This window comes from Notamacropus eugenii, chromosome 2, assembly GCF_028372415.1.
Source record: "Notamacropus eugenii isolate mMacEug1 chromosome 2, mMacEug1.pri_v2, whole genome shotgun sequence".
Lineage (NCBI taxonomy): Eukaryota > Metazoa > Chordata > Mammalia > Diprotodontia > Macropodidae > Notamacropus > Notamacropus eugenii.
Window position 1 is genome coordinate 306,357,867 of NC_092873.1, and position 72,089 is coordinate 306,429,955.

Here is a 72,089-nt window from a genome sequence, read left to right on the forward strand (position 1 = left end):
GTCTCTGTCCCTATTAGCTAGCTAGGAAGCTGTACTGGTTCTGAATGATAGAACTGCAGGTTTCTCTTTGGCCTGTAATTTCTGCCCTGTGACAGATAGTAGGGGGCGGAGCCAAGATGGTGGAGTGAAAGCAACGACTCACCTAAGCTCCTGGACAAACTCCTCTGGATACCTCTGAAAGGAGAATCTGACCAAACTTTGGAGGTGCGGAATCCAGTGGGTGACAGATTTTGACGGATTTGGAGCCCAGGTTAGACTGGAAGGTCCACGGGAAGGATCTGTTCCACGGGGGTGAGCCCCCAGTGCACAGCGCAGCTCGGTCAGCAAAGCAGGGTGGAAGGGACCTGAGAAGCCTGAGAGTGGCGGGCGGAACCAGTGGAGCAGGAGACCAGCCAAACGGAGCTGGTGAGAGCCACTGAGTGCCAGATATCAGCGCAGCAGCCCTTGAAACCTTCAGCCTGAAGACTAAACTTCAGTAAGTCACCTACTTGAACTTCTGGGAGCCAGGATGGCGGAGTGATCAGTAAATGCTCTCTCCTCCCCCCTGATGACCGTGAAAGAACCATAAAATATTTCCCCAGAAAAATCCTGAATCAGTGGGAACAGCAGAAGGGGGCAAATAGTCTCATAACACCAGAGGCTAGGAAAATAGCAAAGGGGGATTCTTCCTACTGTGGCGGAGGCGATCCAGAAGGACAGAGGACCCAGGGCAGAGAAAATTCGCACTGAGACCCAGGCAAGCCTCAGCGCTGGGAGAGGAGCCCCAGGAGGGGTGGGAGCACGCATTAGCATCTAGACCTGCCTCAGCCCTCCAGGGGAAAAGGGAAGACAATAGGGAAGCTGGGATTACCATCCCCTGAGCTTGCCTTTGCCTCAGTTCAGCTGAGGAGATCTCCTGTGACCAGACCACTCCTCCCACACACTTAACAAGCTTAACCCCAGGGTTGATCTGGGAAACAAAAAACAAAAACCTGCTTTTAGCTTTTTCACACATCAGCTCAACACAAAGTTCTGTACCTTCTGACTGAAAGAACCAGAAGCTACAACACTCAGCCAACATCATGAATAAGAAAAAGCAGACGAAAAGTGAAAAAACCATAGAATCTTTCTATGGGGATAAAGACCAAAACACAAACACCAAAGAGGTCAGAGCTGAGACTGTACTTCCATCTGAAACTTCAGAAGGGACTATGAACCTCTCACAAGCACAACTAGCTTTCCTGGAACAGCTGAAGAAGGAAATAGAAGAAAAACTGGCCAATGATTTTAAAATTTTAATAAAAGAATTCACTGATGAGAACATCACTTTGAAAAGGAAAAGTGAACAAATGGAAAAGGAAGTTCAAAAATTAACTGGAGAAAATAATTCCCTAAAAGGAAGAGTTAATCAAACGGAAAAGGAAACCCAAAACCTAATTGGGAAAATTGATCACATGGAAAAGGAAACACAAAACCTAACTGGGAAAATTGGTCGAATGGAAAAGGAAGTACAAAAATTAAATGGAGAAAATAGCTCCTTAAAGGGAAAAATTGGTCAGATGGAAAAGGAGATGCAAAAGCTAACTGAAGAAAACAATACGATGAAGATTAGAATTGGGCAAGTAGAAACTAATGACTCAATGAGGCAGCAAGAATCAGTCAAACAAAATCTAAAGAATGAAAAGATAGAAGAAAATGTAAAATATTTAATTGGAAAAACAACTGACCTGGAAAATAGATCCAGGAGAGAAAATTTAAGAATTATTGGCCTGCCAGAAACCCATGATGAAGAAAAGAGTCTGGACAATATCTTCCAGGAAATCATCAAGGAAAACTGCCCAGAGGTACTAGACTCAGAGGGCAAAATAGTCATCGAAAGAATCCACCATTCCCCTCCCAAAAGGGATCCCAAACTCAAAACCCCAAGAAATATCGTTGCCAAATTCCAGAGCTATCAAGTGAAGGAGAAAATACTACAAGCAGCCAGAAAGAAACAATTCAAATATCAAGGACATACAGTCAGGATCACACAGGACCTTGCAGCTTCTACATTAAAAGATCGAAAGAATTGGAACCCAATATTCTGTAAGGAAAAGGAGTTGGGACTTCAACCAAGAATCAACTACCCAGCAAAGTTCAGCATAACATTTCAGGCAAGGAGAAAGTCATTCAACAAAATAAGGGATTTCCAGAGCTTCCTGACCAAAACGCCAGAACTCAATAGACAATTTGATCTTCAAATGCAGGTCTCAAGAGAATCATAAAAAGGTAAACAGGAGGGAAAAAACAAAAAAGACAGATAGTAGGCTGTGACTCTGCTCTGCTCCTGGGATCTGAGCCTCACAGTTACTACTTGCTGCCAGTTGGTACCTCCTTTTATTGAAATGACTGGGAACAATTCTTGATCCAGTGTGTAGACTCTCCCTAGGTTCTGGAGTGCTAAAAGAGGTACTCTGCCCAGACCCCTTCCCCAGTGTCCACAGACCTCTCTGTCTCCCTTAGTGGACCCAGATGAGAAGAATGATGCACTGTGACTTTTTCTAGTATTTCCTTATCAGGATTCAGCATCATGCATTTCCTCTATTTGGAGAAGCTGTGGGGGCTGGGGAGTGGGGGGAAGATATCATTGCATTTCTTCCTGCTATTCTGCCATCTTGACTCCTAATAGTGTTAACTTCATTGTCACTGGTAGAGTATACCCACCTACTTATGGCCATCAAAGTAAAGTAGGAATGGAAAATAAATGTCATTGATATCCAAGCTTGCTACAAGACCTAAATTCTATGAAATATAAGTTGTTGTTACTGGGGAAGGGCCTTATCTTCATTCTTACTATAAAATGGACTTACAGAGTCTGGGACATGGGTGGGGAACCTGTGATCTTGAGGTATGTGGCCCTCTAGGTCCTCAAGTGCAGTCTTTTGACTAAATCCAAACTTCACACAATAAATCCCCTTAATAAAAGGATTTGTTCTATAAAACTTGGACTCAGTCAAAAGACCACATAGGACCCAGAAGGTTACATAGGTTCCCCACCACTCATCTAGTAATCTGGCACTGAGTCTATTCTCCCGTGTTTTATTATCCCTTCTCTCTTTCAAGTTTTTAAATGTGTAGAAAGATCAGTCCTACTTTATGGCAGTAATACATTTTCTTTCTGGCTTGCCCTCTACTTAGCCATCTTGACACAATTCTGCCCAGTCCCACCCAACTTGTTTTTTGTTTTTGCTATTGTCTTTTTTTAGAAATGATTTATTGATGACTAAGTATTGTTTGTACATCACAGTCTTTTGGGAAGCATTCTACCTCCAAATTAAACCATCACGTGATGGGAATTTCCAAGGCAGTTTGAAGTATGATAATTCTCTGTCTCTTCTTTACAATTTTTTTGCCCCCAAATTTCCCTTGAGTTCCTAGACCATTTTTTTCTCTTGAAATGAAATTTCTTCAGTGTTTGATTCAGTTTTACAAGGTGTCCCCTTGGAAACTTATTGGTATAGAACACTAAATCTGCAAATTCATCTAGATAGTATTATCATTTTAATTTTTTTTTGATGTAGTGCAATCTTGAATGCTGATTATCTCTCTCCCTCTTTATATTTTCTTTTACATGTGAAAAGAATCTTAGAAATTTTGTTTAAATAAATCTTGTATATGTACTAGTAGATTAACTCATAAATATAGTATGCATTTTATAGTTATTTTGAATGTAATTTCTCTTATCATTGATTCTTCCTGAATGTTGTTAGTAATGTACAGGAATGCTGATGATTCTCATGAATTTATTTTTCATCCTACTACTTAACTGAAGTTATTAATTACTCCTGTTTCTTTTACTGCTGAATCTTTTGGTTTTCTAAGTATAGCATCATGTCATTTAGAAAGAGGAATAATTTCTCCTCCTTTTAGCTGATTTTTATAACTTTAATTTTTCATCTTTGTTATATCATTCAACAACAATATTTAATCACATTTGTTTATTGTTAATTTTAATTAATTCTATTGATTTGAGGGAATATCAATAATCTCAAAGTTATTACAATCAACCAGTCAATAAGGGTCCTACAGTACTAACACACATCCTCTCTTTTTTACTTCTTTTTTGTTGATATTCTTCCAATTGTTTAGAAAAGCATAATGCAGAGCAGCCCTTGGGTGTATTCTGTCCATTGTTTTCCAGCCTAGAATAATTTCCTAGAGAGTTTCTTTATTTTAAGGTCGTTAGAGCTGATATTTTTGTTCTTTGAATAAAAGTAGGTCAGTCTTCATTCTCCAAAGATAGCTTCTTTGTCCATTGGCCAGGGAGATTGGCATGGCACCAATTTCTCATGTAGGCTTTCAGCTTGACTATCAAAGATGCTATTGGTGTTTGGTGACCACGATGGGCAAATAAAACACTGATCTACAACCCTGTCTACATAGCAACTTTGGCTTCCAGGTCCAAAGTAATGTATTCACGCTTAACTCCTTGAAGAAGAGTGATCACTTTTACATGCTAGTTAAAAGTCATCAAGAAGCTACAAAAATTGAATTCTCAGATTAAGAAAAAATCAATTGTATATATCCCAAGCTCCCAAATTTATTTTTAATATTGTTCCATATTAATTCTGTCCCATAGCTCCACATTCTATTAGTTTCTTCTTTTCATCAGTTTCTAACCCAGGAACAAAAGCACCCACCACTGATAAGTAGAAGTTTCAATTAAAAACAAAACCCAACAGCATATAGAAAGGGTGAAGTAGGATTCTCCGTTAAAAGAACAAAAAGTCCTATTCCTGGAAATGTCACAACTAACAACTTAGTTAAATCTTTTTTTTCTTCACTTGATGTTTTGGTTACTTGATCTTCTACTTGCATTTCAGTGGCAGTAATAATTCCTTTGCTCTTGGACGTAAGCATAGAGGGGAGTACTGTTACAGGGATAGCAGGAGCCTGAGTAAATTCTTTCCTTTAAATTAATTACCTCTTGATCTCCAAGATCAACAACACCTTGTTTGTGTCTTCCACTTTCCCCTGTTATACTAGGGTTGTGCTCTGATCTATTTTTGCTAGTACCCTCTGTGACTCTAGCACCTGATGGATTTCTATGACCCTGCTTTCTTATTCCTGTCTGACCAGAACCATCCACAGATTGATCAGTATCAGATCTGTGAGTATTGTGTGTCCTGTACTCTGCCTTATCATAGTCAGATTCTGAGTGGCCAAATCTGTCATTGTATTGCTTATGACCGATCTGTCCATGCCTAGATTCTGATTGTCTAGAGCTATCATTTGATTGGTCGTGGCTAGATTCATGTCTTCTAGTTGTTCTGGACCCAGAGTGATCCTGAGTGTCACCTGACTGCCTGTGACTTGTCCCTGACTGTTCCTGACTGGATCGTGGTTTTCCTCTACGCCCAGTAGGTCTGTCTCCTGATTGGTGATGACTTGATTCTTGTCTTCCTGGACTTCTGGCCTGGTAATCTTCTGACTGTCCATGACCAGATCCCCTTCTTCCTGGACTCCTTGTTCTGGACCCTGATTGTCTGTGGGTGGATATTGATTGTCCATGACTAGACCTGGACTGTTTAGGAGGAGATACTGATTGTCTGCTACTTGATTGTTCTTCCTTGTCACTGAACTGGCCAGAGCTTGATCTCTGCTTTCTAATAGTGCTGGGTACAACATGATGTACTTTACCACCTGAGTGTTCATGGCTTTCCTCAGAGAGCCCATAACCAGTCTGTCCATAATCATAGTCTGTATTCCCATAGCTACCATGTTTCCAGCTGTAACTTGAGAGATATCTTTGTGCTCCATTACTCAGTGAATGTTCCCGAGAAGCACTAGAGACTCTATGGCTGTCACTGGATTGATGCCTTCCTGTTGTCCTTGACTCAGGTTGTCCCTGACTGGATGAGGACTGTTGATGACCGAATCCTGAATGTCTGTATCTGTCTCCTGATTGCCCTTCACTGTGATTGGATGAATCACGACTGGATCCCTGTCTTCTAGCTGAACTAGATTCTGAGTATGTAGATGAAGACTGTCCATGACCAGAGATTGAGTCTCTGGAGTGGTCTCTTGTTTGTCCTTCATTGTCACTTACCTGGCTAGATGTGGATCCCTGTCTTCCTCTTGTACTAGAGCCATGATGTCCCTGATTGAATGAGGACTGTTGATGACCAGATCCTGACTGTCCAGAGCTGTCTCCTGATTGATTTTTACTATGACTGGATGAACCATGACTGGATCCCTGTCTTCCTGCTCTCCTGGTGTCACTAGACTGTCTGTGAGCAGACCCTGAGTGCCCAGATGTATCTCCTACCTGTCCATGCTTGGATCCTTGGCTTCCTCTTGTCCTTGAACCAGACTGTTCTTCCTGTGATGAAGTATGTTGATGACCAGATCTTGACTGTCTAGAGCTCTGTCCTGACTGTTGCTCACTATCACTGGATTGTACAGAACTGTATCTCTGTCTTCGGCTTGAACTAGACTCTGAGTCTGTGGATGTAGCCTGTCCATGACCAGAGACTGAATCTCTGGAATGGTCTCTTATTTGTCCTTCACTATCACTTGCCTGACTGGAGATGGATCCCTTTCTTCCTCTTGTACTAGAGCCCTGGGTGGATGAATACCATTGATGGCCAGATCTTGACTGTCTAGAGCTGCCTCCTGATTGAGCTTCACTATCACTGAATTGATCATAACTGGAACCCCTTTGGGGGCTAGAATGGGACCCTGAGTGTGTAGATGAAGACCTTCTATGACCACAAGTTGAGTCTCTAGAGTGACCTCTTGATTGTCTGTCACTGTCTCTTGCCTGACTATCACTTGCTTCTTTTCTTCTTGTAGCTGATCCACGTCTCCCATGGGTAGATGAGGATTGTTGATGACTAGATGATGAGTGTCTAAGGCTGTCTCTTGATTGTTCTTCACTGTTACTTGAATGGCTATGGCTGTCACTCAGCTTCCCATCCTTACTGGATCTTGACTGTCCATGACTTCTTCCTTGTCTTTGTTGTTTGCTTCTTGTTGACATTCTGGAAATGTTGTCTTGCCTTTCAGACTCACTCCCTAATGTGTAGTGACCAATTGTTCTCTTACCTTGTTTCCTTGACTTTTTGGTTGTATTGCTGTTTGAATTCCTGTGTGTGGAGCCTTTTTGTTGATTGTCATCCTCCCCCCATTGACCATGTGAACTAGACCCCTTTCTTCCCCTTCTAGATGACTGTTCATCTGCACTGGATCCGTGATGATCAGTACTTGTACTTGACTTGTGTCTCTTTCCCCCATGCTTTCTTGAGCCTGACTCATTTCCCTCTTTCTCACTCTTCCTTGTGTTATGGTGTCTTTTCTTAGAGTCCTCTCTGTGTTCTGAGCTTGATGATCCACTTCTCCTTCTCTTCCAAGGAGAGCTGGACCGCGACTGGTGTCTAAGCTTTCCTTTCTTTTCTGAATACCAAGAACTGTACTGGAGTTCTTGTTCTGCTTCTGTATTTGATTGATCAGAACCAGAACCATTTTCTTCTTCCTCTGTCTCACTCTGCTCTTCTTGGTTATCTTGGAATTTTTGCTTTGACCCTGATGCTTCACAATACTTTTTGCTGATCTTCTTATTGAAAGACAAAGCCAGATTGACTATCATCAGAAGAAACTCAGTAAAGTCCACTTGATTGTCACGGTCTTGGTCCAGGATATGCATGATAGCTTCCACAACTTGAGGATTCTTTGAATTCTGTCTCAGAGAAAAGAATGCAGGAAGAGTGAATCAATCTGTCATACATCAAATGTGGATAATTATTACACCTAGGTGGGATCCAACCTGGAATATCTCCAGCCTGACTTAGACTAATATTATGCAACTGATATCCATAAAGACTGGGAAGAAAAAGAAGGTTCATAAAGAATAGCAAAACACAGAAAGGTTACATAAGGATGAGGACAAGGAGCTGCAGATGATTGTGAATATAAGATAGTTGCTACATTTTCATTAAAATGAATTAAACATTAAATTGACTAAATTGCAATTGAGTATTTTGGATTTGATCAATGGGAGTCTGTCTTGTAATTGAATATAAATTTTGGATGTTCCTTTGCACTTCTCCCTACTCCTAATGATTGCTCTTTCTAGGAGAGCCCTCTTTAGGGAGATGTGGTTCCTTGGTATAAATTAATGTTCAAATTGATTAATGTTAGAAGGAACCTGTAATATAGTGATGACACTGGATATCTATGCCTATGTTGGAGTTAGGGGTTTCAAATTCTGTAATATAGGAAGACAGAGAGAATATTTTGTTGTTGAGTCATTCAGTTGTGTCCAACCCTTCATGACCACCATGGACCTTTCTTGGCAAACATACTGGAGTGGTTTGTCTTCTCCAGTTATCCACTTTTTACAGTGGAGGAACTGAGACAAGCAGGGGTAAAGTGACTTGCCCAGGGTCATATAGCTAGTATGTATCCAAGGCCAGATTTGAACTCAGGTTTTCCTAATGTCAGAACCAGCCCTCTATCTGCTGCACTAGCTAGCTGTCACAGAGAAAATATCAGATGCTACTGAAAATGAATTTTGTCCGCTTCCCATTTTCTTCCACCATTAACCCTCTTTAGTGCAATAAGAAATTCATTGATTCAATTCTACTGAATTTTGTCCAGTTCTATTAATTTAGTTACAACTTCCAGCTAGAATTCCAGGGAATTCTATCTAGAGGACTTACAAATGGGTCATCAGGTATGTGGATTTTTTGTTTGTTACTTTCCAGATCCTGAGGTTGTATATCAAGTTAACAACTTCATCTCTCACTCTGAGGCTTAGGCAACACTCTAAGACCCTAAGTTGCAAAGCAGGTACAAACCTATATTGGAAGGAAGCGTGTCTTCACTAGGAAAGCTCTAAATCAGTGGTAGCAAACTCTCAAATAGAAACAGATTGTGCTGCCTACATATTGACTTAGAAAAAGACAAATGAACATTTTCTACATTGTGTTTTTATTTATTCCATTGAATATTTCCCAATTACATACAATTCTGTTTCTGGAAGCCCTTGGAAGTTTTGACCTCTGCCTGTGCCTTGAGTTTGACATCTTTTCTCTGCACCAATGAAATCACAATCCCTTCCCAAAACACCAAAGAAAACAAAAACCAAACGCCACAAAATGTGACTGTGAAGTTGGCATGCATCCATTACCTTCAGAACTGGGTAAAACTCCTTTTCCAAAAGTTTCTTCAGTTCTTTTTTACTTAGTGTGTCACACTCCTCTTCTTCTTTGGCATACTGGTAGAAAATCTCGATGGTTTGGGCAACACATTGCATGAGACGAGACATCTTTTGTGCAAATTTATGTGAACCTGAATAGAAAAAGATATATGTTTTTGTCATGCTTCTTCTTTCCTTTCAATATCTAATTTTTTATGATAAAATCATTGAATATCAGAGTTGGAAGGGACCTCAATGACCATCTAGTCCAACCCATACCTGAAAGAGATTTTGCTCTACAGCATATCTAACAAGTGATCATCTAGCCTTTCCTTGAAGACCTCTAATAAAAGAAATCCTGTTACCTTTTGAAGAAATCTTTTCCCCTTTGGAGTTTTCTAATTGCTAGGAAATTTATCTTTTCATCAAATGTAAATTTCCCCTTCAATTTCTACCCATTTCTTCAGGTTCTGCTTTCGGGATGAAAGAAAATAAGTCTAATTCTTTTTTTTAAGTATGACAACCCTTCTTCTAATATTTGAAAAGAGCCTATAGTTAATCTCAGCCCTGCTCCCCACTCCCTAGTCTTCTTTCTTTTCCTAAGCTAAACAACCTTAGTCCCTTTAACTGAACCTCATGTGGTATTAACTAGAGGTTCTTAAGCATCAGTACCTTCATCAATAAAAAAGAATGGTGAAAATATTTTATATCTTTCTTTCTTCTCTTGTATACAGTTATGAAAAAGAGGGCAGGCATGATTTAGCCCCTTTAACACATTAAAATTAAATATCTCTTTCAAAGTAAAACAGAAAGCCAGTGAAAGTAAAAGTCAAAGATGAGTTTCTCAATCCATAATCCAGATTGAATCTGGAGTCAATGAAATTCTGGGCTTCTTAACCATTGCCTCAGGTAGCTTTGGGTTCACAAGGTGCTGAAGAATCTCTGTATCTTCTAGAGGTTCTGAACCACTGACTACCAACCAGATCTTCCAGAGTATTTAAGCCAGGAGAAGTAGATAAAGCCAGCAGCTCATAAAGAGGAAATTAGGTAGAGAAGATGACCATGGATCAGGTCTCAGACTCTGCTTCATTTCTACACTTAACCAAAACACTCTTTTCAACCTACCATCAGGGTGAAGTCTTAGAGTTTTCTTGGACATTTAGCAAGAAGACATGAAAGCAGAATGATACCAATCAGAGCAACGTGAGTGACTGTTAATAGGAGATATTTACACTTAAATCAATCAAGGCTGATGACTAAAGCGAGACTCTGCCTTACTTAAATCCAGTTCATGCTCAAGTCAAGACATTGCCCTCATGACATCATTGGTCCTCTTCAAGAAAGAAGGATGGACAGCAACAAAAAATATCAAATGCCTACTATGTGCTAGGCAATCTGCTAAGCACTGGGGACCAAAAAGAAGCAAAAGACAATCTCTGCCTCAAGGAACTTACAGTCCAATTGGGGAGACAATACTTAAAGAATTGACATAGTAGAAAATAGCTACTGCTATCATTTTCCCCTCACCTCCTAAACTTATTTAAACTAAATGGTCTACCAATGCAGAGCACTCAGAAGTCTCAGAAGAGCCAAGATTTCATCTTCATTTTCCCTCAAAATAGGGACAAACTTTCATCAGTATCAAGTGTCCTTAAAGGTACATGAACAGCAAAGCTTCCAAAGCTCCTTATACTCAAGCTCATTATAATATCATAGCACTGTAGTATGTCAGAACAATGATCCTTAGAGATGATTTAGTTCAATAATTTCCTTTTTACAAGTGAGGAAACTGAGTCTCCCACGGTTTAGGTGATTTGCCAAATGTCACCCAGCTATGAAATGATAGAGCTGAGATCAAAGCCTAAGTTTTCTATCTGAATTCTCTCTTCACTGAACCATGATGATCCTTGGATTTACTCCTGCAGTACCCACTAAGGTGTATAACTTTAGCTAGATTGACTAGATCAACTTACCCAGTTCACTGAAGAAACAAGGAGGATGTGAAATGAAGCAGTTTTCAGGGTGCCAACTGTCTGGGATGCTGGGCTTTTTATACTGGACTAATTGTCCATCTCAGAAAGGTAACACCTCTTATCTGGTATGCCCTGATTCATTTGCAGCCAAACCCAGCTCCACCTCTATCTCCAGGGATATTGTTTACCCTACTCATTTGGGATCACCTTGACAGCTTCCAGATTTGGGCTGGTTTCAACCGCACCTATCAATTGCCTATAGAAGGACCTCTTTGGTCAAGTTCCTTGAGGGCAGGGACCATAGGATAATGCCGAACCTTACAAGTCCTTCAGTTCAAACCCCTAATTTTACAGATTAGCAAATTCAGGCAATGTCTCCTATTACTCTATTTTATATTCATATTTATTCATGATATTTACCTATAATTCTTTTTTATCCTTTCATAGTTTGGGGGTCAGAACCACTGTGTATATATGTGTGTGTATACATATGTATGTACGTATGCACATATATACAAAACCAGATCAAGTGATCTATGTAAAACAGGGACTATTTTTTTCTCTCTGACTTTTTGGTTCTAGCTATTTTTTTATGTGACAGTTCATTAATGACCTATTTAATTTCTCTTTTGAAATTGGTTCATTTTGATTCTGCATTCTCCCTCTCTTTCTCTCTCTCTTCCTTCCTTCCTTCCTTCCTTCCTTCCTTCCTTCCTTCCTTCCTTCCTTCCTTCCTTCCTTCCTTCCTTCCTTCCTTCTTTCCTTCCTTCCTTCCTTCCTTCCTTCCTTCCTTCCTTCCTTCCTTCCTTCCTTCCTTCCTTCCTTCCTTCCTTCCTTCCTTCCTTCTTTCCTTCCATTCTTCTTTCCTCTCTTTCATACTCAGACATTTCTTTTATGGTCTGAGTTTTGGGGGGCATATGGTTATACACAATTTGTATGATCGCTATCATTATTTCTTCTATATTACTTGTGATTTCTGATTCTCAATTTTAATTTGATTTTTCCTGCTCTTTTTTCATTAAATGTGTTACTGGTTTGTCAATGTTATTGATGAGTCATTTTAAAACTAGCTTTTAATTTTATTTATTAACTGAAGTATTTTGTTTTTTTTTCTTTTAATTTGTAATTTCTTGGTTCTTTTTTGTCTTTCTCAATTTATTTTAACTTATTTAACTAGAAACTGAACTCATTAATAAATCAATTAACAAGGAGGAATTAAATGCCTACGTGTGAAGCATTGTGCTGACTGCTAGGGACAGAAATACAAAAGCTAAGTTTTCTATGACTATTCCTTCCATCTTCCAGCTCTCACCGTCTACCCTTTGGAATACTTAAATTTCTCCTTGTCCCCTCCCAGCCCTACCCCCACCTCTGAACTAATTGGTTATGGTAAGGAGTCAAAACACCTCTTGATCATTTTGTCATATTCTCTCTCCACAATCATTGCTCAGTAATTCCTACTTCTAAAATGAACCTAAGATCTTTCAATCCAAATTTATCACCTGATTAAGAAGCTAGTAACTGCTGCTATCTACTGACCTCCCCAGCACACTCTCCTTCCTTCCCACAATGAATTCAGTGCCTGGCTTATAGTTTTTCTCTCCATTCCAACTTCTGCCTTCATCCTAAGAGAATTCATCATACATATTGATGCAACTGCAAGCACCCTAACTTCCCTGGTCCTCAACTGACTCATTTCTCATGACCTACTCCTTCACCCAACCTCCCCTACACAAAGAGACAGTCCTCCCAGGATTGCTGGGAAGATAAAATGAGATCATATTTGTAAAGAACTTTGTAAACCTTAAAGTTTAATAAAAATCTAACTTTTCCATCACTTTTAAAGCCACTCATGGCACCTCTTCACCTGAAGACCTTGCCCCATACTTTACCAAAGCAAATTGAGGCCATTTGCCAAGAGCTCCCACTTTTTCCCTCCTCCTCATCCCAAATCACCCAAATGTCTTCCCCCACTACCTCCTCTTTTAAACATTTCTCACATTATGGAATGGCTCTTTTCCTTGCTAAGGCAAATCCTTTAGTAAGACATGGGCACTAATTTGGTGTCACCAAAAAAATCTTAATACAGAAAGAAAATTTTAGGTAAATAGAGGAAAACAAATCTAACATAACTTCAAATGAGAATGAATTGAACTATCCAATAAAATGAGTGATAGTTTTATAAGAAAATGAAATCCCATAATGTGTTAAATATGTGTATGTATATACACACATGTATATTTACATATACATGTGCACATACGTGTGTATATATGTATGTATATGTACATGTGTGTATATGTGTACACATATGCATACACACACACAAAACTAAGGCAAATCCTTAATGTGCGTAGGACCCCATTCTATCCCATCTTCACTAGTAGATTGCCCCTCCTATTATCCTTGCATTAATATTCAATCTTTCCCTGTCTACTGGCTATTTCTTTGCTTCCTACAAACAGGCCTATGCTTCCACCATCCTTAAACAAGCCTTCCCTTGATCTGACTATCTCTGGTAATTCTTATCCTATATTTCTCCTCCCTTTCATGGCTCAAATTCTTGAGAAAGCCATTCAAGATCTATGCTTCACTTCCTTTTTTCTCATTCTTTTCAAACCTTGCTCTCTTTTGCTGTTCCTCTTCTTATCCTTCTCCTTTGCTAGATTTTCCACCAGGTCATGTCTACTAACTGTGGGTATGCCCCATGGCTCTATTCTTGACCCTCTTCCATTCTCTTTCTATGCTGCTTTATTTGATGATATCATTAGTTCCCATGGATTCAATTATCATCTCTAGGAAGATTATTCCAAGATCTGTACATACAAACCACAACCTCTCGTGACCTCCAACCTAGCATTACCCACTGACTGTTGGATATCTTGAGCTAGATGTGCCATAGACATCTTAAATTCAACATGTCTAAAGCAGAGCTTAATAATCTTCCCCCTACTTCTTCAAAAATCCCCTGTTACTGTTGGGGGCACCACCATTCTCCCAGTCCATCAGGTACCTTTTACTCCTCACTGTCTTTCATCTCAAGTCATGGCATATCCATTTTCACAACATCTTTCCCTCTAACACTGCCAACAAATCTGACCTCAGATACTTACTAGCTGTGTAACTCTGCTCAAGTCACTTCACTTTTATCTGCTTCAGTTTCCTCATCTGTAAAATGAGCTGGAGAAAGAAATGGGAAAGTAGACATGTTGAATTTGAGATTCTTGTGGAACAACTAGCTTGAAATGTCAGATAGGCAGTTACTTATGTGCAGCTAGAGCTTCAGAGAAAGAACAGAAAGGGATACATAGATGTGTAATCATCTGAATACAGATTTTTTTTGAACCCATGGGAGCTAAGGTCACCACATGAAAGAGTATAAAGAGAAAAGAGAATAGGGTTCAGGACAAAGCCTGGAAGTACACCTGTGATTAAGAGAAGTGATATGGATGAAGAACTACCAAAGGAGCAATCAGAAGGTAGAAAGAGAACCACAAGAATGCCACTTCAGGAAAACTGAGAAAGGAGATAGTATCCAGTATAGGGTAGTAAAAAATTGTACATATATACATACATACATGCACACATACTATAGAGTGGTCCAGAAGCACTGAAACGGAGAAGATGCCATTTAATTTGGCAATTAAGAGACCACTGGTTACTTTAAAGAGAGCAGTTTTAGGTTAGTGATGAGGGCAGAAAACACATTATATGGGGTTTAGAAGAGAGTGAGAGGAGAAGAAGTGAAAGCAGCGAGTATAGACAGTTTTTTTTTTCCTGTGAGCTTGGCTTAGAAAAGAAGACATATCAACAATAGCTAACAGGGAAAGTAGATTCAGGAAGGACTTTTATATTTCTTTTTTATCACTTGTTAATATTGGCATTTAGGAATATTAATTTGTCTCTACTACTATTTCATCCCATAAATATTGATATAGTATTTTATTATCTTTTCTATATACATATAGCATGTGTATAGTATACAAGATGTGTGTATATATATATGTATATATATATGGGATTCAGTTTGTCTAATATTATAACTCACTAGTCCCCATCCAGTGTCTTTCCAACAAAATTAATCACCAATTAGTGTTTATCTGTATCAATTTGATCAGTGACCCTTCCTTGATAACAATAATAATTAACATCAATTAAAGACCCGTTTTGATGCTGTTGTTATAATCATGTTCCAGCTTTTTCCTTTTGTAGTAAATTTCTATAGTCATAGCAAGTGTTCAGTAGAAGATATGAGCACAGTGCAAGTATATAAGATCTTATTGTTTTCAATCAGAATGTGTAGTCTTTCTATATCCCAAACAACTTAGTAAATTATTAGTTGGGCTTGCCATCTGCCTGCTAATACTCATAGAGTTATGTCTAAGATTAAATAGCTCATTCTTTTTAGGATGCTATGGGAATAATTGGACAAAGGTAAAATAGCTTGTGAAACAAAATATGAATCTAATTTATGAGATTAATGTCAGAAACTACTGTCTTATTTTGAGGAAAAGAATTTCAGTACCATCAGTCATCTTAGTGAAGAGTAGTGTTTGTGTAATATCTATTTCATTTGAAAGTCATTAACAGCAGAACATGTTCTACTACAGGCAACCAATTTGATATATATTGTTCTCTCTCTATAATTGGAAATTAATTACATAAATGTATCTACACATCCCATCCCAAGTAAATTGGAGTAAAGTCAGCCTCTCATAAGAAGATTAATTTGTGTAATCATCGAACTTCGGGGTGGAGAGCCTCCTCCTGCAAGAGTGTTGTTACTTCTGTTTTCATATATAGGATTAGATCCTTATAGCATCTGATTCTCCTAAAGGAATTCGAATTGGCTGAAGTAAAAATGTTTCAGAAAGCAACAAGATCAGACAATCGTATATGTCAAATGTAAGCGATTCTAATAGTGCATGTAAAATCTTAATTTTTAGATGTTTCCCTTATAACTCTACTGTTGACAAGATCAGAACCATAAAGTTCCAGTTGTTTTTCATCACATGAACTAGTTATTAGAGGAGTAAAATTTGAGAGACTATACTAATTTGTATTGAAGTCTGTTTTGTGAAAGATTTTAGCAAGAACATCTCAGGCGTCTCTACAAGTAATATGGAACCAGAGAAGCAAATTTACTGAAGAAGTGCTCCTGAGGACAAGATATGTTCCAGACTGTCCCAAGAAAAGATGTTCTAGAGACTGGACAACTACATGGGGCATCTGAGATCCAAGAGAAATCTGCCAATTAAATGGACTTTGGGAGTGGGTTACTAGAATGCAAAAAGACTTCATGTTCGCTAATGTTGATGATCATTACTGTACTACTTTGACTTTTTGTTTCAGTGTACCTGTATACTGAGTTCTCTTCATTATCTTGGTGTCAGGTAAATCCCCTTCCCCCCATTAGTTCACAGTTTTAGACATTTTCACTATAGCTTGTACTGTGATTGGTCAATTAACTGGCATTAACCGGTCAAGGAAAATTGTGACAAATCTCTCATTGACAAAAAAGGAAAAATTGAAAAAAACCACGTGATTGTTTTTCAATTTTTCAATTGAAATTGTTCTATATCACCCCCAATATGTTGTAAAATTACCCAAGCTATGTTTTTTTTGTCTCTGATCTTAGTTCACAAGTTCAGCTGACCTGCACTGAGTAATTCTCAGAAATTCAGTTCCCTCACTAATCACCAAATGCCATTAATTCTTCCTTTACCTTCCCTAGGGGCAGGATGGAAGAAAATTATGATAATTTGGTGATTTTCTTATTTGTCATATAGTTGCCCTACTTGTGCTTATACTGTTGTTGTGGATTTTGCCTCCAGTGTAAATCAGTGGTAGATTCCTCGGCTTCTTGTGCATGACTTAGGGAACTATGTGGAAGATTATGTTGGAAACGTTGTATGAGCAGGTCACAAGGGATGGAGTATGTTGAGGTAGGTCAGAATGGGGACGTGTCCTATGGCTGCCACAGAAAAATGGAAACTACTTTGAGCAGAAGAGGTCTACCCCCTTACATTTGGCATAATTGGCAGGACAGTCTGCCCCCTTACAGTACCTTTTCCTCTTCTAGGGTTGAGATCCCATCTCCTTGTACTTGCCCCATTCCAGTCCCTCTGTCCCATTGCTTCTTTCTATTCTTTCAAAGTTCCCCTTTCTTGTTGTTACTAAAGGAATTGTGATTCTTTCTCTGTTCACCTGTGGATGCCTTCCTCTGCTCTTCACGGTCCCCATCAGCATCTTCATAATTTTCCATCATGTTGTCACCTCTCAAAAAAGCCATTGATTCATTATAGGGAGTCATGGAATTTAGACCACCCATCAATTAATCAATCAACAAGCATTATTAAATGCCTATGTATCAGACACTATGTACTAGGTACAGATGATACAAAAATAAAGAATGAAATATTCCCTGCTCTTAAGGGGCTTACATTACTACAGTACAGACAACAAATATATACTTACATATGTACATAAACACATACATACATCTGTATCTGTACATATACATATACATATGTATGGATGATGTGTGGAATAAAAAAAGACAATAAACACAAACAAATATAATGCAGTCAAACCCAAGGTAGTTAGGGAAGGGAAGCATTAGCATTTTAGATTAGGAAAGTCTTAATGCAGAAGGTGCTGCCTTAGCTGTATCCTGAAGGAGGAGAAGGATTTTATGAGCAGATGTACAGAGGAAGTACATGCCAGAAAATGTCTAATGCAGAAGTAGAGAGGCAAGAGATTGAGTGCTAGGCATGAGGAACAGAGAGCAAACCAGTTTGCTTGGATTACAGAGTGAGGGAGGGGAAGTAATATATAATGACATTTGAAAGATATTTGGGACCATGTTGTAAAGGTCTTTAAAAGGTAAACCAAGGAGTTACTATTTGATCCTAGAAGAGGCAACTGGAGTTGATGGAACAGGAGTGGCATGATTAGTCTGTGTTTAAGAAAATCACTTTGACATCAGTGTGAGGGATTGAATTGGATTAATAGACTGTATTGGGCAGAGACCTGAGGCAGGGAGGTTAAATGTAATAATCTAGTTGAGCGGATGAGGCCCTGAACTAAGATGGCTATGAGAATAGAGAGAAGGGGTTGGATACAAGGAATGTTGTGGAAGTAAAAAAATGTTTTGGCAGCTGATTGGTTATGGGGAATAAAGCATTGAGGATAACTCTGAGGCCATAAACATGGGAATCCGGAAGCCTGGTAATGCCTTCAATAGAAAAATGAAATTTGAAAGAGGAGTGAGTGTAGCATATGAGTTAACAAACTGTACTTTGATCATGCTGAGTTTAAGAAGCCTCTGTAATATTCCAGTTTGAAATGCCCAATAAGTGATAGGAGACTGAAATTCAAAGGAGTGTCTGTGGCTGCATATATAGACCTGTTAGTCATTTTCATAGAGATGATAATTAGGTCCATGGGAGGTGACAGAGTCACTGAATAGGAGTATGTAGAGAGGGAAGAAAATAGAGCCACAGCTGAGCCATGTAGAAGACCTCAGTTAGGGGATACACTATGGCTGATGAATCAGCAAAGGATACTGAGCCATCAGGTAGGAAGAGACCACAGAGAGTGTTGTATCATGACAATCAAAGAATAGTGAGTACAGAGCCTCTCAGCAGTGATAAATGTAGCAGGGAGGGTAGGAGAAAGGGTAAGGTACTAAGTATTTAAGTTCTCCAGTGTTATTTCATGAATGTTTTCACCTTTTTCAGTGTTTCTTTCTGTCTTAGCTTATAGATTCAGTTCTAGTTATTCTTGTGGGATATGTTTTTATCTGTGATAGAGAGCCTTTTCTACAAAACATATGAAGAATACCTCTTGTCTGGACTATGCTATAGAATTAGACTGGTGGCCCACTGAATTAGTTTATTAATATATAGACATACACATATACATGTACCTATATATGTATATGCATATGCATGCATATAAAATTTATTTTAAATTTATAAAATTTGAATTTATTAAATATATATTATATATATATATACACATATATATGTGTATAAAATATGTTGGTTGGTTTGTTGGTTGTTGTCCTTCATTCTTGAAGAGGACCAAAATGACATCACCATGATAAAGTGCACTTTCAATGTGTACGATTGTTGCCGGTCAGACCAATACAAACTTGGAATGCTCTGCCACACATTGGGCACAGATAGTCCTTGTGAATACTTGGGGTGGTTACTCAGAATTTGTGCATCCTACATTTCCTTTGTGCTATTTCAATTCTCCTTTGCTCATAGAACACAGCCTTTTCCAATGTGGGCATGCCGTACTGAGCAGTCCTGTGCCAGTGTCTCCCATGTCACACAATCAAATCCACAGTTCTTGAGAGAGACTTTGAGAGTATCCTTGTGTCACTTCTTCTGACCACCATGTAATCACCTGCCCCATGTGAGTTCTCCATAAAAAAAGGCTATATAATATGTATACACACATTTGCAAGCACACACACAGACATACGTACACATTTTTGGACTTGGGCCCCAAACTTAAAGTAGGAAAACAAGAAGATGAAGGAGGAGGAGGAGGAGGAGAAGAGAGATTCCAGGAGAGGATCAAAAAGAACAGGAATCATCAGGAAAGGCTTCCTGGAGGAGACAGGAGTCAAACTAAGCTTTGAAGGATTTTGTGGAGAGAAGAAGGAAAGGCACTTCAGGTGAGAGGAACCCCAAGCAGAGAAGTCATAAATGTGAGTCTGAGGGTGGTCTATTTTTGAGAAGGGAGGGAGATCTGGCTGGAGTGGAGATTTATGGAAGTTAAGGTAAGTAATGCTATTTAGCTAAGGCAGGGCCAGACTGACGAGGGGCTTGAAAACCGGCTGAGGAGTTTGCCGCCATGACATGATATGTGGTTTTATCATATATCTTGTACAGTGGAGGTTAAGGCATAAAATGACACTCCTTTTATAGTGACTCCTAAATCTTGGGACTCCTTTCCTGAATTTTGTCTTCATATGGGGAGAAATGGTATTTGTAGGGAGGAAAATGAGAAGTCATTTCCTTCCTCTTTCCCCCAAGTTTGTGGCTATTTACAAATACTCAACAATTCTAGTGTCAGGGAAGAGAATGGCTTATTGATATTTATTTTCAAGTATAGCATAGAAGGGTTTAGTCAGTTAGGGAGAGAATAGTGCATGGCCTCCATCACCCCCACTGTTCTGCAGCACAGAGTGGTAGGTGGTAACTCAGGGAAATAATGCCAGATGCTCTCTAGTTGAAGGCACAGAGCCCTCTGGGGGTCTAGATTTAAATAGGATTTTCAAATAAAGGGTCTTCCTTGTTGATTGGCATGTTGCAAATGAGACAATGGGATTAGGGAACATAGAGGAGCAGCCAAAGTGAGGAGGGGTGGCCAGCAGTAGGCTTGGATTCAGGAAGATCTGAATCATCTCATCTGGACTCAGACATACGTTGGCTGTGTGAAACTAGACAAGTCACTTAACCTCTGTCTGCCTTAGTTTCCCCAATGGCAAAATGAGGATTATAATAACAACTATCTCTCAGGGTGGTTGTGAGGACCAAATGAGATAATTATAAAGGACTTGACAAACCTTAAAGTGCTATACAAATGCTAGCTACTATTATTATTTTAAAAATTAATCAGGGAAGCCTGCTTGGAATCAAGAAAGTAGAATTATTACTGCCACACTAGGAAACTTGCCAGAGAATTTCAGGAGCCAGTTTTAACTAGAACTTGGGCAGTTTAAATACTAGGGTTGTTTAAACCGAGACAATCCTAGAAGAATGGAATTGTAGGTTCCTCTGGCTATTTACAAATCATCTCACAGAAGCAAGAATCTCTACTTTGTATTTGCTATTAATCTGAGCCCAACATACAATGATCGCTATAGCTTAGGGTTTAGCAACTGTGGGACAATAGGGACACAGATTTTTGTTGTTCTATTTTTTTCAGTAGTGTTCAAAGCTTTATGACTCCCTTTGGAGTTTTCTTGCCATTTCCTTCTCCACCTCATTTGACAGATGAGGAAACTGAGGCAAACAGGGTTAAATGATTTATCCAGGATCACATAGCTAGTGTCTCAAGCCAAATTTGAGTGTGGTAAGATGAATCTTTCCGACTCCAGACTCATGCTGTATCCACAGAACAAACTAGATATCTCTAAAGTAGGACCTGAATCTGTTCTTGTCCTTGTTTACTAGGTCAATTCCAGGTCCAGCTGGGCCTCCTGGCCTCTCTCCTCAAGAGACAATATACCTGTGGATATTGTGGAATTGAGGAAGAACATCTTTAGATTTTTGTCTACAATTAGGTAGCCCAAGGTCCATTGGTATGTATATCTGGGTCATAGCCTTTGTAGATGAACAATGACCAGAGCCCAAAGGTGAATTACAGGAAGAGAGCAGACTGGATTGCATTTGGGAAATTACATAATACTTTTAATTATTCTGAGTTGCTCCGCCACACACAAACCCTTACCTTCATCAGAGGAATAAAAGATTTTTTTCCCCAGTTACCAGTTTTACATTCTAATCTTAGTTGTGTTGATTATGACACACTAGAAATCTTTGTGATCTAACTTCAATTAGACCCTCTCTACATCAAAGAAATCTTTTTACTCTTCCTTAATGGATTCTCCCTCTTATTCCTCAAAGTGTCTGTTCTATATTTTCTCTTGTTTCCTTCAATATTCCATGGCACTCCCTTAGCTAAGGGAGTTTTACTTGAACTGAATAAATAGAGGCCTCTTGTCTTAGTTGAACTGAATAAATAGAGGCCTCTTCCATTATCTTCTTTACAAATTCCATCTCTCTGATAAAAGTTGGCCTTTACCCTTGACAAAGGCCAGTGCCTCTATATTTACCCTTAATCCATCCCTTCTTATCTTTTCTAGTAGATTGTTCTCTTAATCTTCCCTCTTTAATTTTCAATCTCTCTCTACTTAAGGGTTCAATATATTCTCCCTGCACACATGAAAGCATCTCTTCCATTCTTAAAAAACAAAACAAAAAAACCCACCTTAGTAGAACTGACTATATTCGCAAGCTTTTTGTGCCACACTTTTATCAAACTCCTTGAAAAGTTTGGCTTCTGGCCTTATTACTAAAATTTCTTTCTCTAAAGTTACCAAAGTCTTTTTAATTGCTAAATCTGATGCTTTTTTCTGATCCACGTTCTTTTTGACTTCTTATGATCATTGGATGCTATTGACCACCTTCTCCTCTTGGTTCTTTCTCTTCTCTGGGATTCGGTTATAATGCTCTCTTGGTTCTCCTATGTAGCTTAACTTACCTCACCTTATCCTTCTTTGCTGGATCATCTTCACTCTAGGTGTTCTTTAAAGCATCATGATGGGATCTGTTCTCTATGTTCTATTTTATTATATCATTAGCTTCTGTGGTTTTAATGATCTTCTCTGCATATGATAATTCCCATATTTGTATATCTTAGTTCTGGTCAGTTTTCAGAATTCTAGTCATGAATTGCCATGAAGATTGCCATACTAAGCCATTCAAACTGGATTTCCCATAGGCATCTCTAACTCAATGTTTCCAAAGTGATGACTGACTCAAGTGGAAAATCCAAAGGTTTTATGAGTTTTGAGAAACATGATTATGCTGATAAGACAGTTGAAGAAATGAATGGAAAAGACATCAATGGGAAAAATGGTATTTGCAGTAGGGCACAGAAGAAAGTTGAATGCCAGGCTGAATGAAAATGGAAATTTGAGCAGCTAAAACAGGAGAGTAGCTGCTACTGCGTTGGGGCATGGATCTCTATGTTAAGAACCTGGATGACACCACTGATGATTAAAAATTAAGAAAGGAATTTTCTCCTTTTGGATCAATTACCTGTGCCAAGGTGATGCTCAAAGATGAGTGAAGTAAAAGATTTGACCTTGTCTACTTTTCTTTGCCTGATGAGGCTACTAAAGCAGTGATAGAAATGAATGGTTGCATCCTGGGTTCGAATACTCTGTATGTTGCACCTGCACAAAGGAAAGAAGAAAGAAAAGCCCACCTTACCAACTGATGTATGCAAGATATTGCAGGAATCAGAACCCTCCCTGCCAGCAGATCATTAATCAGTTTCAGCCAACTTCTGGAGGGTACTTCATGCCAGCCAGGCTCAGAATAGACCTCCTTATTATGCTCTCAATCAAATAAACGAGATAAGACTAATCCACCATGGCAACAACTTGGGAGAACTCAAGGATTCCAAAGAGTGCCAAATTCCATTTTCCAATCTGGCCCACACCCAACTCTTCACCTGACTCCAGCCAGGTTTCTTGTGGCCTCCTACTACATATCAGCACATGGGAGTGCTCACTGTTGTGCAAAACAATAATTTAGTGGGTCTGCTGGTAGAGATTGAAAATTTGAAGTTGTTTTACATGCTTGAGCCTCTAGAATCACTCCATTCAAAGGTGGAAGAAATTGTTGAAAGAAGCTGCTCAGGAGATGGCCATGGTTGCTGCTCCCTCTTAGACCAGAAAAGTCAGATACTCTGAACTAAATAAATAGCCCCTTCATTTGATGTTCCCTCAACATGTAGAGACAGAGATAGATAACAGAGGAAGCTGCTGCCATTTTGTATGTTTTTTCTTTGGGAAAATAAATTTGAAAGGTCAATTCTTTAAAAATCTAAATGTTTTTCATTGGTCAAAATTTACAGGTGTCTTATACATGGCCTGGACCATGTTAACTTTTAATTTAATTTTTCTCTTCTAAAAACCTTTTCTGACAATATTTTTTGTTTTAGTCTTATTGGGAATAGGTTTTGTTTGAAATATCCAACTTACAGAGTCTGAAAGAGTATTTAACAATAAAGAAATAAAACTTAAAAATCCACCCAACTATGTACAGACAAGATACATATAGGAGAAACTGGAGGTCGTGTTGCTTATTGATTGAGTTAAAATAGCCGGTAATCCATAGGACAATGGAAAGATAAATGGTGCCTGTATGCACATAACAGTATCTTACTAACAATGCTTGTTATCCAAAAGTGACATAAACATATGCAAATAATCACGTATATTTATAGTACTGATTTGGTACTGTATCCAGTGATGCAGATTATGTCCTATCCATGACTGCTCCTCCTTTTCACCACTTGTCCATAAACTCTTATACAATTGCCATCAAAAAGGTGTTCTGGGAGCACTCTGGCTGTCCATCTGTCATTCTTTGCTTTTGCTAAATGACCAGCCTGTCTCCTGTTCTACTGTGCTAGACAATTCCTTTATGATCTCTTTTACAGACAGGTTTCAATTAATGTGAAAAATGAATCTCCAAAAATGGTTACATGTGTTTGAATCTGCACCATTCAAAGTTATAAGTATGTAAAATACTGGTTGAATTGATTAAACAATTTGTGAAGCTGGTGAAAATGTGACAAAAATTTGAATAATGAAACCATTTCAGATTTATTGTTTGCTCTAATCAGAAGCTATATGTAGATAACTCATTCCCACAATGTGACTTTCCATCACCCTCTGTGTGATAGTCATTTTGAATTCATTGGAAGTCATTGTGTTCCATTCTTTGCTAGCATAAATATATCACCCAGGAAATATATCATAAAAAAGGGTGATGGGCTGCTTCTTTAGAAATAACGTAGCCTGAATGTTGTCCTGGTAATCTCTGACTTAAAAGTCTTTCATCATATTGAATATCTGTGCCATGGGGGAATTTATGGAACAATGTGGCCATGAATGCCCATATTCATAAAGTCACGGGCAAACTGAGGTATCGATAAGAAAGTATGAAATATTAGAATATCTTGAAGGTCCAAGCCACATCAACTGACACAGTATATTTTTGTTTTAATCCATAAAGCAAACAGAAATAGGATGAAAATGCTTATTTCAAAGTAAATGATAATATCTGTTTGAAATTATTAGTTTAATTTTTGCAATTTGTAATTATTTGCAGAGACAGCAAAAATTATACTAAATTAAAATTTGATTTGCAACAGTTGATATGCTTGATTTTCCTAGTATTAATGAAAAATTTTTTAGAATCAGAATTGTGTCCTTTGATCACCAGGATTTAGTGTAGAAGTAAAGAGGGAAAACTCATCATTGGGCAGGTACTATTGCCAAAATGTAAATTACATCACAACAAATTTAGTCCATCATGTGACTCATCTGCATTCTTCTGGGAGATATTAGGTCATGTGACCTCTGATGTTGGCCAGACAATCACATTATTGAGGAAATAGCTGTATCAGAGTTACTGGCCTTTTGGGAGGGAAGAGTCATTTAAATCTGTCACAATGAATGTACAATGTTTTCCTAAAGGAGCTGGATGTCAACACAGAGGAGGGGCTAGCTCTAGAGTGGGAATCTGTCCATATGAATACTTCTTAGTTTGCTGATGTTGCTGAAACTAACGCCCTTGCCAAACTACACATCTAAATGGCTGTTCAGAATAACATGTATCTGTGCACAACTGTGATTCCTCTGGGTTGATTTGTAGATAAACTGGGCTGGTCCTCTTAGCAAGATTGTGAAGAAGGTTAAGTTTGTCCTAGTTGTTCCTTTTTGTGCTTATTTCTGAGGGTCATTTAAGCCTTTCCCCTTTAGAGGTGGAAATAAACCAATAAAGAGCAGTATGAGGTACTGCTAGGAAAGGAGTCAAAACATTGGACTCTGGGTTTTCATAGTCATAGTCCCATCAGTTGAGTTTGAAAAGAAGTAAGGTAGAGAGAAGAAATGCAGAAAGGTTATAAGGTTGAAAATTCTGAAGCCCAGAGAAAAAAACCCAATTCTTTTAGTTAACACAAATGTACATGTGTGTTTGTGTATGTGTAGGAGAGAGATAGACTGATAGAGACAGAGAGACAGACACAGAAATATACACAGAGAGAAGAACAGTAAATGAGCTTAAAATTTTCTCAGATGTGTTTTTATATAAAACAAATCTAGGTCATGTGAGCAATAATATGGAAAACTAGACATCTTCTCTGATCCTCAAGATATCTCAAACTTCTTTAAAACAGAAGTTATGAGTTCCTTATAAAGTAACTTCATCTATCTCCATGGTCTAGATACCTGAACTCTAAAATAACATAAAAAAAACAACCTACCCTGACCTTATTCAGCACCTTTCCCACACTACTCACACTCCTGGCACAGAGGCTGCACTAGCCAACCCAAGGACCCAACACATGGCTTTTCAACAAAATTTAATCCTGTATGGCACACCAATTCTCTAGGCTGCAGAATTTTGTTCCATCACAAGAGACAACTAGCACCTTAGCAGCACTCCAGGGGCAGAAGCTTGTTGGAGCAAGAGGTTAGCCATTGCAGTTAGTGAACCATGATTTGTGCTGTAGAATACCTCTATAGAAAAGCAGAAAAACAGAGGAAAAGGGGCAAAAAACTAGTGTGGACTTGAAACAGAGCTCAACAACATCTCTAGATCCCCTCTTCCCAGAACCTTGAAGATTCAAACTACAAAAATCAACTCTATAGCACCAATGCAGCAATAGCATAAACTGCCAATTTTGGGTCAAAAAACTGAGAAACAGGAAATGGTATGGGATCCTGGGAAAGGACAGTGTGTGTGTGTGTGTGTGTGTGTGTGTGTGTGTGTGTGTGTGTGTGTGTTGGGATGTTGGGGTATGTAGCACTCCACTAAGCCTGAGAAAAAGAGTTTACTATCCAAGATTCATCCTGGCAGCAGTTGAGATTCCCAGATCCCTCAACCCACAAACTCCAAAGACAGCTTCAAAGGTCAGTGAGAAAGCTTTTTCACCTGAATGAGAAGGGAGCAGGGTCCTTCCCTAGCCCTGCCCCCAGGTAGCAGTGGCAGCAGCAGTGGCAGTATCCATTTTTGGAGATCTTGGCCCAAAGATCCTGGGGGAATTGAGCTGCTAATCTGGGTCTCAGCCCACAGTGGAGGCCCTGGGATGAGGAAGAGTGCTGGCATGGTGGAGCTGGTGGAGACTCTGGAAAGGGAATTCTACTTGCAGATTTGGGGCAGAAAAGTTTTGATAGCTCCCAGACAAGAGCACTGGTCAGGAGAGGAGTAAACTCCTCTCCCTTGATTGTGCCACCATGAAGGAACTTAGAACTTACAGGTCCCCAGAGTATAGCTTCCTCTTGACAAAGGCCTCAAAAGTCAAGTAACTGGCTGGGAAAATGCCCAAAAGAGGGAAAAAAATAAGACTATAGAAGGTTACTTTCCTGGTGAACAAGTATTTTCTTCTGTCCTTTCAGAGGAGGAAGAACAATGCTTACCATCAGAGCAAGACATAAAAGTCAAGGCTTCTGCATCCAAAACTTCCAAAATAAATATGCAGTGGTCTCAGGCCATGGGAGAGCTCAAAAAAAGAAGAGTAAGCAAGGTGGAGGAAAAATTGGAAAGAGAAATGAGAGCCATGCAAGAAAATCATGAAAAATGAGTCAACAGCTTGTTAAAGGAGACCTCAAAAAATGCTGAAGAAAATAATACCTTTAAAAATAGATCAATTCAAATGACAAAAGAGACCCAAAAAGCCAATGAGGAGAAGAATGCTTTAAAAAGCAAAATTAGCCAAATGGAAAATGAGGTTCAAAAGCTCACTGAAGAAAGTAGATGTTTAAAAATTAGAATGGAACAGATGGAAGCTAATGACTTTATGAGAAACCAGGAAATTACAAAACAAAACCAAAAGAATGGAAAACTAGAAGACAATGTGAAATATCTCATTGGAAAAACAATTGACCTGGAAAATAGATCCAGGAGAGACAATTTAAAAATTATGGGACTGACTGAAAGCCATGATCAAAAAAGAACCTAGACATCATCTTTCAAGGAAAACTGCCCTGATATTCTAGAACCAGAGGGCAAAATAAATACTGAAAGAATCAACTAGTCACCTTCCAAAAGATATTCAAAAAGAAAAACTCCTAGGAATATTGTAGTCAAATTCCAGAGTTCTCAGATCAAGGAGAAAATATTGCAAGCATCCAGAAAGAAACAATTCTGGTATTGTGGAAACACAATCAGGATAATACAAGATCTAGCAGCTTCTACATTAAGGGATTTAAGGGCTTGAAATGGAATATTCCAGAAGTCAAATGAACTAGGATTAAAATCAAGAATCACCCACCCAGCAAAACTGAGTATAATACTTCAGGGGAAAAAAATGGTCATTCAATGAAATAGAGGACTTTCAAGCATTCTTGATGAAAAGATCAGAGCTGAATAGAAAATCTGACTTTCAAACACAAGAATCAAGAGAAGCATGAAAGTAAACAGGAAAGAGAAATCATAAGGGACTTAGTAAAGTTGAATTGTTTACATTCTTACATGGAAAGATAATATTTGTAACTCTTGAAACTTTTTCAGTATTTGGGTAGTTGGAGGAATTATACATACACATACATATGAGGATGCACAAATTTGGGATATCCACCCCAAATATTAACATGGACTATCTGTGCCCAATCTGTGGTAGAGCATTCTGAGCTCATATTGGTCTGATCAGCCACAATCAGACACACTGAAGCTTTACTTTATTATAGTGATGTCATTTTAGTCCTCTTCAAAGATGAAGGACAACAACTATATATGTGTGTGTGTGTGTGTGTGTGTGTGTGTGTGTGTGTGTGTATGTACACAGAGGGGGGGTGAGTTGAATTGAATAGGAAGGAATGATATCTAAAAAAATAAAATTAAGAGGTGAGAGAAGAATACATTGGGAGGACCAGGGGAGAAATAGAAGGGGGGCAAACTATCTCTCATAAAAGAGGCAAGAAAAAGCTTTTCCAATGGAGGGGAAAAGGGAAGAGGTGAGAGAGAAAAAGTGAAGCTTATTCTCATCACATTTGGCTTAAAGGGGGAATAGCATGTACACTGAATTTGGCATGAAAATCTATCTTACACTACAGGAAAGTAGGGGAGAAGGGGATAAGTAGGGTGGGGGGATAGTATAAGGGAGGGCAAATGGGAGGAGAGAGTAATAAGAAGTAATCAATTTGGGGGAGGGACAAAGTCTAAAGAGAGAATAGAATAAATAGAGGGCAGGATAGGATGGAGAGAAATAGAATTAGTCTTTCACAACCTGACTATTATGGAAGTCTTTAGCAAAACTACACATATATAGCCTATATTGAATTGCTTGCCTTCTCAGTGGGGATGGATGGGGAGGGAGGAAGGGAAAGAAGTTGGAACTCAAAATTTAAGGAATGAATGTTGAGAATTGTTTTTGCATGTAACTGAAAAATAAGAAATACAGGCAATGGGGTATAGAAATCTATTTTGCCCTACAAGAAAAAAGAGCAGATGGGAATAAGGGAGGGTAGGGGTGTGGTAGAAGGGAGAACAGATTGGGGAAGGGGTAATCAGAATGCATGATGTTTCAGGGTGCGGCAGGGCAGAGATGGGGAGAAAATTTGGAACTCAAAGTCTTGTGGAAATGAATGTTGAAAACTAAACATAAATAAATAAATAGGTAAATAAAAGATAAAAAAAAGAATGTGAGCTCCAAAAAAAAAAATTTGCTTCAAATATTTTCCCCACCATTGTAGTTCATATCGCTGTTCATTAATAGCAGTTTCATTTGATGAAAGTCAGACATTCTGAGACAGCCTAACGTTAGTAGAAGAAAGCACAGGTGATCACTTCTGTTACAAAATGAAATCATACCCGCCTACCAGTCAGTCAGGGAAGCAGGCAGATGGAGTCTGGACATCGGTGAGCCACTCCACCCTCCGCGCTCCGAGCCCCGGCAGAGCCCTCCAAAGTGATTCCTCTCCCGACGAAGGGGCCAGCTGCCGAGATGTCGACAGGTGGGCCTTCTGTTTCTGGTGCTGCCTCTGGCCGTAATCGCTGTCTTCAGCAGGCACAAAAGCAGGTAGATGGGGTAGTGGACATTATGCGAGTCAATGTGGACAAAGTTCTGGAGCGAGATCAGAAACTTTCTGAGTCGGATGATGGTGCTGACGCCCTGCAAGCAGGGGCTTTCCAGTTTGAGACGAGCGCGGCCAAATTGAAGAGGAAGTATTGGTGGAAGAATTGCAAGATGTGGGTGATACTAATTACTGTCGTGATTGTCCATCATCATCATCGTCATTGTGTGGAGTATTTCTTCATGAACAGCCAGTGAAACTTAGGCTTGTGGTTTGAGAAACGTCATCAAGTCTTTTGACTTAAGTCTGCTGTATTATCAAATTTATATGTAAATATAAATGTTATATATAAAGCAAAATTATTTTTGTTGATTAATATAAAGTTCAATTTATAGGAAATTGCCTTTTTAATATATATGTAATACATACATATATATATACATACACACACATACATATACATATCATACTCCTAATTAGAAATGTCAGTAGCCCAGCTCACATGTTGTACAGTGCCTTGATAAACTCCCATATGGGCTGATGAAGACTTCCTAAGTTCCGGAGTTTCATGACTTGAATGTAATGTTGCCATTGACTTTCAAGAAACAGGGTTAAAAAAAAGGTTGTTCAAGCCTGCTTTCCTCTTCACATGATCTTCATGTTTTCTAATTCACATTTTAAACCAATGAATAATCAGATGTACAGTATGTGCCTTCCTGAAAGAAAACTAAACTACTGCTCAGCACAAATCTGCCATGTTGAACAGACTGTGCCTTATTTTGAGATTTTTCTGATGCCTTATCAAATAACCCACTATCCTTTATAAACACTCCTGAATGTTTTTCATTATATTTCATGTCAGATAGTGATAAAATGTGTTGGTGTGATTTGTGTGATTCACCTTTAAAACATTGGCAAAAAGACTTCTGAGTCATTGGTGATGATGTGTAAGCGGTAGTGTGGATAGTGCCAAAATTTCTATTTTTGCCAAAACATTAAATGCCAGTAAAGATTCTCAGCCTGTTCCAGAAAATGCCAAATGGGAGTCCAAGTTCCAGAAGAATTAGAATATTATTAACATTGTGTTCAAAGTTTGGCCTCATAAAATCTTACCTTCTTCAAAGCACTTTAGTTACTGTGTTTCTGCTTGTGTTTTTCCCTAACAAGGCAAATGCAAAGTGAAGTGGAAGCTGTCCACTCCTCTGCACCTCCTCCATGTTCTCCATCCGACAGTTTGCAGTATCAGCAACCACCTTTGGCATGTCCCTGAGAATTAGGTTGGTGCACCAAGTCAGACTGCCCATGACTTTGACTGACAGTTCTTGGCACCAGTTATGGCTGGTTGTATATTTTTCTTGTCATTCCCAGTTTTCCCTCCATTCCCAAATCAGACTTCTAAATTATGCTTTCTTGTTGCCTGTTGAGGTGGCCAGTGGCACTTTTTACAGGGGAAAGATGCACAGGAAATCGGAATTTTTTCAATAACAAAATGCGTCCAAAGGGTTTCTTTGGAAATAGCTAGTGTTATTTATTTATTTATTAGTTTTTTCAGATTTCATCCATCACTCATGTATCAGTTACCCTTCTAAAATACACTGTCTCTTTCTGTGTGAGAGCACATGATCTGAACAGAGGATCAAACAGATAGACAAAATAGCCACAGGAGTTCTTAGGGCAAAATAGAGATCTCAGCATAATGTTACTTATTGTTCTGAAATTGCAATTCAGTTGGTTGCATCTAACATAACAAAACTTGTGACATAAAGAGCAAATGAGAGTTGAGTTCAGTTTTCTTAAATGTCTGTTCCTCTGCTATCACTGAAATGTTTTATATTTATGTAGAAACAGCTTGTGCTTTGTACAGCTGAAGCAGGAGAGCGGCTGTCAGTTTACCAAGTGTCACCAATAACTTTGCAGACACTCCACTGTCTGGTTGTAACTCGAACTCTTTGGTGCTCCTTCCTTTGCCTTAGCATCTAACCCACAGTTACTGCCTTAAAGCAAGAATGCTTTGCTTGTCTCTGACCATGTGTTTAAACTGGGTCCCTCCCCTACTGTAATGTGCTGAATAAAATGTTTATGGATGTAAAAAAAACCCAAAACCCAAACAAAACAAAACAAAAAAGCTCCAAATGAAATCATATACAAATAGTTGCTAGTTCTAAATAATTTACATAGTATTTGTGCAAATATAAATGTTTAGATACATGAAGTATTGCTATTTCATTATCTCTAATGCCTTTAAGCATAATGTAGTCTCCTCTATTATCTCTTTTAACTCTTTTTACTTATCTGAGATTATGATTGCCTTTTTGTAAATTGCTTGAGATACAACTAATCCAATGCTTTATTTTAACCCCCTGTGAATCTTTGTATCAAATTCTTTTCTTATAAACAACATATTGTTCTATTTTGCTTTTCAATGCATTCTGCTACCGCCTCCTATTTATGGGTGAGCTCATTCCATTCACATTCATGGTCATGAATGTTAAATGAATTGCCCCTTTCAACATTAAAATTATTTCCTCTTCCTTCTTCATATGTTTTATAAAGAAAAAGGTAGAGAAAATAAAGGAAATGGGACCAATAGCTACTGAACGCAATTCCCATATCTGACAAGTGCTTATCTAGCTGCTATTTGAAGATTTCCTATGAGGGTAAAGTGCCACTTCCCAAGGAGCCCATTCCTTGTTTGCATGATGATAAGTCTAAATATGCATTTTTTCAGCTTGCACACAGTATTCTGGTTCTGCCTTCTGGGGCCAGATAGAACAAATTGAATCCCTCCTTCCTATGACAGCCCTTCAGATTACTTACAGATGTCTAGCATGTTTCACCTAGCTCTTGTCTTTTCCAAGCTAATCCCCAATTGTTTCAAGCAGTTCTCATATGTCATGGACCCAAATCCCTTTACCATGCGGCTTGCCCTTCTCTGGATGGTCTTCAGGTTATCAATGCTATTCCAGAAGAGTGTTATGTTATTCAGAACTGAACGTAATACTCCAGAGAAGTTCTGATAGGTGCAGAGAAAAGAAGGATAATTGCCTTCTTCTTCCTGTCAGCTATGCCTCTCAAAACAACCCCAAACTACATCAGCTTTTTTTATTGACACATTACATTGCTGACTCATATTGAACTTCCCCAAAATTACCATATCTTGTTCAGACAAACTATGATTTAACCATGCTTTTCCCAACTTGTCTTTGTAAGGTAGATATTTTATGCTCAGGTATAAGATTTTACGTCAATCCCCAGTGAATTTCTACTTATCCAATTCATGATAATTCCTCTCAAGATTTTGTTTTTCAACTCTGCCAGTTATCTGGCATGTCAATTATTCCTCCCAGCTTTGTATCATGTGCTCATTTGATCAGCTTGCCATCTATAACTTTATTCAATAAGTCCCTGACACAAATAATGAGTTGCATGGAGTCAAGGACCAATCCCTGGTTGTATGCCATTGGAAACCACCTGACGTGTTGATATTACCCCATTAACAAGTTTTTGAGTTGGACTATTCACCCAGCTCTGAATCCATCCAAAGGCATTTTCATCTACTCCCTATCTCTTCCTCTTTTCTGCAAAGTTGTACGAGATCTTTATCAACTGCTTTGCCAATATTTAAGTAGACCATCTATAGCACTTCCCTAATATCTTTGTTTAGTAATGCTTTCAAAAAAGGAAATGGGGTTAGTAGGGCATGACGTGTTCTTGAGGAAGCCATGATAGCTCTTTGTAATCACTGCTTCTTTTTCCAGATGTTAATTAACCATCTCTTTCATGTTCCCTGCCAGAATTTTCCTAGGAATTAAACTCACTGACCTGTAGTTTTCAAACTCTGCCTTCTTCCATTTTAAAAAAGCAAAACAAAGTATTGAGACATTTGTTCTTTTCTAGTCCTGTGGTACCACTCCCATATTCCATGATCTTTCAGATACCATGGACAGGTATTGAAACAATTACATCAGCAAGTTTTTCTGTACTCAAGGATATAGCTCATCTGCAACAGATGATTGATGTAGCTAGGTGAAGCAGGGTCTGGAATCATGGAGACCTCAATTAGCATCAGATACTTACTAGCGGTGTGACCCCTGGACTGTTTCCTCATCTATAAAATGGGGACAATAATCATGTCTAATCTACTTGACTCAATGGCTGATACATAGTAGGTTCTTAATAAATGCTTGTTTCTGACTTGCCTTGCTTTGCCTTGTTCTTCCTCTGATTTTAACCCCAGAAGGAAAGATTGGCTGCCTCAGGAAGTAATGAGTTTCTTCTCTTTGGAAGTCTTCTAGCAAAGACTGGAAAATTGCTCACTTTGTGAATTCTTTTTCAGGTAAATGTTGGAATGGATGGCCCCTAATATCCCCTATAACTTTGAAATTCTATAATTCTGTGACCTGTATGGAGTTTTTTTTTTAATCTTCATACTAGGAAGGCCTCTTTCTCTTTCTGGTGAACTATCTCCACTTCCTTCTTTGTCCCCGTAATTTTGATCCTACTCTATTTAAAGGTTAAACTTGAAACCTTTCTCAGCATGTACCCAATGCAACTCCCACTGCTACTTCAAGTAAACTTAAGTTTAGAAATTATGAACTTATAGCAATGCCAGCACAAAGACTGTGTCAATGGATCAATGAAGATTTGGGACATGCAGAATTCATACATCAAGAGAATATACTCCATGCTATGCAGTAGATACAGTGGAGAGGAAAGGGATCTATTCCTCTGGTCACATATTCAAACATAGCTGCTACAATCAGTGAAGGGTCATTTGGTACTTGAAGAAGAAAAGTCATGTTAATAGGAAAAAAAATATTTTTAAATGATTATAAGCAGTGCCAAGTTGCAGAAGAGGAAATTGTTATCAGCCTGGTTGTGAATAGATCAAGATGAGAGACTTTGAAGTCAGAAGAAACCCTTAGTGGTTAAAACTTTGAAATCAGACCTCTATCCTTCATGGAAAGAATACGGAACAATAAGCATAATTCATAGGATACAGTAGTTAATTCATTTTGGTAACTACTAATCAAAAACATTTATTAAGTGCTTATTTTATGCCAGGCTGTAGGGCATGCAGAAATGTATGGCTTTATACTAAAAGACAGGGTGAACAAAAGGGTCTCTCTTAGCAGCAGAATTATGTCCTCCTACTCAGTAAGGTAGTGATATTAGTCTATCCTTGAGGACTCTCTTGGCTATAGTTGCTTTGAGAAGTGATTCTTAAGGTTGAAGCCAGAATAAAAGGGTGTACTCTAATTAGTTTTACTGAAGTCTCCATCCCAATTAGGCCAGTGATGCCTGAAACTTCCCATACAAGTACCTTTCCCAGGGTTTTCCCCAGCTGTTGGAATCCTCAGTATATATACATTTTGTTACCATTTTGTGGTTTGCCTGCTCTCCCATGCTCCCCCAATTTGACCCCAGATAGTCTATGTATTTTGGAAGCATATGTGAAGTGATGGATGCCTTCAAGGATGTTACATTCCAATGTGATGGGAAATAATGCAGGCACATGTAAATATATACAAATTCAATACAAAACAATTAATGGGAGGGGGTCTGGTAGGAATGGACATTGGAGACACGAGTTGAGGATCGGCCACTATTGCTGGAAGCAGCATTTGAATTGCACTTTGAAGGAAACTAAAGCTCCTAAGAGACTTAGGGGGGGAAAGAATACATTGTAGGTGAGGAAAACAACCTGTCCAATACACAAAAAATGAAAAAGAATAATTGATGTGGACTTTAGTGCAACTCAGTTCTTCTAAGTAAGTGGGACGTTGGATTGGATAACTTGCTATGGAACTGAGTGCATGCTTAGGACCCTTGCTAAATGACATACTTGCCCTAGAGGATTGTGATGAATCACTTTGTCCCTGTGATGGGGGTTGTGTCAAAGACAATTAGTGACTGAACCAATAAGAACTGCCCCTCCAGTAGACCAGACAAAAGGTCAAGGAGATAACCTTTTAGGAACCTCTTTCTTAGGACACAGTTAATGCCATTTCTTTCTTAGCCTGATGGGTAGACTTGGTAGTGATGGTGGTTGGGGAAAGTGGAGAGCATTCCCTTTCTCTATTTTCTCCTTAACAGCATCTGTGATGGTGACATGTACATGACAGTGAAACAGGTACATGGACTAGTCAGCTTAGAACATTCACATACTACAATTTATTAAACCATCCTTCTTTTGTATCCCTAGAATTTAGTGCTTGGAACTTAGTAGGAGCTTAATAAATGTTTATTGACCAATTAATTGATGGGTACCCACTTTGTTTCTAGTTCTTTAAAATCTAATTTATTTCTTAACATTTGCTTCAATTATTTCAGATACTCTCATAATCCTTTTGGACAAGTCATTAAAAAGCCCTCTGAAACTATACTTTTTGTGGGAATATTCTCTTATTCTGGCTTTACTTCTTTGACTTCTCTTAATCCGTTGTATTTCTTCATTGTATTTGGTGTTTTCATATGTTTACTCATATTTTCAGCTTTAGTTCTAGAATTAGGATTTTGTGCTTGGATCAGATCAATACCTTGTGGTTCTCTTAGGTGGGCCACATAGGTCTTATTTGGTCCTGCCTTCTCTGAAGCCTGGATTTCATTGCTACTGCCAATATGAATGGTTTGTCTTATAGACTCTGCCTTCTACCTCAGTTTCTGGCTTCCGTAAGTAGTATCTTACAGTAGTGTTTTTAGTATTTTGTTGGTCCATTGTGGGTTCTGCATTCAGTTTCTCTCTGTATACTTCTCTTTGTGATCTATAGTTGGGAGTTGATTCCAACCTTTGCTGCTGTCTCAATGGTCCCTATGTGGGATATGAGAGACCTCACTGATCTGAGGTCTCCTGTACCACTTTCCCTCAATTTGGAGCCCAGAAATTCAGTTTTACCTCCCAGTCTTCTAGAGAGTATAAAAATCAGTCCTATACTTCCTGCCTTCTGGGAGCTGGTTCTTTCAACAATTTCTTTTCTGAAAGAACAGGGCTGAGATTTGGCTTTATGTCCCCAAATACTGAAGCTGTCTTGTGACTCTCATTCAGAAAGTTGGCTGACTTGTTTTTATATCATTTAATGGTATTTGTGCTGGCTTTCCTAGTGGGGCTTTTGTGTTTACCTGAGCTAGCCCGGGATTCCGTGGAGCAAACCCTTTGTAATGTCTTTGCTAATCTTTTTGTGTATAGCTCTTCATTTTTGAGACAAGTCAGTTTTGAATAGAGGACATTCAACTCTGTGAATCACAGAAAACTGCCCCTCGATCTAGGTGACTGATTTGTTGTCACCCACTTTCCAAAGGTAATGAAATATCAGCTGATAATTAGGATGTTGTCAATGACAGGTAAGCAGATAGGTTCATGACAGAGCTATATAACCACTCAGATAATATAGAAAGGATAGGTATAAAATAGAAAGCATCATGTCAATGAAAGTGCCCAATAATTTGCATGAGACAATATCCAGTAAGAAAGGTAGTAATAATAGTCATGCCCTCAAAAATTTATGTTAAAGCATACAGATTAGTGTTATGCATTAAAAAGAGTATTGGGTTTAGAGTAAGAGGATGTTCAAAACCAAACTTCGACTAACTAGACATTTGACATAGGTCAAGTCATTTCGCCTCTTTCTGCTCATCTGTAAAGTGCAGAGATTAGACAATATGATCTTTCAAAACTCAAATCAGTGATCCTGTCGTTCTCCAAGCTCTAGATCTCACAGTATGGATGCTGGAGTTGAGAATGCTAGAAAAAGAAGAAATCTCTACACTGAGGTACATAGCTCTAGCAGCTATCATTTATCCTCTGGATATATCTAAGAAGTTCCTTCGATTCTGGTGCTCAAAAAGATATGATGGTAGAATCTGGCTCTGGATGTGGACTCAAAGTGACTGAGTCAATGACAAAAACTGGAATATATTGAGAGAGAGAGAGAGAGAGAGAGAGAGAGAGAGAGAGACAGACAGAGAGAGAGAGAGAGAGAGAGAGAGAGAGAGAGAGAGAGAGAGAGAGAGAGAGAGAGACAACAGCCAACAGCGCTGTAAAAGAAAGAGAAATGTGTTGTGAATGAATCATGAAATGAATGAAGGTGTATGCCTTGACACTGAAAAAATGCCTTGGAATTTTTTACATGAGTCTAGAAAAGGAAGAATAAGGATTGGTCTAAGGAAGAATGAAGATAGATTATAGCTCAAAATGTGCTTGAGATCTTAAAACAAGGCAGTAAAGATGACCTTATAGCTATCATTAGGACTTTTGGGGGACATAAGTTTGACTTGAAGGGTATAGTTTAATCAACAGGAATTGATTGGTTATGGAGGGTGGTGCAGTAGCACGGTGTATTTCCTTGTCCATAGGGAATGTCCTGGAAGTCATTGGGATTTAGATCAATGGAGAGATAAATACGTAGGAGAGATATTATGATGGGGATATATTGTAGGCTTCTCAGCCAAAAGTGGTGATTGAAGATTGAGTTATAGATACTCAGGGTTCAAATACAGAACATAGTACTGTTGGAGAATTTTAACTTTCAAATTTTCTTCACTGCTTAATATCTTACGGTTCTAAAAAAAAAAAAAAAGGATACCTAAGGAATTCTTGCCTTCATTGATGATAATTTCATTCTTTAAAAGGTAAAGGCAACAAGGGCATCTGGTGTTCTGGACCTGATTCTGACTAATAATGGTTGTCGAAGTAAAAATGATTTTAACCTTGGGAGGAAGGCTAAAATCTACTTCATCTTTGATAAGGATGCATGTATAGCAGGAGACGAGTTGTTAGCTTTGCTTATTACACTAAGACTAGATAGAAAGAAGTAAAGGGTAGGATTTCAGGATTTGACCAGGACAGGATATCATGAGACAGGAGCTAACAGGGAAGTGCTGAGGAGATCTCAAGGTCAAATGGACAAGATGGTAAACTCTCCTTACCAGAGTCTGCTGTGAATTTCATCTACTCTGCTTCATAAGTAATGACCCAGTTGTGCTGAGAAATGGTTGACAATCCTTGTCCAGAACAGGAAGCCAAGTGGTGCCCAGATAACCTAGACCAACACTTCTTAAACTGTGGGTCACAACCCTATATTGGGTTGCAATAAGTTTGATAATAGTAAAAGGTCTCTGAATGTGCAATGACAAAAAATTAACTAAAAGCAAACAATGAATCTGAGGTGTTTCTGGCAGCCCTTGCCCGTGTTGCATCACACAACTTCACTGCAGCCTTGGTTCTGAACACAAAGCATGCACATTTTGCACCACACAATGCCAATGAATGCTGCCAAAACTCGAAGAGGGGTCACAAGTGGAAAATGTTTAAGAAGCCCTGGCCTAGACTAGGGCTTCATGCTGGGAAACATCAGTGGCTGAATCTAGAGGATCGTTGGCTGTAGTTGGAAGTGCTGCAAGTTCTTGCATTGAGGTTTTCTTTGCTCCTACATTAGGAACATCTGCCACTCCAGAAACAGCTGAGGCTAAACCTAGGCACCTTGAATTAAATCCTAAAACTTCTCTGTTCAAAATTTCCAGAGGAACTGGAAGCACCTTAAACTCTAACATAAAAGTGAGGGTTCAGAGTGTGTCTCTTTACTGGTTTATGGCACCTCAGCCTAGAAGAAGCTTCAGCTGTGCAACTGTGTGGTAGATGTTCTAATATACACATTTACATACATGTTTATATTATACATATAATGTATGTATATGGGTATGTATGTATAGGTGTGTTTCTTTTTGTTTAGTTGATTCAAACAGGGGTTCATATTATACATATAATGTGTATTATACATATAATGTATGTATACATGCATGCATGTATGTATAGGTGTGTTTCTTTTTGTTTAGTTGATTCAAACACTAAAGTAAAAGCACTTAACATGTAGTTAACATGTCAGTATGTTTGCACGTGGAGCTAGCTCTTATTACTCCAAGGTCACACAGCTGGGGTTCAGTGAAAGACCATAAAACTCAGCAAAGAGGCAGGGTTTCTGGCAGGTGGGCACTTGAGAGCTATTCAGCTTGTGGAAAGCTATACTAATCACAGACCTTAGGATAGGGATTTCTAACTTAGGGTGCAGGAGCTTGTTTGAAAAAAAAATTGGATAACTGTATTTCAGCATAATTGTGTTTCTTTTGTAATCCTATGTATTTTTATTTTGTGCATTAAATAAATTATTCTGAGAATAATTAAGCTTCATCAAACTGCCAAAAGGGCACACAGAAGGTTAAGAACCTTTGCCTCATCCTGAGATGAATGGAGGGGAGAAAAGAGAAAGACAGAGACAGAGACAGAAACAGAGACACAGAGACAGAGAAGAGATAGAGCTGAGACATAGAACCATAGAGATAAAGAGAAACAGAGAGTAGAAACAGAACAGTGAAGACAGATAGACACACAGACAATGTTAGGGGATAGAAAGTTGTCTGCTCTCTGAGAATCATTGACATGTTTCTCCATGACCCATAGAGAGCCTGAATTACCAAGGTTCTTTTGTTGAATTAAGCTAATGATTCAGCAGCACCACCTGGTGCTGAAACATGCATATTCCAAAACTTACCTTACACTTGGGGACAGCAGATGTCAGAGTTCCAGAGAAATGACAGAATTCCATGATCTGATGTTGTTTGGGAGATGCTAGCTCAAGAAGGATGGAATATTTACTCTTGGAAAGCATCCTCCTGGAAAAGTGGGCTTAAGAGGAATAGGAAATTATTTCCCAAGTACATGAAGCATTTCTCTTCAAGAAACCAAATAAATTAAGAAAAAGGATTAGATTTGTTTTTAATTGACCCTGAGGACAAAATTAAGATTACTGGGGAGGGGAGGGGCAAATTTAGGCTTCAAAGAAGGAAAGACTGTCTGAAAAAAATTCAATGGGCTGCCTTGGGAACCATCTGAAATATAAAAGCCCTTGTATTTCTCTGGAGGTGCCAATCTTATATTCATTTACTTGGTTTGAGGCCAGAGGTGGCCACTGAACTAGGAAGGTGAGATATCAGGATAGAAACCAGGAACTTTTGAAGGTGAAGGCTTCAAAGAGAAAAACAATAATGACAAAAAATGATTCTCTCTTTTAAGGTGCAATGCTTTCTTTCTCGAACTTCATTCTTTGGCTTATCAATTACTATCTGCATGGAAATTCCTCTGCTTTCCATGGGGACAGAGACACAATGAAAAGGTGCACATCTGGGGGCACTGATCACTCTATAGCAATGTCAGTAATAAAGAAAGGGTACAACTGCTTGAACATGAAAGTCTACTTATAGCAGGTTGCCCATGCCCTGGGGAGAGAATCCTCTATTCCATCAAAGGACTTGAGGCTGATCTGCTGGAAGGTTTCTTGAGAGTGAAAATAATTGAAAACAAATAAACAAACCCTTCGTGGGTACCTTGGCAGCAACTCCTGGGGGGTGAGGGTGGGGGGCTGAGTTTCCTGGGATTTTTATTTTATTTTTTTCTGTCTTATCCTGCTTGCTACAAGGAGTTTACTGCCTATTCATGGGAAGAGCACAGACTTGAGGTGGCTGTACTGAATACATTTATATTCTTTGTTTTTAACATTCTGGTTAAAGTTCTATGTCTGTAAAAATTTTATGTATGTAAAAATTAAAGTTTTTATATCTGGTTAAAGTATTTTATAAACAAATCAGTGAAATTCCCAGTCAGTCAATGATGAAATAAACCAGCAGTCTGGGGTCTAGGGACATGTTTAATTTGCTTAGATAATACACCATCAGGACTTAGCAGCAGGAGAAAAATAGTACCACTCATGATAAGACAGAGCTAAGGGGTGAGGACAACCAGCGGTCTGAGGACCAGAGAGAGCTTGTCAGTTAGAACAGAACACCCTCTAGTGTTGGATAGTGTGCATGACAGGTGAGCAAATGATATGCTCAAAACTATAGCCAACCCTTCTTAGTCTATTTCATTTCTTGTTGTTTCAGTCATTTTTCATTCATGTCAAACTCATCGCGACCCCATTTGTCGGTTTCTTATCAGAGATACTGGAGTGGCTTGACATTTCCTTCTCCAGCTCTTTTTACAGATCAGAAAACTGAGGAAACAGTTTTTAACTGAGGGTTAAATATCTTGTCCAAGTTCATACAGCTAATAAGTGTCTGAGGCCAGATTTGACTCAGAGAGATGAGTCTTCTTGACTCTAGGTCTGGCACGCTATCCTTAACTGCCCTTGTCTGTCTCCTTATTTTCATTCGGATATCTCCACCAGCCTATTGGATGTGACATTAGAATCTTAAACTAAATATATCTTAAACTATACTATCTTTCCCCTAAATCCCTAGCTTCATTCAAGAACTTCCTTAGCTCCATCAAGGATAACTTTTAGTTATCCAGGCTCTCAATCTTGGCATTATCTTCATATCACCACCCAACATTTCTCATCAGTTGACAAATTTTGTTGACACAGCCTCCCAAACATCTCTCACATCTAGCAGTGCCTGGAATCAGGAAGACTTGAATTCAAATCCAGTCTCAAATGTTGGGCAATCACTCAATTTTTTGCCTCAGTTTCTTCAAGTGAAGATAATAATAACCCTTACTTGCCAGAGTTGTTGTAAGAATCAAAAGAAATAATGTTTATAAAGTGCTTAACTCATTGCCTGTTGCATAGCATGTATTTGATTAATACTTATTAATTGAGTGGATCTCTAATCCCATAGTATTTTTGGATATTATTTCTAGAAACAGCAATCACAATTCATACTGGAGGCTTGTAGCAGGGCCAACAAAGTTTTAACTGTTACAATACTGTCCATATTATCTGGCCTCTGTAGCTCTATACATCTTCTAACCACATATCTATAAATACACCTTTGCTTAGACTGCAAGTGTCATCCTTCCTTCTATATAAATGGATCAATATTTTTACTTTAGAATGTCATATAATTATATAACATTGATGAATAGCTATCTGGAGAAGGAAATGACAAACCACTCCAGTATCTTGGCCAAGAAAACCCCAAATGGGATCACAAAGAGTTGGGCACAACTGAAAACTGACTGAACAAATACATAGCTATATTAATAAAGCAAACCTTGTGTCCCAGAGATCCTCTGGGGAATTTTAGTCAGCATTTTACAGATAGAGTTCCAAGGGAGAATGGAGGGAGAAAAAAGCAGAAAGTACTCTAAAAGACCTGTTATGCCACCCTTGAAAGAACAACACTGGGCCAGCCTTACAACACTTGCCATTTTAATTGTCATGCAATACATAAATGTTCATTGTGCAGTTATCCCTTCCACATGCCAATTTTGATATACCATGGGTCAGCATAAGAAATTAAATGGGAACTTTGAGGAAGTTTTATGGAAGCCACAGACTACACACAAAGGCCAGCAGATGGTGCAGAAAAAGTTTAGAAACTCAGAAGTGCATAAAAGATATATATAATATTGTATAATATCAAAATTTGTATCTTTTAATATCATAATAATTCAGATTTTTTTCTCTAGTACAAAGGAAAAGCCAAAAAAATTTACACGAATTTTCCAGATTGTGGGGGCCCTGCTCCCCTAACTCTTTTGATGTGGAAGGGATGACTGTACTTTGCTTTTTGCTTTCATCTCTAAAATCACCTAAAAAAGTTCTTTCTTCTTTTCCCGATAACTTCATAGATTGGCCTAACTAGAGCTCCCCTCACCAACCTAGACACTGAGGCTGATGAGATGAGAAAACAATAAAAACAATAAATACTATGAGAGAAAACACCTTGGACTGAGACATGGGAGTAAACCCACAGAAAATTCAAGAAACATTTTGGAGGGGAAAAACGTTGTAACTACAAATATTACAAAAGCGCCTAGAAAAAAAGTGAAACAAAAATGGAATAGTTAGGGAGAAAAGAGTGACAGGGAAGATGGGAAACCTTACCTAAGAACCAAACACTAGGAAAATTAGAATCAGGAAAAAAAATGACTTAATGAGACAATAAATAATAAGAAAGAGAAGTTTTGATATGTTTGGATGATCTCAGAAGACAGAGATGGGGCAAGGTAGGAAACTATGCTGAGGAAGGGGATGGACATTTCTATTGCATCATATATACATATATATATATATATATATGTAGAGAGAGCAACACACACACACATACATATATATGTATATATGTGTGTGATCAAGAATACTAAAATATGAAGAAAGGGGTGAAGGAAGTGGTTATCTTTTCAACTTCATTTTCACATGAATTTGATAAAAGAAGACAGTGCAACAACACAGCTTTGCACACACTCATGTAAAGATACAGGTATGTCTTCAATGGGGCCAAGAGTAAAGCAATAATGTCCTTTATCGCTATTATTATTTAATATTTATGATTGCTATTCAATATAATGCTAGAAATGCTAACTATAGCAATAAGACAAGAAAAATATGTTGATGGAATAAGCACAACCAAAGAAGAAATAAAATTAATGCTTTTTGCAGATGAAGCAATAGTTTACTTAGAGAACCACAGAGAGTCAAATGAAAAAGAAACCTAACTGAAACAACAACTTCAGAAAAGTTACAACATATAAAATAAACAAACATAAAACAACCAATAAAGTCCAGTAGGAGGAACTAGAAAGAGAAATTATATTTAAAATTATTAGAGAAAGTGTAAAATGATTAAGATTCTATTTGCTAACACAAAGAAACTATATATGCACAATTATATGATTCTTCATAGAAATAAATACAGATCTAAAGAAGAGAACTATTAATTGCCCATCTCTATGCCAAGCCAATATAATAAAATGACAATATGTTCTAAATTACTTTAGTTATTCAGTGCCAAACCAATCAAACTACCAAATAATTGCTTTATAGAGCTAGAAAAAAATTCATTCAGAGGAACAAAAGACTGAGGGTATCAAGGGAACTCATGAATAAAGTGAGGAGACTACAAGCTAGTACTTATCAAAATGACTGGGGGGGGGGGGGTGGAGCCAAGATGGCGGAGTAGAAAGACACACATATGCTAGCTCCGAACCCACAGCCCATAAAATATCTGTAAAAAAGAACTCCCAACAAAATCTGGAGCAGCAGAAGCCACAGAAAAACAGAGCAGATGAGATTTCTGTTCCAGAGAGCCCTGAAAACCTGACGGAAAAGGTCCGTCACGCTGTGGACCCGGAGCAGAGCCCAGCCCTGCCTTGGCCACGAGGCACCAAGAGGAGCAGATCGGAGCAGGTTTCAGGGATGGAGTCTCCAGTGGCTGTGCAGATCCCTGCACCCACGGGCCCCAAAGATTGATGAGAGGGTCTTCTCAGCTTGCTGAGAAGGGAGTGGGGTGCCCCATAACTCAGGCCCCCTAGGGAGGCAGCAGTGGAGGAGGGAGCAGACCAGGGCTCCCCAAGCAGGCAGGAGCTTGGATCCATTGTTGAAGGTCTCTGCATAACCACCCCAGAGGGAACTAAGTCCTGTGTGGCGACCCTGCCCCCACCTGAGCACCTGAACTTAATCTCACACTGAATAGCAGCCCTGCCCCCACCAAAGCCCTGAGGCTGGGAAGCAGCATTTGAATCTCAGACCTCAAGCGCTGCCTGGGTGGATCTGGAGGCCAAGTGGGTGTTAAGAGGATATTCAGAAGTCAAGTCACTGGCTGGGAAAATGCCCAGAAAAGGGGGAAAAAATAAGACTACAGAAGGTTACTTTCTTGGTGAACAGGTATTTCCTCCCTTCCTTTCTGATGAGGAAGAACAATGCTTACCATCAGGGAAAGACAGAAGTCAAGGCTTCTGTATCCCAGCCCACCCAATGTGCTCAGGCCATGGAAGAGCTCAAAAAGGATTTTGAAAATCAAGTTAGAGAGGTGGAGGAAAAACTGGAAGAGAAATGAGAGACATGCAAGTAAAGCATGAAAAGCAGGTAAACACCCTGCTAAAGGAGACACAAAAAAATGCTGAAGAAAATAACACCTTGAAAAATAGGCTAACTCAACTGGCAAAAGAGGTTCAAAAAGCCAATGAGGAGAAGAATTCTTTAATAAGCAGAATTAGCCAAATGGAAAAGGAGGTTCAAAAGCTCACTGAAGAAAATAGTTTCTTTCAAAATTAGAATGGAACAGATGGAGGCCAATGACTTTATGAGAAACCAAGAAATCACAAAACAAAACCAAAAGAATGAAAAAATGGAAGATAATGTGAAATATCTCATTGGAAAAACAACTGACCTGGAAAATAGATCCAAGGAGAGACAATTTAAAAATTATGGGCCTACCTGAAAGCCACGATCAAAAAAAGAGCCTAGACATCATCTTTCATGAAATTATCAAGGAAAACTGCCCTGAGATTCTAGAACCAGAGGGCAAAATAAGTATTCAAGGAATCCACAGATCACCGCCTGAAAGAGATTCAAAAAGAGAAACTCCTAGGAACATTGTAGCCAAATTCCAGAGTTCCCAGGTCAAGGAGAAAATATTGCAAGCAGCTAGAAAGAAAGAATTCAAGTATTGTGGAAATACAATCAGGATAACACAAGATCTAGCAGCTTCTACATTAAGGGATCAAAGGGCGTGAAATAGGATATTCCAGAAGTCAAAGGAACTAGGACTAATACCAAGAATCACCTACCCAGCAAAGCTGAGTATAACACTTCAGGGGAAAAATTGGTCTTTCAATGAAATAGAGGACTTTCAAGCATTCTTGATGAAAAGACCAGAGATGAAAAGAAAATTTGACTTTCAAACAGAAGAATGAAGAGAAGCATGAAAAGGTAAACAGCAAAGAGAAGTCATAAGTTAAAGTAAAGTAAAGTTGAACTGTTTACATTCCTACATGGATAGACAATATTTGTAACTCTTGAAACTTTTCAGTATCTGGGTACTGGGTGGGATTACACACACACACATGCACACGCACATGCACACACACATAGAGACAGAGTGCACAGAGTGAATTGAAGAGGATGGGACCATATCTTAAAAAAATGAAATTAAGGGGTGAGAGAGAAATATATTGGGAGGAGAAAAAGAAATGGAATGGGGCAAATTATCTCTCATAAAAGAGGCAAGCAAAAGACTTATTAGTGGAAGGAAAAAGAGGGGAGGTGAGAGAAAAACATGAAGTTTACTCTCATCACATTCCACTAAAGGAAGGAATAAAATGCACACTCATTTTGGTATGAAAACCTATCTTACAATACAGGAAAGTGGGGGATAAGGGGATAAGCAGGGTGGGGGGGATGATGGAAGGGAGGGCATGGGGAGGAGGGAGCAATTTGAGGTCAACACTCATGGGAAGGGACAGGATCAAAAGAGAATAGAAGTAATGGGGAACAGGATAGGATGGAGGGAAATATAGTCAGTCTTATACAACACAACTATTATGGAAGTCATTTGCAAAACTACACAGATATGGCCTATATTGAATTGCTTGCCTTCCAAAGGGAAGGGGTGGGGAGGGAGGGATGAAGAGACGTTGGAACTCAAAGTTTTAGGAACAACTGTCCAGTACTGTTCTTGCTACTAGGAAATAAGAAATACAGGTAAAGGGGTATAGAAAGTTATTTGTCCCTACAGGACAAAAGAGAAGATGGAGACAAGGGCAGAGAGGGATGATAGAAGAGAGAGCAGATTGGTGATAGGGGCAATTAGAATGCTCGATGTTTTGGGGTGGAGGGAGGGGACAAAAGGGGAGAAAATTTGGAACCCAAAATTTTGTGAAAATGAATGTTAAAAGTTAAATAAATAAAAAAAAAACAAAAAAAACCCCCAAAACAAACAAACAACAAAAAAAAGACTGGTACTATTTAAAAATAGAGTTTGAGGGCAGAACCAAATGTCAGAGTAAAAGCAAGAGCTTCTCTGAGCTCTTCCCCAAAGCCTTTCAAGTATCTGTAAAAGAAATGACTCGAAACAAATTCTAGAGATACAGAACCCACAAAATGAAAGAGAAAAACAAATCCTCAGTCCAAGACAACCTAGAAAGTCAACAGGAAGGGTCTTTTGCACCAGACAGAGAGTGGAGTAAAGTCTGGTATGGGCCACACTGGCACAGACTGGTCAGAGTAGGATTTAGGGGACTGAGTCATTGGCAGCTGTGGCAGTTTTCAGACTTCTCAATCCACAAACACCAAAAAGGTCAGTGGGACAACTCTGTGGGACCTGGGTGAAAGAGAAGTGTACAGTTTGGCCAGGTCAGACCTCACACCAAAGGTGGTGGGGTGGTGGCAGTGGAAGCAGCAATAGCAGCAGTGGAAGCAGCAGCAGCAGCAGTAGCAGTGGCAGCAGCAGAAGAATCAGCAGCAATGGTGGTGGCAGCTGCTTCCAAAGCTCTGGGCCCACAGACAGTGGGGGATCAAGAGAATGATACAAAAACCCTGACGCCTGGGACAGTACACACATCGCTACTCCCACCACCACTGGAAGCAGAGTTCTGTTTTGACAAAGAGTTAGAAAGTCAAGTGTTTGCCTGGGAAGATGAGTACACATCATAGAAGAACTCATACTGTAGCATCTTACTGTGGTGATAATGCAGATCAGGGCATACAACCAGAGGAGACTAGCAGAGTTAAAGCTCCTACATCAAAAGCCTCCAAGAGGAATATGAATTGGTTGCAAGCCACAGAAGAGCTCAAAAAGGGTTTTGAAAATCAAGTAAGAGAAAAGTAGATGAAAAATTAGGAAGAGAAATGAGAGTGATGCAAGAAAATCATGAAAACTGAGTCAATAGGTTGCTAAAGGAGGCACCAAAAATACTGAAAAAATAACACCTTAAAAATAGACTCACCCAAATGGCAAAAGAAGTCCAAAAAGTCAGCGAGGAGAAGAATGCCTTAAAAAGCAGAATGGGCCAAATGGAAAAAAGGAAATCCACAGGCTTATTGAAGAAAATAATTCCTTCAAGATTAAAATAGAACAAGTGGAAGATAATGACTTTATGGAAAATCAAGAAAGTACAAAACAGAACCAAAAGAATGAAAAAAATAGAAGACTGTGAAATATCTCATTGGAAAAACCACTGACCTGGAAAATAGATCCAGGATAGATAATTTAAAATTATTGGACTACCTAAAAGCCATGATTTAAAAAAGAGCCTAGACATCATCTTTCAAGAAATGACCAAGGAAAACTGCCCTGATATTTTAGATAGAGGGTAAATTGAAATGGAAAGAATCCACTGATCACCTCTGGAAAGAGATCCTAAAAAGAGAACTCCTAGGAACTTCAGCCAAATTCCACAGTTTCCAGGTTAAAGAGAAAATATTGCAAGCAGCTAGCACAATAGTATTCCATAATGACAACTATATATCACAGCTTGCTCAGTGATTTCCCAATTTATGGGCATCTCCTCAATTTCTAATTTTTGCCACCACCAAAGAGCTTTTACAAATATTTTGAACAAATAGATCCTTTTCCTTTTTGTTTTTTATCTGTTTTTGGATACAGATTCAGTAGGCATTGCTGGGGATTCAACAAAAGACACGAGACAGTCCCTTCCCTCAAGGAGCTTACAGTCTAACAATGGAGACAATATGCCACAAATATATACAAAGCAAGCTATATACAGGACAAATAGGAAATAACTGAAAATATGAGGAATTTGGAGAATGCGTCCTGTAGAAGGTTAGATTTTATTTTGTCTTTTAAAGAATTTTTAATTAATTAACTAATTTAATTAAATTTTAGTTTTCAACATTCACTTTCATAAGATTTTGAATTCCAAATTTTCTCCCCTTCTCTCCTCTCCACCCAGCCCAAGACAGCATGAATTATGATGATCACTTCCTCCAATTTACCCTCCCTTCTATCACACCCCTCCTTTCTCTTATCCCCATCCCTTTCTTTTAAGGCAAGATAGATTTCTATACCCCATGGTATGTATGTCTTATTTTCCAGTTGCATATAAAAACAATTTTTAACATTCATTTTTAAAACTTTGAGTTCCAACTTCTCTCCCTTCCTCCCTCCTCAACTCGACCCACTGAGAAGGCAAACAATTCAATACAGTTTATAAATGTGTAGTCATGCAAAACCCTTCCATAACAATGATGTTGTGAAAGATTAACTGTATTTCCATCCATTGTATCCTGCACCCCACTTATTCTATTCTCTTTTTTGACCCTGTCCCTCCCCAAAAGTGTTTACTTCTAATTACCCCTTCCTTCTGTTTCCCCTCCCTTCTATCATCCACACACCCCTTGCTTATTCCCTTCTCCTCTACTTTCCTGTAGCATAAGATAGATTTTCATACCAAATTGAGTGTACATGTTATTCCCTCCTTAAGCCAAATCTGGTGAGAGTAAATTTCCCTCTTTCTCTCTTACTTCCCCCCTCTTCACCTTCACTATAAAAGCTTTTTCTTACCTCTTTTATGTGAGAGATAAGTTACCCCATTCTATTTCTCCTTTTCTCAATATATTCTGCTCTTACCCCTTATTTTTATTTTGTGAATATCATCTCTTCATATTCAACTCATCCTATGCCCTCTGTCTATAGGTATATGATCCCCCAACTATCCTAATACTGAGAAAAGTCTCAAAAGTTACAAATATTACCTTTCCATGTAGGAGTGCAAACAGTTCAACTTTAGTAAGTCCCTAATGATTTCTCTTTCCTGTTTACCCTGTCATGGCCTCTCTTGATTCTTGTGTTTGAAAGTCCAATTTTCTATTCAGCTCTGGTCTTTTCATCAAGAATACTTGAAAGTCCTCTATTTTATTGAATGTCCATTTTTCCCCTGAGGCATTATACTCAGTTTTGCTGGGTAGGTGATACTTGGTTTTAATCCTAGCTCCTCTGACCTCCAGAATATCATATTCCAAGCCCTTTGATCCCTTAATGTAGAAGCTGCTAGGTTTTGTGTTATCCTGATTGTATTTCCACAGTACTCAAATTGCTTCTTTCTGGCTGCTTGCAATATTTTCTCCTTGACCTGGGAGCTTTGAAATTTTACTACAAAATTCCAAGGAATTTTTGTTTTGGTATCTCTTTCAGGAGGTGATCAGTGAATTCTTTTAATATTTATTTTACCCTCTGGTTCTAAAATATCAGGGCACTTTTCCTTGATAATTTCTTGAAAGATGATGTCTGGGCTGTTTTTTAAATCATGGCTTTCAGGTAGTCCAATAATTTTTAAATTATCTCTCTTTGATCTATTTTCCAGGTTAGAGGTTTGTCCAATGATTTATTTCACATTGTCTGCTATTTTTTCTCATTTCTTTGGTTTTGTTTTGTAATTTCTTGATTCTTCATGAAGTCATTAGCTTCCATCTGTTCCATTCTAATCTTTAAGGAATTATTTTCTTCAGTGGGCTTTTGGACCTCCTTTTCCATCTGACAAATTCTGCTTTTTAAGACAATCTTCTCCTCATTGGCTTTTTGGATCTCTTTTGACATTTGGGTTTGTCAATTGTTTAAGGTAGTATTTTCTTCAGCATTTTTTGGGTCCCCTTTAGGAAGCACTTGACTTGTTTTTCATGATTTTCTTGCATCACTCTCATTTCTTTTCCCAATTTTTGCTCTACTTCTCTTACTTGATTTGCAAAATCCTTTTGGAGCTCTTCCATGGCCTGAATCCAATTAATACTTTTCTTGCAGACTTTGAATGTAGGAGCTTCAACTTTGTTGTCTTTTCCTTGTTTATTTTGTTCTTCCTTGTCACCAAAGTAAAATTGTATAGTCTGATTCTTTTTCTGGTTTTTACTCATTCCACTAGCCATTTACTTGACTTTTGAGCTCTTTGTCAAGGTAGTTCTCTGCAGTGGGGGTGGTGGAGTATAATATCAGCTGCTAGATTGCCCCTACAATCTGTGCGCCTAGAGCTGCAGAAACAGCTACTGCCCCTGCTGCTGCCACCATGGGCTTATTTACCTCCTCTGCAACCCTGGGACTGGGGCTGCACCAATCTGCTCTCTCACACAGATCCCACAGGATTTTTACACTGACCTTCCAATTTTTTCTTGACTTTTTGAGGTCATGAAATCTGGAAACCATCACACCCAGCAGAGATTCAGTCCCCGAGAGTTCTGCTCAGGTCCCGTCTGTGTCTGTGCAGCCCATGCTGGACTTGTGCTCTGCTGCCAGCCCTGCATTATAGATGCTTCCCATTGACTTTTCAGGCTGTCTTGGGCTGGAGATTTGCTTTACTCCATCATTATATGGGTTCTGCAGCTCCAGAATTTGTTTAGAAACATTTTTACATGTATTTGGCTGGGTTTTGGGGGAAAGATATAGAAAGTGCCTTGGCTCCACCCCCCAGAAGGTGAAATTTTTTTTTTTTATTAAACTTTTAATTTTGGGTTACAAATTTTCTCCCCTTTTTTCCCCCTCCCCCCCAGACCCAAGTTTTCTAATTGCCCCTGTGACCTATCTGCTCTCTCCTCTATCCTCCCTCTCTGCCCTTGTCTCCATCTTCTCTTTTGTCCTGTAGGGCCGGATAGCTTTCTTGACCCCTTAACCTGTGTTTCTTGTTACCCAGTGGTAAGAACATTACATTTGGTCCTAACACTTTGAGTTCCAACTTCTTTAGCTCCCTCCCTCTCTACCCCTTCCCCTTGGAAGACAGGCAGTTCAATATAGGCCATATCTGTTTAGTTTTGCAAATGATTTCCATACTAGTTGTGTTGTATAAGACTAACTATATTTCCCTCCATCCTGTCCTGTCCCCCATTACTTCTATTTTCTTATGGTCCTTTCCCTCCCCATGAGTGTCGACCTCGTATTGCATTCTCCTCCCCATGCCCTCCCCTCTATCCTCCCCCCCATCCTGCTTGTGCCCCTGTCCCCCACTCTCCTGTGTTATGAGATAGGTTTTTCTATCAGAATGAGTGTGCATTATATTCTTTCCTTTAGTGGAATGTGATGAGAGTAGATCTCATGTTTCAGAAGGTGAAATTTTAATTGAGACCTAAAGGAAGTCAGGAAGGTCAGTAACTTTATATTCATTGCCTCATTTGAATCCTTACAGTGAATTAGGTGCATTTTACAGATGAGGTGAGAGAGAGAGAGAGAGAGAGAGAGAGAGAGAGAGAGAGAGAGAGAGAGAGAGAGAGAGAGATTTGCTCATTGCTTCATAGTCTCAAATCCAGGATTTGAACTTAAGTTCTGACTCTAAGATCAGGACTTTTTCCACCTGTGTATGATGCTGTGTATACCTGTTTTAATGAAGGGGTACTTGCACCCCAAATGGGGTCATGAAGATTTGGGCATGACTGAAATGATTGAACAAGAACTTGTGCACATATGTTGGTCACTGTTTTTGTTGTTGTTGTGCTTGTTCTTTGTTTTCGAAGAGGATCATGACATCAGGGAGATGATGACATGACTTGCAGTTGATTTTGATTTGAGTGAGGGAGGGCTGTGCAAAGTCACCAGCCTCACTTTCTCCTCCAGAACCATCTCCTCAAAAAAATAGAGTACTAAAGACCTGAATTCAAACCCTAGCTATCAATCATTCAATAAACTAGAATTTATTAAGTACTTATTTATTAAGTACCTACTTTGTGCCCTGTATAATGTTAGACAATGTAGACATAAATACTAAAGAGTAAAAAGGAAATAGTCCCTGGACTCAAGGAATTTAAATCTTATTGAGTGCCACGATATACATACATATAAGCACATGGAAAATAAATATAGGGAGCAAGAAGGTGGCATACGAGTTGAACTTTGAAGGAAACTCTTAAAGGAATCTAGAAGGCAGAGGTGAGTAGCAGTTGCTTGACAAGTATGGGAGGCAGCCAGCACATAGCATAATCATTGCTGTTTTGAGAGCAGATTCTGGGTAGTAGATTCTGAGTGGGCAAGTGTTGCCTTTGAAGAGGTATCTAGTAGAGGGAGGCAAAGAAGGTTCACTGTTTCCCACTAATGGATTACTTCCATTCCCACTCTCCTTCACCCCCACCCCCAGGCTAAAAGAGAAGGATACAATGTTATTAATCAGTGGCAATAAGCATAATTGAAACTGGCATGGAAGCGAGAAAGAGAACCAGTATTTTCTCTTCTTGTTATGAGCAGTGTTGTTTTAGAATCAGTCTCCATTTCAGGTAAACAGGTAGTTTCATCATACCTTGAGTTTTGCTCTCCTTCACTCCAATTCTTACTGTTGCCTATGGCTTGTATTCAGAAGCTCAGTTACTTCTCAACAATATGTCAACTACCTTCTCCTTTTCTAGGATTGTAACAAGATATGGAATAAACCTCCCACCAATTTATATTCTTGGCTAGTATAAAGTTAGCTTTCTTTCCACAACAGTCCCTGAGCATTTGTGAAAACATGTATCAAGAATAGCATAGAGAGAGAGAGTAGATGAAGGGTTAGTTGGGGCTTCTGTTGAGCTAAAATAAAGCAGGAGTGGCAATCATTAATTCAGATAAGTATGGATATGTTAAGAAAAAATGAGCAAGGAAATTAAATCAAGCTTAAAGATAACATAAATAAGCCATTATCAATATTTAATATATTTGCCCCAAATAACATAGTGTATAAATAAATAAAAAATTGAATTTGAGGGAGACATATGTTGTAAAAGTATAATAACAGGGGACCTAAATGTATCTTCTTCAGACTTAGACAAATCTAGCCAAAAAATAAGCAGTAAAAAGTTGAGTACCAGAATAAGACTTTTAAAATTTAGAGATCATGCATTTTTTGGTGGTTACTAAATGGGACTATAAGGAGTTTATATATTTCTTAACTGTATATAATATATCTTTACAAAAATTGATCAGTGAGGGGAGTTGGTCTCTGACCTGGGGAAGATTTATGGAACCTCTGCTGACAGGGAATGCTAGACCCGGCTGTGCTGTGGAGAGCCTTGGGGATGACAAGGAACCAGTACATGCCTGGTGAGTGCAGAAGCAGTGGGGGTGGAAACTGCTGACTTTGGGCACTTACAGGAAGCTGGTCTTTTTTTTTTGAGTTCAAGGTCAAAATGGAAAAACTGAAGAGGATCAGAGACCAGAGGCACCATCTCCCATACTTCAGGACTAGAGGTGATTATAAAAACTAGATTATTACAAAAAATGCACAGGCAAAGGAGAAATAATCCAACCATAGAGAGCTACTACAGGAATAGAGAAGATTGGGGTTCATCTTCAGAGGAGGATACCGAAAGAAAAAACTCTCTTCTACCCCAAAGAGTAATGTCAAATGGCCACCTGCCCAAAAAGAATTCATTGAAGAACTTAAAAAAGAATTTAAAAATCAAATGAGATTGAAGAAAAATTAAAAGAAAAATAAGAATAATACAAGAAAAACAAGAAGATTATGACAAGAAATTCACCTAATTAAAAAAGGAGATCCAGAATGTTAAGGAAGAAAATGACTCCTTGGAAACAGAATTGGACAAGAGGAGGCCAGCAAAATTATAACAGACAAAGTGTATCAGTAAGCACGCTGACATACACGGGGGGCTGCTATCACAGATTCTTTGATCTATTTTTCTAAAAGGAAAGGTAACTTTTGAAGGGTTAACAATCACTTCAGTCAAGCACATGTATCATTCAGTTAGTTCAAGGAGAAAAGTTAGCACCCTGAACTTCAGAGAAAATACAGAAGAATCAAAAGTCAACAGACACGCTTCCAAATTCCTGACCATTAACATACATTCATCTTTACCAGAGAGGGAAGCACCAACATCTGAGTTTTCAAAGCTGGAAGCCTGCTTGGAGGCTTCCCAGGGTCTCATCTGGCACACAAACCTTATTCCAAAAATTAAGCCCCGAAGTAAAACTACATCTCAGAGTCTTTATGCACTTTTTAGAGCCAGAGGGCATCATATCCCAGAAGAACCAGTGCCTCATTAAAAAAAGGTATGGCCCCTCCCACAAATCTTCCCAGGCCCAACATTGGGTGGGAAAGATCCTCCTTAATCACATTATTCAGAGGCATTATACTACTTGATTATACTAAAACAAAAACAGCAAAATATCCTACTTTTCTTGCCCTCACATGAAGACATAAAGAAATCCAAAGTATAAGGAATGAAAAAATAGAAGAATAATAGATGAGAAAGTGAAACACCTCATAAGAAAAACAACAGGTCTAGAGAACAGATCACAAACAGAAACCACAAGAATAATTGGATTACCTGAAAGTTCTGATCAAAAAAAGAATTGTGATATAATAATATAACAAATAATTAAAGAAAATTGTCCTGAAACATTAGAACAAGAGGGGAAAGTAGATATAGAAAAAATCCACTGATAACCACCTGAAAGACATCTTACAAGGAAAACTCATAGGAATACTATGAAACCCCCAAATCAAAAACAAAATATTATGAGCAACAAGAAAAAAAACAATTTACATATCATGGTACCACAATTAGAATCACACAAGATCTAGTATTGGTGACACTAAAAGATCACAGGTCTTGGAAAAATATATATCAAAGAGTAAAAGAAGCGGGCCTCCGGAGGAAAATATCATACCCAGCAAAGTTAGGCATAATTTTTTTTTTTGGTTTGTTTTTATTGAAATGGATAAAATTCGGAGGAGGAAGTTTCTCTCTCTATGCTGACTCAAAAAAATTATCTACATGGTGAGACTGGAGTGAGGGTGGGATGGGAAGCAGTGAGGCTCTGGGAAGGAATAGGGGAGAGCATGCTCAGACCAGGACTCCCCAAAATCCTTGGATGATGAAAATACCCTGAGGAAAAAGCGTTCATAAGAAGACTTAACTTGGAAAGAGGGGAATCCTGTTTACTTTTACAAGTAACTAAAAACATACCACCACCCCAAATATAAAAGACACTTCCAAGGGAGCCATATACACTGGTGGAGACATAAACTGCAAGGGACCTTTGAGGTCTGCTGTAATCCATTCTGCAGATGAGTAAACTGAGGCTTCAGAGGTACAGTGAGACTCAAAGGTCTCATATACTAGGTGGGATTCTGAAACACAGCCTTTGACTTTCTATGATGTGACCTCCCACCCCCTTCCAGTCTTCTTATTTGGTGCTTTTTTGAAGACCCTCCATACTCTCAGTTCTCCCTTGGCCCTACTTCTTGACTTCCTTCACTACCTAAGACCCTGCTTTCTACAAGAAGCTTTCTCAATCCCTGTTTCTAGTGCCTCCCCCTCTACTGACCAATCCCTACTTATCCTCTCTAATGTTTGTTTATATCTAATAGTTTCCACATGGTCTCCCTAATTGGACAATGAGTGGGAAGGTTTGGTTGATCATCCACGTCCTTTTGAGGTTAGACCATTATTTTTGAATTTTCATTCTTCTAAATGACAGCATGGTAGGATGTCCAAGAGTACAATGAGCCAAGATTCAAAACTGAAATCCTTGTCTCCAGCCACAACCAGACAGATCTTTTCCTTCCATTATAAATTGCTAGTAATGGCCCTGGGGATCATCTAGCTGCACCCCAAAAATTACAGGATTGGAGACCCAGAAAGCAGAATTGTTTAAGGTTACAAAGGTGATAAATGGGCAACCAAGATCCTGGATCCAAACTGAGATGATTTCTTCCCACAAACCACCTGTTCTCCTGGCTCAGAGAGAAGGAATGTTATAAGGTTCAGCATGCTTGAGAAGGGAAGGAAGATCTAGTTCTCCCTTCCCTCATCTATAATACCTGGAATTTCCATGAGTTCTGATTCTTGTAATCCAAGCAATCCTCTGTCATGCTAAAATTGAGTTTCCAGTTGCTTCTGGGGTCTTTGTAATCCAGGCAGTCCACAGAGCTGAAGCCCAGGCCTCCAGTCTCATAACTCTGATTAGATAAGGAGGCTGGAGACTGACCCAAGTGGGACCTCATACCAGGAGCAGGAAGGGGGTTGAAGGAAGAACCAGGCCTGCCCAGCTAGGGCCCCATGGGTGAGAGGTAGAGGCTGCAGTCTAGAACCCCCTCCAAAAAGAGCTGGAACTCCCATAGGATGAGGAAGAGGCACTGAAAGCTGCTGGGGCTGGAGCATAGGCCAGTGCATAAGAAGAGGAGGCAGTGACAGAAGCCCTGGGCCCCCTCTGGGTGCAGATGGATGAACCCTACCCCAGCAACCCCCATTGCTGCCAGGGGGTCTGGCAATGTAGAGAGAGCAGGACTCCAGATGGATACTGATGTAGAAAGAGGAGTGGCTGAGGGAGTGGGCACTGGGCTGTAGGGGCCTGGTGGTTCTGGTCTAGGCTCTGCTACACCTCAGTGTGAAGAGACACCCTTCTTGGTCCATCAGGCCTTGGATGTACCCCCACCTGCTGGCTGGGACTGCTGCTGTTGCTGCTGGCAACACTTTGCCTGGTGGTTCTTAAACCATACCTGGACTTGGGATTCTGGTAGGTTGATTTTGCCTGCCACATCCTCTCACATGAAAATATCAGGGTATCAGGTCTTGGCAAAAAGGCCTTCCAGGATGTCAAGTTGAACCTGAGTGAATGTGGTTCGCTCTTGGCATTGCTTCCTCTGTGTGCCTGAGTAGCCAGCAGTAGTGCTATCATGTAGAATCTTCAAAGCATTCTTTGACTGAGTAATGAGGTAGGGGTGACTTGAGGTAAGAGAACATCATGCTCCCAGGACCAGGGACCCAGGGGTCCAGACTGAAGGAATGGTGGAAGTGGCTAGTCAGGGTTGTTATAAACCACCCACCTCCAAGCAATCAGGAAGGAGAAGAAAAGAGAAGACAGTAGAGAACTTTCCTCAGGAAAAAGATCTGAGGATGGGAAAGGATCTAGCACTGACACAGACCGAGAGACCCAGGGAGGAAGAGGAAGGAGAGGGGCCTTGGAAGCTACATACAAAGTAGGGATTGGTCAGTAGAGGGGGAGGCACTAGAAACAGGGATTGAGATTCAGAGTCCTAGGGTGAGTCAGAGACATGAGAAAGAATTGAGATGGAATGAGCCAGAGTCAAAGCGAGAAACCCTCCAAAAGGGATAAGACACAAGGAGAGAAATTCAGAGATATGAAGGGAGAGACTCCCCCTAAGAAAAGAGCTCTCCAGGCTAGGGCTAGAGAGTCCCTAGGCATAATTTTGAATGGGAAAAAAAATGGACATTTGATCAATTGTCAGACTTTCAGGGAAAAAAAGTCCTGAACTCAATAGAAGATTTGACATTCAAGAGTCAAGAGAAATATAAAATACATTCCAATGACCAATTACAAGGGCATCAATAAAGATCAAATGTTTACCTTTTATGTATGGAAAATGTAAAACCTATGTCTAAGATTATTATTAGTAATTAGGTAACTGATAAGAAAGATTGGGATAGAATTGCATACGATACTACTTTAAAAAGTAAAACTGTTCAAGAACAGCTGAAAGAGTAATTTTCCTAAACAAATGAGTTGCAAGAGCACAAACCAATACAGAAAAATTAGACAGGGGGAGGGAGACTGTTAGTTCTGGCAAACTACTTTCATCAGGAATGGGTTTAAGAAGGGAAAGTACACATACATCTAGAAGAGCATTAAAGTTTTTAAATTTAAAAAGGAAATAAAACTCTAAGGTGACGGGGGGTAGGACAAAAATGGGATCTTTAGAGGGGAGGGTGAAGGAATGGATTAGAAGGGGGTATAGAATGGTGTTTAGATTTAGCTGAATGAGAGGATAAGGGAAAAATTGCTGGAGTAGGGGTAAGATAAGTAGTAGGAGGGCAAGGTAGGAGGTAGAAATTAAGTAGAGAAGTTAGGGCAAATAGGAAAAAAGAGATATGCACAAAAACATAAAAAAAAGATTAAGAGTAGAATATTTTAGGGAAAGTATATGTTTGTATATGTATGTATGTACATATATGTATACATATATGTATATATCAATACACACATATGTATATATACATATATGTGCATGTGTATATATGTCCATGCTCAATTGTAGCCTTGGGGTGGTGGGTAAGGGGAGAGAAGGGAAAAAAGAGTAAAGAAAAAAGTGTACAGCAGAGAACAAAAGAAACCTACAAGGAAGTATAGAAAAGATGGACAACTTTCAATTTTATGCACAGTATTTAATATAATATATAGATTTTCCTGAAATGATAAGTTATTGCTATAGATTTTGAATCCTCTCCTATGTTCTGCTGTGTATGGCATGTTTTTTTCTTTTCTTATTTTATATTAAAGTTTCTAATGTTTCTTTTTCTTTTCTCATTATATAGTTAAGTTTTAGTATTGGTCTAAGAGAAAAAAGGAAAAAATTAAAAACAAGCAATTTAGAATTTGGAATTCTTGGATTTTGATAAATTAATTAGAAAAATTATTATTTGTAGCATGATCGATCTGTGTTCTGAATGGACAACTACTGATGCCATACTTGTAGCTATAAGAGCAATTTAATCTTAATTACTTATACTGGTCTCTGAATGCGACTAATATAGAGTACCAAAATTGGTAAATGGATGGAATGATCATCTAGATAAGCTAATTTAAAAATTCAATCCACTGAATTGATGCCATTTACCTAGCAGTAATTTTAAATTCATGTTTTGTGTTTTAAGTTCATAATTTTGTTTTATGTTATTGTTATGCACCTGATTGTGGGTTTTTTGGCATTGTGATGTTGAGAAACTATAGTATAAGAAACGTTAATTTGAAAAAAAAATGTTTTCTATAGGGTGATGTAATTGAATGTTTAGATGCTTAGCTTTTCTTTTTTCTGAATGCTGTGTAATTCTGAATTTGAGGTATCACTTAGAGATATTTGTCATTAAAATTTTTAAAAACCTGTTTTAAGTATTTAATTGAGTATATCTTGCTTTAAGACGAATAATAATGATCTTTGGGTTTGGGAAAAGTCCAAAACATCTTGAAAATTCTCATTATCTGGCAAGTATTTTGTGGATCTTCAGCCTTGACAAGGTCATACAATCTTATCAGTTCTGTGAAAGAATAAACTTCAGGAATGTATGTAGTTCATCACACCTATCAGATTGGCTAATGTAACAAAACAGGAAAATGTTAAATGTTGGAGAAGATGTGGGAGAGTTGGAACACTAATTCATTGTTGGTGGAGTACTAAGCTGATCCAACAATTCTGGAGAGCAATTTAAAATTATGCCTAAAGGGCTATAAAAATGTGCATACTCTTTGCCCCAGCAACACTGCTTCTAGGATTGTATCCCAAAGAGATCATAAAAATGGGAAAGGGTCCCACATATACAAAAATATTTATAGCAGCTCTCTTTGTGGTGGCCAAAAACTGGGAAATCAAGGGGATGCTCATATGTTGGAGAATGGCTGAACAAGTTGTGGTATATGAATGTAGTGGAATAGTATTATGCACTTAATGGTGCTTTTTTTGGCATTGAGATTTTGAGAAACTATGGTATAAGAAATGTTGTTAATTTGAAAAAAATGTTTTCTAAAGGTGATGTAATTGAATGATTAGATGATTAGCTCTTCTTTTTTCTGAATGCTATGAAATTCAGAATTTGAGGTATCATTTAGAGATAAAAATAGGAAAAGGTCTCACATGTACAAAAATATGTATAGCAACTCTTTTTGTAGTGCCCAAGAATTGGAAATAGAGGAAATGCCCATCAATTGGGGAATGATTGAGCAAACTGCAGTATATAAATATCACGGGATACTATTGTGCTATAAGAAATGATGAACAGGCAGATTTCAGAAATACCTGGATAGACTTAGATGAACTGAAGCTAAATGAAACGAGCAAAATCAGTAGAACATTACACACAGTAACAGCCACAGAATGTGAGGACTGTTTTTGATAGACTTAGTCCCTTATTGCAATGCAAAGACCTAAAACATTTCCAAAGGACTCTTGATGCAAAATGCCATCCACATCCAGAGAAAGAACAGTGGAGGCAGAATGCAGAACGAAGCAGATTATTTTCTCCTCTGTGATTGTTTAGTTTTACTCATGCTTTCTCCCATGAGTTTTAGTTCTTCTATGCAACATGACTAATGTGAAAATGTGTTTAATAAGAATGTACATGTAGAGCCCATATAAGACTGTATGTCATCTTGGGGAGGTGAGGGGAGGGAATTTAAAACTTATGGAAGTGATTTTTGAAAATTGAAAACAAATAAATTTCAAGAGAAAAAAAAGAACGTATGTGGTTAATGAGAGCCTTGTCTACTGATTGATTTTTACACCACAATGTGTTTAAACTAGAGAAGAAAAATGCTGAATCAACACTTTTGGGAAAGATCTTGTATATACTTAATAACTATTGAACATAAATATTTTTATATATTGCAATTTATTTTTAATTAACTGTATTGCAACATGAAAAGCAATTACAGCTTGTCCTAAGCTGTAATTGGTGAAACTTGCTGTGTGAGGTGAAATCTCTTGACTGTAATTGGATTTGTTCTGAGTTTTGGATCTAGGTTTAGATATTTTGAATTACTGCTAAGTAAGGAATCTACTTTTCAAGAGAAATGTCATGAGCTGCTCAAAGGAAGTACTATCTGAAAATGCTGTAGGTAGGGGCAGAGCCATGATGGCAGAGTAAAGGCAGGGACTTGTCTGAGTACTGCCACCACTCCCTCCAAATACCTTTAAACAATGACTTTAAACAAATTCTAGAGCAGCAGAACTCACAAAAAGGTAAAGTGAAATAAGTGAAACAATTTTCCGGCCCAAGACAACTTAGAGGGTCAGCAGGAAAGGTTTATTGGACCAGGATGAGAGTGAAGTGGAGTCCAGCATCAACTGTGTCAGTGAAGACCAGATCTCAGCAAACTGGGAGCAGGCCTCAGGAGCAACTGAATCAGTGGAAGCAGTGGATTCCAAAATGAAAACTTGCAGGAATATTACAGCCGAATTCCAGATCTCTCAGCCCACAAATGGTAAGAGAGTTGGACAGCTCATCAGGAGTAGATTTTATAGGGGTCTCTTTGCTGGCTTCAGGGGCAGGACTCTGTTGCACTGTGTATACTTGAATCTCAGTAGCAGCTCAGAGTCTCAGTCCCAGGGTAAGGAGCACTAGTACTAAGTTCACTAGAGTTTACAACAGCAGGGGAGTGAGGATCCTAGTCATAGTTTCAGGGTGGAAAAGAGTGCTTATAGACCAGTACACAATGTAGGAGAGTAGTAAACACACCTCTCTCCAGATCATACCACTTTGGAAGAGATGAAAACTTACAGGTCCCCAGAATTACCTCTGAAAACAGCTGCATGAAAAACCTGAAGCTTGAGACAGTGCCTCCTCCACTCCAGAAGCAGAGCCCCACTTTAGCATAAAGTTAAAAGTCAAGAAATAAGCTGGAAAATAAGCAAACAGCAGAAAAAGATCCTGACTATAGGAAGTTGCTATGGTGGCAGGAAAGATCAAAAAAACAAACTCAGAAGAAAACAAAGTCAAAACTCCTACATCCAAAGTCTCCAAGAAAAATATGAATTGTCCCTAGGCTATAGAAGAGCTCAAAAAGGATTTTAAAAATCAAGTAAGAGAAGTAGAAGAAAAATTGGAAAGAGAAACGAGAGTGATACAATAAAATCATGAAAAAGTCAAAAGCTTGGTAAAGGAAGTATAAAAAAACTGAAGAAAAAAAGGCAATAAACCAAATGTAGAAGAGGCTCAAAAATCCAATGCAGGGAAGAACTTAAAGAGTAGAATTGGCCAGATGGCAAAGAAAGTACAAAAGTTTACTGAAGAATATAATTCTTTTGTTGTTGTTTGTTTTTCATTCTCTTTTAATTTTTTCCCCAAATTTATTTATTTGCTTTCTATTTTCAATAATTACTTCCATAAGTTTTAAATTCCCTCCCCTCACCTCCCCAAGATGGCATGCAATCTTATATGGGCTCTGCACACACATTCTTATTAAACACATTTTCACATTAGTCAAGTTGCATAGAAGAATTAAAATGAATGGGAGAAAGCATGAGTAAGACTAAACAAAACCAACCATAACAAAAGAAAAAATAGTCTGCTTCATTCTGCATTTTGACTCCATAGTTCTTTCTCTGGATGTGGAAGACATTTTGCATCATGAGTCCTTTGGAAATGTTTTAGGTCCTTCATGGCTGTGAAGAGCTAAGTTTATAAAAAACAGTCCTTGCATACTGTGACTTTTACTGTGTACAATGTCCTCCTGCTTACTTCACTCAACACCAGTTCATTAAAGTCCATTCCCAAATGATGGGAATTCCTTTGATTTCTGGTTCTTGGCCACGACAAAAAGAGCTGCTATCAATATTTTTGTACATTTGGGTCCTTTTCCCATTTTTTTGATATCTTTGGGATACAGGCCTACAGGCATTATTTACTGGGTCAACGGGTATGCACATTTCTATAGCCCTTTGGGCATAATTTTAACTTGCTCTCCAGAATAGTTGTATCATCTCACAGCTCCACCAGCAAAGAATTAGTGTTCCAGCTCTCCCACATCTTCTCCAACGTTTACCATTTCCTGTTTTGTCATGATAGCCAATCTGATAGATGTGTTGTGGTGCTATGGCCCCACGTTGGTGGGTGCCAAGTTGCTATGGTGATGGTATAGCTTACCAAGAGGAGCAAGTCTTATGCCTGACCAGTAGGCTGCTTGTCCTCCTGTGGAGCTCGCGAGTAAAAGAATGAGGAGGGAGAGCAGGTCAGTGAAGCAACTCCGATTTATTCAAGCAAGCACTCTGATTATATAGTCTTTGCCAGCTAGCCCAGTGAACCATGGTAACACACATAAACAAACTCGAAACTATAGAAATGAACACAAGCTGGAACTATAGTGACAACAACAAACCAGGGGTGGGGCCATCCCTTCCAGTGCCATCTTGTTCACCCTTCCCTGCTCCGGACTCAGTTTACCTGATGTCTGTCAGTGTGGCATCCCAGATGGTGTGGCGGTCAGCGCCCCTTACAACTCCCCCTTTTTGATTTAGACCCGATGACCTTCACGGGTTTGTACATCTCTGAGCCTGAACTGATTTTCAGTAAGCATCTTCATTGTATCTTTTACAGTTCGTAGGGCACATTTGAGACATGCTGGTATGAGACATATAACAATCAGGATAACAATACCTCCTGACAACAATGGACCTAGCCAATTAAACAATGAGGTGGAATGACCAAAAAGTTGCATCATGTCTGAAACAAAATTTTCAGGTATTAACTTTTTTGTCCCTTGAGTATTTATATCCAATGCCAATTTTTCCAACAGTTTCATTTCACTTGAAACGTTGGTGAGTGTTAAACCATGTAACTGAGCTCTTATTTCTTCCCAATTAAATTCAATATCATTGTATAATTTGTTCATCATGCAAAAATGATGATATCTGTAATCACATCTTAAAGCCAATTGTGTTTCTATGGCCTGCAGTACATCTCCAATAGCTATTACATCATTTCTTAACATTAGAATGGCCTGGTAGAACTCGTGATCCATCTTCAATTGTTCCCTAAATACCACTGATACATTATTTGTACAAACACCAAGGATAGCCCTTCACCAGTCCTGTAAAGTTGAAATGTCTCCTAACGTCCAAAGGTCCAATACTGGTCCTCGGCCTGGCTCACTGTTAGAAGCAGTAAGATGCAGTTGACTAATTTCATGGCTCAGGTGTTGTAGTTTCTTGTTCTTTCTCTGGCAGAATCCCTGTGATTTCTTCCTGGTGCTGTATGACCCGTAGTCTTTTCACTGGTACCCAGATCTCCTTGTCTCCTGTAAAGATACAAGCATAACCCTTGCCCCAAGTTAGTATGGTATGTGGTCCATGCCATTGCCCTTCCTGATCTCACCACATGGCTGTCTGTCCCATGGCCAGACGAGTCCGTTCCAATTTTTTCTTAAAATCATCTGGTGGTCTGCCTGATCTGACCATGTGTTTCATGGCAGGCATAAGACTGTGCTCATCAAATTTTAAAAATTGATTGTGTAAAGTGCCAATTTTAATTGATCATGTGCCGTGGACCTGGGTCCCAAAGCTCCCCCTTTTTGTTTTTGGACATATTGTTTTATGGTGCTGTTCGCATGTTCTACTATGGCTTGTCCTGTGGGGTTATAGGGGATCCCAGTCACATGAGAGATTCCGAATTCTGAGAGAAATTTTTGGAAGGCCGAGGCAGTGTATGCTGGGCCATTATCAGCCTTTAATAGTGGTGGGATGCCATGGGCGGCAAAACATTGAAGCATATGACTACATACGTCCTTAACTGCCTCTCTGGTGTGTAGAGTAGCCATGATGAAACCAGAGAAAGTGTCTATAGACACATGGACATATTTAAGCCTCCCAAGTGAAGCTACGTGAGTCACATCCATTTGCCAGATATCATTAGGATGTGATCCCTTAGGATTGTACACTCTGCATGGCATTGGTGGCTGGAAAGGAATGCATGCTGTGCATGATTTTACAATCTTTTGGGCCTCTTTCTTAGTAAGTTTAAATAAATGTCTTAATGATTTTGCTGATATATGAAACTTATTGTGAGCCTGCTGAGCTTCCTCAGTGGTTTCTAGGTATACACCTCCTGACACTACTCGATCCACAACCTCATTTCCTTCTGCTAGAGGCCCTGGTAGATTGGAGTGTGATCTTATATGTAAAATGTGGAATGGGAACATATGTCCTCTTATGATGTTTTGGACTTCCGCTAGCAACGGTCCAATTTTTAATTGAGTTGATATGCAGGCAGTCTCTAGGTCTGGTATAAGTGTGGCTACATATCTACTGTCAGTAATGACATCGATAGGCTCATCAATTTCTAAAGCCTTCCAGACCGCAAATAGTCCATTCTTTTGGGAGGATGAGAATGGCGTATCATATACCTGCAACCACTTATCTTGGTATACATATGTGGCTGCTCTATTTAATTTTGTAGCATCAGTAAATACATTCTTTCCTATGACCAGAGTGTCATGGTGTTTCTCAGCCCATGTCCATGGTGTTTCCTGATATATGCTTAAAGCCTTATTTATGTTCCCTGTTTTGAAGTTTTGATTAATAATGACTTGCTATTCTGGGTATTCTGTAGCATTTCTCTACTTGTTCTTTAGTGTATCTACAGTAGATGGCATCAGGATCTCTTCCTATCACTTTCCTCACTCTCTGAATTGCCTTTTAACCACTTGTGCAACAAGTACACAGTAAGGGACGCAAGACCTATTGTATACTCTCTTCAAATGTATCCACTCTAATACCCCTTCCTCTTGGTGAAGGCATCCTGTGGGAAGTTCTACAGTGAAAAGGATAGAGATATACATATTTTCTATTGGTACATATCTCCTAGTGCTAGCCTCTACGATTTTTGTTTGAATTTTGGAGATGCACTCCAACGCTTGAGGAGTCCATTCTTGTGGTGAATTTAAGTCAGGATCTCCTTTCAGCATGTCATACAATGCATGTAATTCACCTGTAGGTATTCCTAATTGTGGTCTGATTCACTGAAGCTTTCCTATCACCTTTTGCATATGATTGAGAGTCTTGATTTTAGACACATCTATTACAGGTGATTTAATATGGATTTGATGTTCTAATATGGTGTGTCCTAAGTAGTGTATAGGCAGGTCTTTCTGTATCTTATCAGATGCTATTTTTAAGCCCTGTTTGAGGAATTCTCTCTCTATCATTTGTAATGTCATTTCTAAGATTTCAATGTTATCATGAGCTCCTAAGATATCATCCATATAATGGAGTATCAACACCTGGGGAAATCTTTTCCTGACTGGGTGTAATGTCTTGTCTACATACCACTGACAAATTGTGGAACTGTTTTTCATTCCTTGGGGTAGTACCTTCCATTGGTAATGATGGTATAGCTCCTGTAGATTGACACTGGGTACAGAGAATGCAAACCTTTCCTTATCCTCAGTATGAACAGCAATACTGTAAAAACAATCCTTGATGTCAATCACCCAGAGTTTATAACTGCTGGGAATTACATTGAGTGATGAAAAACCTGGCTGCAAAGCACCCATCGGCTGCATGATGTCATTGATCTTTCTCAAATCAGTCAACATTCTGTATTTTCCAGATTTCTTTTTTATGACAAATACAGGAGAGTTCCAAGGACTAAAGGATTCCTTAATGTGTCCTAACTCAAACTGCTCTTGTACTAGGTCTTTCAGGGCCATGAGATTTTCATATTTTAGGGTCCATTGATCCACCCAGATGGGCTCTTCTGAGATCCGTTGTATTTTTGGTGGTGGAATTCTCACGGCGCTGTCATCAATGGACCCATTCAAAAATTTGATGTTAATCTTACCCCTAATTGTGTAAGCAGGTCTCTTCCCCATAGCATTATGGGAAGCCCTGTCTCCCTTTAAGCAGATGGGACCCAGCATATTTTGGGATAAGGGATGAAGGTCTCAGCTTCTGAAACTGCTTCCTACTGAGACTGGACGTAGAGCTGACCCTGCCTCACAGGGTCCCAAATGCTTTTACCTTAAACAGCAAATTTCACTAATCCCAACTTAAAGCCCAATACAGTTATTTGTATTCCCATGGAGTTGAAATAAGCAATGAAGATTAACAGGACTCACATACATAAGAGATTTCATTTAAGATCCTTCCTTCTCAAATTTAAAACTTGTCCTGATACAAAAGTCAATTGTTACAACTTTTGAGCAAGTCACATCATTATTTATGAATTATACAAGCCAAACAATTTTCTTAGGACTGATGACCGTGTCCACATGAAAGGAGCGTTGGCATGTATCCCATGCCTGCCAACCCCAAACATACAGGAGGACTGTTCTGAATGGGCAGAACCAGTCTAAATAAATTATTACTCCATTCATTTCTTTCCACACATAGTAATCCATTAACAATTTTAGGTTTAGCATTAATAACAGGCAAAGGTGAAAATACCTGGTTTTCTAAATAACATAACTTTTCCAACATCTTTTAGTTTCAACAAAATTCAGATTATAAATTGCTTTCTCTAACACCATTTCTGGATTATGGAGTAAAATAAAAACCTTGATGGTTCTAACTTTTACTCAAGAAAATTTCACATCTGTGGCCACTCCTTAAAAATGTTTTTGAAAGAAAAAGTTGTGAAACTTTAAGTGGAAGTGAGGGAGACTCTGGAACAAAGTCCAGCGGAGCCTAGTCTCCTCCTTTTCACCTGGGAGTTTCAAAGCCTTATCTCTGAGGTGTCTTTTGTCTTTCTTCAGTAGGTTTCTCAATTTATCAGTTAGCTCTTTAACGTTGTCCTGCAAATTCTGCACCATCTGTCTGTTCTTCCATCTCTCTTCTAAGTTTAGATATATGAGTGTTGGCTGCCTTTCTGGGCTATTGTCCCTTGTAGTACTCTCTGACTCTGATGGGGCTGTCTGTGAGGATGTGAGGAATGTTCTCATTTGCACTGCCTTGCCACCATCTTCTATGAACACATTCTTCAGCATGTTATATAGAAAGAAAGTGTAATGACCCTGACTCAACTTTTGTGAGCTTTGCCCCATTTCAATCTTACTCATGGTTACACCTCATCTCACTGAGCTGAATGTGCATGTCTTCTCCTGCGTCCGCTTCTCAGATCCTCTTTCTGGAGGACTCGGTGAGGCAGACAGGCTACCGTTTCCTGTTGCGCTCAGGTATTGGCCTTTGACCCTGTCCTGATAGCTCCTGTACACTGTCTAGGCTTCTGGAGAGCCTGACTCACTCAGGGGGTACTGAGGGACCTGATTCCCTCAGCTGAGATTCCTGAGGGACCTGACTCCTTCGGCTGAGTTTCCTAAGGGACCTAATTTCCCTTGGCTGAGCTTCCTACTCCTTCCCCCTGCTTGTGGCTCCACGTTGGGCACCAAGTTGCTATGGCCACACGTTGGTGGGCACCAAGTTGCTATGGTGATGGCATAGCTTACCGAGAGGAGCAAGTCTTATGCCTGACCAGTAGGCTGCTTGTCCTCCTGTGGAGCTCGCGAGTAAAAGAATGAGGTGGGAGAGCAGGTCAGTGAAGCAACTCCGATTTATTCAAGCAAGCACTCTGATTATATAGCCTTTGCCAGCTAGCCCAGTGAACCATGGTAACACACATAAACAAACTCGAAACTATAGAAATGAACACAAGCTGGAACTATAGTGACAACAACAAACCAGGGGTGGGGCCATCCCTTCCAGTGCCATCTTGTTCACCCTTCCCTGCTCCGGACTCAGTTTACCTGATATCTGTCAGTGTGGCGTCCCAGATGGTGTGGCGGTCAGCACCCCTTACAACGTGGTACCTCATAGTTGTTTTGTTTTGCATCTCTCTAATCAATAGTGATTTAGAGCATTTTTTGCAGGCAAAAATTCTTTTATTTTATTTTATTTTATTTGTTTTCAGTGTTCTACAATCACTTCCATGTAACTTGGATTTTGTTCCCCTCCTTCCCACTCTTTCCCCCTTCCTCCTCCCTTCCTCCCTGAGACAGCATGCAATTTTATATAGGCTCTCAACATACATTCCTATTGAGTACATTTTCACTGTAGTCATGTTGCATAGAAGAATTAAAATGAATGGTAGACATCAGAAAACAAACCAAAACATAATACAAAAGAAAAAAATTTGCTGCATTCTGTGATCAAATCCCACAGTTGTTTCTCTGGATGTGGAAGGCATTTTGCCTTAAGAGACCATTGGGAATTTTTTAAGTCCTTGCATTGCAATGAAATACTAAGTCTACCAGAAAAAATTCTTGCACACTGTGATTGTTGCTGTGTACAAAGTTCTCTTGGTTCTGCTCCTTTTGCTCAGCATCAGTTCATGTAAGTCTTTCTAGGCCTCTCTGAAGTCTTCCTGTTCATCATTTCTTCTAGTGCAGTAGTATTCCATTACATTTATATACCATAATTTATTCAGCCATTCCCCAGTTGATGGGCATCCCCTTGATTTCGAGTTTTTGACCACCACAAAGAGAGCTGCTGTAAATGTTTTTGTACACGTGGGACCCTTTCCCATTTTTATGATCTCTTGGGATACAGTCCTAGAAGCAATATTGCTGGGTCAAAGGGTATGAACATTTTTGTAGCCCTTTGGGCATAGTTCCAAATTGCTCTCCAGAATGGTTGGATGAGCTCACAGCTCCACCAACAATGAATTAGTGCTCCAATTCTCCCACATCTTCTCCAACATTTATCATCATCCTGTTTTGTCATGTTAGTCCATCTGGTAGGTGTGATGTGGTATCTCAGAGTTGTTTTGATTTGCATCTCTCTAATCCATAGTGATATAGAGCACTTTTCATATGACTATAGATATCTTTAATTTCTTCCTCTGAAAACTGCCTGTTCATATCTTTGACCATTTATCAGTTGGAGAGTGACTTGTATTCTTGCACATTTGACTCATTTTCTATATATTTTAGAAATGAGGCCTTTATCACAGATACTAGTTGCAAAAATTCTTTCCCAGTTTTCTACTTTTCTCCTAATCTTGGTTGCATTTGGTTTGGTTGTGCAAAAATTTTCAATTTAATGTAATCAAAATTATCTTTTTGCACATCATAATATTTTCTATCTCTTGTTTAATCAAAAATTCTTCCTTTCTCCATAAATCTGATAAATACACTATTCCATGCTCGACTAATTTGTTTATAGTATCAATCTTTATACCTAGTTCATGCACCCATTTGGACTTTATTCTTGTGTATGGTGTCAGGCATTGGTCCATGCCTAGTTTGTGCCACACTGTTATCCAATTTTCCCAGCAATTTTTGTTGAACAGCGAGTTCTTATCCCAGAAGCTGGAGTCCTTACGTTTATCAAGCAGTAGATTGCTATATTCATTGACTGCTGTGCCTTGAGTACCCAACATATTCCACTGGTCTACCCTTCTGTTTCTTAGCCAGTATCAAATGGTTTTGATAACTGCTGTTTTGTAATACAATTTGAGATCTGGCAGAACTAGGCCACCTTCCCAAGCATTTCTTTTCATTAGTTCCCTTGATATTCTGGATCTTTTTGTTCTTCCAGATTAATTTTGATATTGTTTTTTCTAGCTCTACAAAATATTATCTGATAGTTTAATTGGTATGGCACCAAATAAGTAAATTAATTTAGGTAGAATTGTCATTTTTATTATATTGGCTCAGCCTACCCACAAGCACCTGATGTTTTTCCATTTATTAGATCTGAATTTATTTGTGTGAAAAGTGTTTTTTAATTGTGTTCATATAGTACCTGAGTTTATTTTAACAGGTAGACTCCCAAATATTTTATTGTGTCTACCCAAGCTTTGAATGAGATTTCTCTATCTCTTGTTGTTAGGTTTTGTTAGTAATATATAGAAATGCAGAAGATTTCTGTGGGTTTATTCTGTAACCTACAACTTTGCCAAAATTATTTATTATTTCAGGAAGT

At 38.9% G+C, this 72,089-nt stretch overlaps 2 protein-coding genes and 2 pseudogenes across 2 annotated transcripts; 1 reads left to right on the plus strand and 3 right to left on the minus strand.

Moving 5' to 3' along the window:
* Positions 1-4,661: 4,661 nt before the first annotated feature.
* Positions 4,662-11,195, minus strand: LOC140527727 (uncharacterized). The gene is made up of 3 exons (XM_072644878.1): positions 11,131-11,195; positions 9,149-9,309; positions 4,662-7,696 (listed from the first exon to the last, which is right to left on the minus strand). Exons 2-3 carry the CDS (start codon positions 9,284-9,286, stop codon positions 4,838-4,840), a joined length of 2,997 nt encoding a protein of 998 aa, XP_072500979.1. The 5' UTR covers positions 9,287-9,309; positions 11,131-11,195; the 3' UTR covers positions 4,662-4,837.
* A 3,046-nt stretch (positions 11,196-14,241) lies between these two features.
* Positions 14,242-54,740, minus strand: LOC140522998 (uncharacterized). The gene is made up of 5 exons (XM_072638110.1): positions 54,616-54,740; positions 48,108-48,231; positions 29,774-30,066; positions 22,977-23,113; positions 14,242-14,310 (listed from the first exon to the last, which is right to left on the minus strand). The coding sequence occupies exons 1-5, from the start codon at positions 54,738-54,740 to the stop codon at positions 14,261-14,263; spliced, it is 729 nt and encodes a 242-aa protein (XP_072494211.1). The 3' UTR covers positions 14,242-14,260.
* LOC140527728 (vesicle-associated membrane protein 3 pseudogene) lies at positions 29,875-30,289 on the plus strand (annotated as a pseudogene).
* Positions 54,741-57,479: 2,739 nt separating the features above from the next.
* On the minus strand, positions 57,480-58,413 carry LOC140523946 (homeobox protein otx5 pseudogene; annotated as a pseudogene).
* Between the last annotated feature and the right edge of the window lie 13,676 nt (positions 58,414-72,089).

What these genes read in the sequence shown, in the direction of transcription:
- LOC140527727 (XM_072644878.1), bottom strand. Translation starts at nt 9,286, where the DNA reads ATGTCTCGTCTCATGCAATGTGTTGCCCAAACCATCGAGATTTTCTAC. An exon ending in AGTTTTACCCAGTTCTGAAG is followed by an intron (nt 7,697 to 9,148) that starts GTAATGGATGCA and finishes TCTCTGAGACAG; the next exon opens with AATTCAAAGAATCCTCAAGT.
- LOC140522998 (XM_072638110.1), bottom strand. Translation starts at nt 54,740, where the DNA reads ATGTACTGGTTCCTTGTCATCCCCAAGGCTCTCCACAGCACAGCCGGG. An exon ending in CCCCTCACTGATCAATTTTT is followed by an intron (nt 48,232 to 54,615) that starts GTAAAGATATAT and finishes CTGTGGGCCCAG; the next exon opens with AGCTTTGGAAGCAGCTGCCA. An exon ending in CCTGCTTCCCTGACTGACTG is followed by an intron (nt 23,114 to 29,773) that starts GTAGGCGGGTAT and finishes TCCTTTGTGCAG; the next exon opens with GTGCAACATACAGAGTATTC.